This window comes from Podarcis vaucheri, assembly GCF_965113315.1.
Source record: "Podarcis vaucheri genome assembly, chromosome: 15".
In the NCBI taxonomy this organism is placed as follows: Eukaryota; Metazoa; Chordata; class Lepidosauria; order Squamata; family Lacertidae; genus Podarcis; species Podarcis vaucheri.
In genome coordinates this window covers 43,544,627-43,616,715 of record NC_138753.1, presented here as the reverse complement: position 1 = coordinate 43,616,715, position 72,089 = coordinate 43,544,627, and the positions used below count along the sequence as shown (strand labels likewise).

The window sequence follows — 72,089 nt, the reverse complement described above, 5'->3', positions numbered from 1 at the left end:
CAGAGGACCAGGATAACGTGGGACATCTTGCCTGGTCCCAGGCCCTCCATCCTCCCCATCTGGCTATGGGCCTGAAAGGCAAAGGTCCACAGAAGGTAAGTTGTGGCAAGCATAGCCTTGCCAGTTAGCTCTGTTGGTTACAGCACAGTGCTGATAACACCAAGGTCAAGGGTTTGAATATGGGTGCGTATTCCTGCGTTGCAGGGGGTTGGACTAGATAATCCATGGGGTCTCTCTAGGATTCTATGAATAAGACTGTGATGCTGCATTATTGCTAATCATGAGGCATGTCTGTTAAGGTATCAATTCCCAGCTTTGCAGAGCTTGAACTACATGAGAGAGTCTTAACTCTATTCTTAAAATGGCAGTTTGTTTGCTTTTTAAAAAAATTCTCTCTCTCTCTCTCTCTCTCTCTCTCTCTCTCTCTCTCTCTCTCTCTCACACACACACACACACACACACACACACACACGAGAAACAAAAACACCCAGCATTTTTGTGCTATATATAGCTTTGCTGCACGGGTGTTCATGTGTGGTCGTTTCTGATACATCTACAATATTTCTAGGTTGTGGTGTGACCGACCCCACTGCCCCCAAACAGAAGGGTGCTTTATCCACAGAAGCCCTCAAAAGCATAGATGCTATTTAGACAAATGTTAAGTTTACTGTTCTGTAAGCATGGGCTTAATGGCTAAAAAAGAAAAGGAAAGTGTATTTAGGTTTGGGTGTCTGGTGCCACCACCTTCCATTTCAGAGGAGGGTAAACCTCTGGCAGACGCAGCCACTTCTCCCCCTTGTTTAATTCATTTGTGGTAACCACAAGCTCCCTCAAATAATGGGGAGAGGAGAAGAAAGCAAATAGAAAGCAAATTGTACTGCCACATCCCTTGGGTTGAGGAATGTGTGCTCCCCTTGGGTGTATGCATTCCCCTTGTTCCCACACCCATAATTACAACCATGGAGGTCCACAGGACCCCTCTGGAGAAACCAGCTTGAATCTTATGCACGACACAAAGAGATCTTGAAATATGGATGGGAACACAGGGAACTGCCTTGTTTCAAGTCAAACCACTGGACCGTATAGCTCGGTACCGTCTTCACTTCCTGACAGTGACTTTCCAGGGTTTCAGACATGGATCTTTTGCAGCCCTAGCCTAAGATGTCAAGGCTTGAACCTGGGGCCTTAGGGACATAGGAAGCTGTGTTATGCTGAGTCCATCAGCATTGTCTCCACTGACTGCAAGCAGCTCTCCAGTGTTCCGGGCCAAGATCTCTCCAGACCTTACCTTGGAGATGCTGGGGATCGAAGCTGTGACCTTCTGCATGCAAAACAGATGCCCTGCCACTCAGCTACGGCCCTTCCTGCAGCTGTGGCCTGTAGCATTAGCTGCTTTGCATGTGCCCCAAACGAAGCACAACAGTCCAGGGAGTGGCTGTAGTTCATTGGTAGAGCATCTGTTTTGCATGCAGAAGGTCACAGGTTCAATCCCCAGCATCTCCAAGGTAAGGTTTGGAGAGATCTTTCCTGTCCGGATTCTCACTGTTTGAATTATGGCAGCCCTACCCTAAATCCACCTCAGGTCTCGGGTTCGATTCCTGACATCTTGTGGCAGGGCTGGGAAAGATGTCTGTTCGAAAGATGCTGCCAGCCAACATAGAGACCGCTAAGCTACGTGGACCAATGGACTGTCTTGGTGCAAGGCAGCTTCTTATTTCCCTAATCAACTGACTTCAGAAGCTGCAGGTTTCCTCGGCCTGGAGGCCACTACATGCAAAGATGGCAGCCCTCTCCTGGCTACCAGCCGTTCTACCTGCCCTGCTTTCATTTGACAGAATCTCCTGCATTGTAGAGTAACTGGCTCCAGGAACTCCATCAATATAATTGTTGACATTCTATTTATTACCTTCCTTTCATGATGAGGCCCCATGGCATATCACAGCAATGTAAAATACATTTAAAACGGTTTAAAACAAATTGCAATTGCAACTAGAGTGGGTCCTAAAAGTCCTTCAGAACTGCAACTCCCATCTTATGTCCCGCCCCCTTGCTGTGAACAAATAAAGAAAAAACAGCAAAAGCAAACATCAAATTTAAATGACAAATGTGATTGCGACAAATAGAAAATAAAACAGATGGGATTTTAATGAATCAATAGCAAAGCACAAGTCTTTAGTGACAGAAAAATAATAATGAAACTTATTTTTTAAAAAACCCCTCTTGCTCACCCCTAAATTTATATCATTATTTCATACAGATGTTCCTTTTAAGACTGCCAAATGACCAGAAGACTGCTCTGGCCTGCTCCTGTGCCTTTATCCATAGCTCATTCTGAAGAGATCAGCAGCTAATCATGGCATGGAGGTAAGCATTGTCACCTGCAAGCTGAGCTGCTCTTAAAAGCACAGAAGCAAGGTCTGGTAATCAATCAATCAATCAATCAATCAATCAATCAATCACAAGCTTGCTCCCAGGTCAGCATGTGGCCATGCCACCACGAAGGCAGCTCCTCCTGCTTCAGGGAAGAGTGAGCTGGCCCTGAAATTCAGAGTTTAACTAAGGACAGGATTTGGTCTCTTCATTCCCCAGGCCTCACTCCAACTTGTCCCTCAGTGCCTTCTTTTGTGTGAGAGAGCCTGCAAGACTATTGCGGCATTGTGTTGTCATCCGCCCCGCCCCCCGCACTGATGTAGAGCAGAACATCTCCAGTTTCAATGTGTTATTCAGTCACACCATTCAGAAATAAAGCTATTGACTCATAAGGGCTTTGCAAAGAGTGCTGGATGCTAAACTGGATTATGCAATTGTCTCAGCCCAGCCCTCATCACCTGTAGCAAAATGGGAAGAGGCTGCTGGAACCTATTGAGGCAGTGTTTGTCTGCTCTTAGAGGCTGCCATGCCATTATATGTTGATTTTAGGCATTGTTATACTGCTTAATTATTAGAATTTCCATGCAGTGCGTATATAAAATAAACCATACAGATAACAGCATAGACATAATCAAAAAGCCAAACAGAAACCCAACACTACCTTAAAGTGCTTGTCAGAATAAGGTGGTCTTTGTCATGCTGGGCATTCAGCGAGGAGGGTGCCTGCCTAATCTCAATTGGGAAGGAGTTCCACAGGCTTGGGCCCAAAATGTGTAGTAGTGACTGGACAAGGATAGAAGGCAGTGTTTCTCAAACCTGGGTCCCTAGCTGTTATTGGACTACAACGCCTATCATCTCTGACCACTGAGCCAGTGCTTTGTTAATTAATACAGAAACTTTGAAGTCACTGATGCTGCACAAAATAGAGTTGCCATATCTTGAAGAGCAAAGAAGAGGACAGGCCCAGCTGCTGCCAGCCTAAGCTGGGGAAAGGGGTGCACTGGTGTGCTGGTTCACTGGTGCGCGGGGCCACGGCCAAACCCATGTGCCTCTTTCCCCAGCTTGGGCTGGCAGTGGCTCGCCCACATCTGAGGTGCCCGAGCCCAACCCCCCCCCCAACACAGACATTTCCTTTAAAATGTAAAAATCCACCCGGATGGCATGTTTGCTCCCAAAGGAGAACATGTCTGGGTTTTCCTGGATGCATGGCAACCTTAGAAGGCATTGGTGTCCATTTGCTTCCTTAAAGCAGGAATGGGGAACCTTCTTAAACCCAAAGCCTGCATTCTGTTCTGGGGAGCCTTTCAAGGGCCACATGCTAGTGGCAGGCAGGGCAAGGAGTGAAAGGGGGAAGTGCAATAAATGCCAATTTTACTTTCATGCAGTGTGCTGGTTTCTATATATGGTTGTCCACATCTCTCCAACCAGACAAGCAAGAGGGACCTTCAGAGTTCACGGACAGTCCCAGCCAAGCAGGAACACTTGGGGCGCAGAGCAGCAACAGGGAGGGCTGTGGCCTAGAGAGAAGGGGCGCTGCTGCAGACAGTTCCGAGGGCCAGATTGAGAGATCTGGAGGGCCATATTTGCTCTCCCCACCTCTGAAGTTCCCCACCTCTGCCTTAGAAGATGGGAGGGGGCAGGATACTAGGAGAACAATTTCTCAGGGGCAGAAAATGAAGGGTAGAACTGCTGCTATGCCTCCTATGAATTGGCTGAAGAGACAGCCAAGCAGCCAAGCATTGTCCCCAAGGACCTTCCAGCACTTCAGAGTAGTCCTGCTGCCTTCTAAACACATATCTAACAACATGTGTGTGCACTGAGCACTCTATAAATCATTGATTCTGTCCAGAAAGTTTTACCATTTTGGTAAGCTGATGGGAAAACATGGAACTTAGCACAATCTGCTTAAGATAAAGAGAGTAAGATAAAGAGTGGCTGTCCATCATGTGGCAGCCCTGAGATGTTGCTAGACTTATGGCTCCCACCAGCCTTGGCCACTGGCCATGCTGGCTCGGGCTGATGGTGTCCAACAACATCTGGAGGGAGATGGTGCCCAACAACATCCCACTCGATGACTTCCGTTTGGGAAAGGCTGCGAGAGAGGATGAGGATAAGGGAGGGTTAATGGTAGCAGTCCATGCGCAGGAAAGGAGGCCGTGTGCAGGCATCACTCCTTCGCTTCCTGACATTCAGGCTGTGAGTCCCATCGCATGCAGAGGCAAAATGGCAGCACCTGTGCAGAAGAGGGAGAGAACTTGGGAACCCCAAGTTTTGTTCAAGTACAAAAATAAAACCATTAAGGGGGATTCCTCAGAAACAGCCCCTAATTCAGTAGGCATTAAAACCTGAATCTTTCAAATTCAACCTTTCTGAAAATATGTGAACAGCTATCCTTCAAAATGTGCACTTATCTGAATTTTGTGATGAAGCTCTCCAACCAATGTTTGCAAAAGTGCATATATCAGGGGAGTGTGCATAAAAATGAAGATATTAGTGGAAATAACTAAATGCATTATTTTAGGGGCAATTGCTTGCAAAAATATGTTCATTAGTCAAAATAACATATAAATATGTGTTTACTGGGAGAAATTCACACTAAAAATTCACAAATTGCTGGAAAAAGTGGAGAACTGAATTTAAGATCGAAAAAATGAGAAGTTGAGAGAACCAATTTTGCCAGCCCTGCCATGCTCAGTAGCCAGGGCAATAAGTCCAATGGTACTTACTCCCTAGCAAATGTGTTTTGGATTACAGCCCATACCTTTAAATTTGCCTTTATTTTGTACAGCAAAATCTGCTAATAGCCACTGGCATGGACAGTTTTAAAAAGGAGAGGAGACACATTTATGGAGGGAAGGTCTGTCATGATGGTTAAATGGAACAGCCAGGTTCAAAGGCAGCGTCCCTCTGAATATCAGGTGTTGTAAGGAAGCTGCCACAGGGAACGGCATGCCTTCAGGCTCTGCCTGTGGGTTCTCTGGAAGCCTCTGATTGGCCACGGTGTGAAGCCATATGGATCACTGGTCAGATCCACCTGGGCTCTGCATAGGTTCTTATTCTGGTATATACCGGTAATAATAACCAGTTGTTGTTTTTTCTGTTCTCACTGTGCAACAGAGAAACCGAGGCAGAGTTTGCAATGTGTTTAAAAGCACCTGAGGAATGTCTGGCATGGATGGGTGCTGAAAGACCTACACTGGCTCCCAGTATGTTTCCGAACACAATTCAAAGTGTTGGTGCTGACCTTTAAAGCCCTAAATGGCCTCGGCCCAGTAGACCTGAAGGAGCGTCTCCACCCCCATCGTTCTGCCCAGACACTGAAGTCCAGCTCTGAGGGCCTTCTGGCGGTTCCCTCACTGCGAGAAGTGAAGCTACAGGGAACCAAGCAGAGGGCCTTCTCGGTGGTGGCACCCACCTTGTGGAATGCCATCCCATCAGATGTCAAGGAAATAAACAACTATCTGACTTTTAGAAGACATCTGAAGGCAGCCCTGTTTAGGGAAGTTTTTAATATTTGATCTTTTATCATGTTTTTAATATTCTGTTGGGAGCCAGCCAGAGTGGCTGGGGAAACCCAGCCAGATGAGCGGGCTAATAATAATAATAATAATAATAATAATAATAATAATAATAATGTATCTTCTGTGGCCTGAGGCTTTTAACCACAGTGGTCCTGCATTGTCTTGCTAGCAGCCTCTTGGGTTATGCTATCTGATTCCACCCAAGGCTTTCAAATGGGCCTTTCCCCTTCATTGTTTGAAAAGCAGAAAGGCTAGATGGATTTGGCACACAAAGAACAAGCTGGGACTTTGTGTCTCATGGTCCAACAGAAAATCCTGGATCATTTTGGCAGTCTGTCTCTTTAATCCCTAACATCTTCATCATAAGGTTTCAGTGGCAGCCTGCCATGGCTGATTAGAAAAGAAACCCTCAGTCCCCGGCTGAAAATGAAGGCTGTCTTTCCCCTTGTCCCCAAGAAGCAGAGACTGCAAGTGCCCGGTTCACTAGAGTGATGCTGAAAGTGTCTTTTGTAAACTTGTGAAGGGAGATCTTGGGCATTACAGAGACAGCATTCCAGGGGAACTGAAAACGCTTTGATGGAGCAAGGTCTTTCATAAGAAAGATGCATAGGCTGCCTATGCTAAGGGCTGAGCTAAATGGGACATTCGAGGTGTGTGTGTGTGTGTGTGTGTGTGTCTGTTTTAAAGGAAACAGTCACAGGGGAGGGGAATCAGCCTCAGGACTGGACGAGTGTGAGCAAGCCAGGGTCTTGACAAAAATAAATTACACACACACATGCAAAGGTCCATAGCATGCAGAAGATTCAAGGTTAAATCCCATATGGAATCTCCAGGTAGGATTGGGAGAGGCCCCTGCCTGAAATCGCAGAGAGTCGCTGCTAGTCAGTCTAGATAATACTGTGTGGCCCTTTCAGTCATCAAAGTCTGACATCCGCAACAGAATGGATGCCACCCAGCCAGTTAAATAACTTCTGGTGCATCACATTTCTGAGAAAAAGATGAAAAAGAAAGAGTGCCAAAAGGGGGAGAGGGGAGGGGAGAGCGTTAATAGCTAAATGGGAACAGGAATGTATGTGACTGAGAAGGAGGGGATGGCTTGGCTTATTAAGGCCTTTAAAACATGACTAAGTTTCTTTATATTATTAGCTGCCATAAAGAGCAGCTGCCTCTTATTAACATAATTTAGGGATCACAATAATCTCTCCTCTGATCTATCTTTGCAAACGCTGCCAGCAAACTGGGGTGCGGGAACGATCATGTGGAGGCGTCGGGCAAAGGTTATTTCAATCATTCCAACCAAATCTGGGCCAAAACAGCTGAGAACACAACATGGTGCCCCTTAGGGCCAGGGATTAGGGAGGAGGACAAGAAAATAACAGCCATGACATGTTCTGTAGATGAGTCCAGGAGACAATGAGCTTTGAAAACCTATTTGCCTTCTGTGGTTTGGAGCAGGTAAGCTTTGATTTGAACCTTTCATCTGCTGCAGAACTTGGATTTTGATGCAAACCCAAACTTGCCTTTAAAGGTTTCTAGCACTCATTGTTCCTACATTGGGAAAACATGTGGCTAATCTGTCTCATCGGTCTCTGCACAGGAAGAGATTTGTGTGTGTGAGTTAAGAATACTTTTCAAGGCCATATCACACCTAGTAAGAGAAGGAAGTTGCCAGTTCAGTGTTTGTATTGCAGTAAAAAAATAGCTGTGCTTCCATCAAGAAGAAGATGAGTGTGCCCTATTATATTCTCAGGGGTGAGAGGTCATGTATGACTGCATGGAAATAATATTGCAATCTCAACAGGAAACTGACAGGGTACTTGAGGTGTGTTCAGGACAAAGAATCTCATCAGGCCAGACTAAAAATTGATGTGAAATTCAAAGTGTGGTCACAGTGCTATGACATTATGCCAGGGCCGTCTCAAGCATATCCGGCGCTGTGGTGCAAAGATCGCCCTGGCACCCCCCCCCCCGTTTCCCAGAGTTGTCAGCCTTTTTTAAGGGGGGACCCCGAAGTTGTTGATCTTTTTTAGGAAAGGTTCCCCAGAGTTGTTGACTTTTTTTGGGGGGGGGGGAGCTGACACCACGCTTACACATTATCTCTAACAAGCCCTTAGAACAAAATAAAATGAAAAGGCAGAAGAAAATCTAATGAAGTCCTCAATTCCAAAGCAAGACTCATTCAAGACTCAGCAGTTCTTCTAATTCATCCACATGATTCAAATCACCACATATCAAAAAGTTAAAGCAATCACCAGTTTGTTGTTTTTTAAATAAATTAATAAAGACACAGACACTGAAGTTCCTGGTCAATTTGTGTTTAAGTACAAAGCTGATGTTTTCAAATATTGTGGGGGGTGGGGGGTGAGTGTAAAGCAGTGACATCCTGAACCTAAAAAGGACCAAAAACCTGGGTCACAAAGGCTGCAGCCCTAACTGCACTTTGTTGTTGTTTAGTCGTTTAGTCGTGTCCGACTCTTCATGATCCCACGGACCAGAGCACACCAGGCACTCCTGTCTTCCACTGCCTCCCGCAGTTTGCTCAAATTCATGTTTGTAGCTTCGAGAACACTGTCCCACCATCTCGTCCTCTGTCGTCCCCTTCTCCTTGTGCCCTCCATCTTTCCCAACATCAGGATCTTTTCCAGGGAGCCTTCTCTTCTCATGAGGTGTATCTGCACTTAACTGAGAGTAAGCCCTGCTGAATCTAATAGGATAGGACCCTACTTCTGAGTAGACAGTAGGACTGCAGCAAGAAACACAGTTGGGAATTAGGGCTTTCTGTTGTAAGTCTCAACCAGAGGAAAATGTAATATTGGAGATTAGGGAGAAAGGAATATGAATAGATTGTGGGGGGGAGGGGGCTGACAAGAGACCAAAAATCTCAGGTAGCAAGACAAGGCACACTTTCTGGGGAGCAAGTCTCACACACAGTTGCTTGGAGCGAGGACTGCAGAGGGACCACAGTTGGGTTGTGCATGTGTGTTTTTCAGAAAAACTTAGAATTGGAAGGGACCCTGCGGGTCATCTAGCCCAACCCCCTGCAATGCTTTTTAGCTTGCATTGATCTCAGAAACCTTCAGTGCTTTTTTTTAGTTGGGTAGGCAATTAACAGGCTTGTTTCACAAATAAGGGAGAAGGAGGGTTGCTGGCTTGGTTTGGTTTGCCTTTGTTCTAGTTTCTAGCATGTGCTTAGTACCGTAGTTTCAGGCTGTGAGCCGCCCTGATATCTGTGGGTGGAGGGCAGTAGTAGTAATAGTAATGATGATGATGTTTTTCGCAGGGCTTGGAGTGAGTGGGTGATGGCCAGCTGCTGGAATGAATGGGGTTGGTGCTACAACCTTGCTTTACAACCCCTAGGGACCTTGTTTGGGGGCGGAGGCGGAGAAGGAGCCCACCCTCCAAGAAGAAGAAGATGAAGAAGAGTGAAGGGAGGAGGCTTCCCTTCCCTGGGATAGAGTTGCCTGTAACATTAAACACAGGGCACGATTCCAGGGAGAGAGAGAAACCAGGGCAGCAGCTGCTGCTACTCATGGCTTGGGCTAGATGTAGCTGAACAGGATGGGCAAGGAGACCCTGCAAGAAAGGCTGCAAACCCAGCGCGGAGGCTTAGCAGCCGGCTAGAGGAAGAAAGGGGGCAAGTTGGGGGCGCCTCTCTTCTTCTTCTTCTTCTTCTTCTTCTTCTTCTTCTTCTTCTTCTTCTTCTTCTTCTTCTTCTTTTCCTTCCTTCCTTCCTTCCTTCCTTCCTTCCTTCCTTCCTTCCTTCCTTCCTTCCTTCCTTTTCCTCCTTGCACTCCGCTTCCACCTTGCCATCACCCACCTCCCTCTTCCCACAGGGTGGGTGGGTGAAAGAGAGAGACAGAGAGAGAGAGAGAGAGAGAGAGAGAGAGAGAGAGAGAGAGAGCTGCACTCAAGCCAGCCATTTAGTTGGTGGGGTGCAGCTTCCATTCTAAGCCTCTGCAGGGATCACTCTCCTCCCGTGGAGGCTTGGGAGGCAAGCTGTGAGGCACAGGGAAAGTGGAGGCCACCGGCAAAGCCATGCAGCTCCCCCACTCACTGAGGTGCCCCTGAGAGGCCAGCGCCTGGCGCAAGGCACTAGTAAGCCCAATAGGAAAGACGCCCCTGCATTATGCCATTCCTTGCCAACATCTGAGAGCAGGAACTGTTAACTTTGTATTCAGGTACTGATTGGGGTGGCCATGTGCCCTGTTTTATGGAAATCAATCTTTTATTTGAACTGGTGGCTGGCCCAATCCTAGTTTAAAGAATACTACAAAGGAAGAGCCGCATGGGCCTTGAAGTTGCCCAGTAACATCTGATGCCGGGACAGCAGGCTGATTAGACAAACAGGCTACTGTGGGGTGATGTATTGAATTTCTGTTTAAATTACAATGATTATTTCTAAATTTGCATCTATATGTATGCAGTTAGCATGCAAATCTGTGTGCTTTCCCCATCCTGTTTTTTTGGCTAGGGTGGGGTGAGGCAGCAATGCATTTTTGACAGAGTGTTAGCAGTCCCACTAGTACTGAGCCAAAGGCAGGAATAGTTTCCAATCCCAGAAGCTTCTGTTTCATGATAAGCAAAAGATCTACTAGCCATGATGGCTGTGCTCTGGCTCCATGGTCAGAGGCAGTCATGCTGAACGTGTCCAGAGGAGGGCAACCAAAATGGTCAAAGGCCTGGAAACGATGCCTTATGAGGAACGGCTAAGGGAGCCGGGCATGTTTAGCCTGGAGAAGAGGAGGTTAAGGGGTGATATGATAGCCATGTTCAAATATATAAAAGGATGTCACATAGAGGAGGGAGAAAGGTTGTTTTCTGCTGCTCCGGAGAAGCGGACACGGAGCAATGGATCCAAACTACAAGAAAGAAGATTCCACCTAAACATTCGGAAGAACTTCCTGACAGTAAGAGCTGTTTGACAGTGGAATTTGCTGCCAAGGAGTGTGGTGGAGTCTCCTACTTTGGAGGTCTTTAAGCAGAGGCTTGACAACCATATGTCAGGAGTGCTCTGATGGTGTTTCCTGCTTGGCAGGGGGTTGGACTCGATGGCCCCTGTGGTCTCTTCCAACTCTATGGTTCTATGATTCTATGATTCTCAGTACCAGTTGCCTGAAACTGCAGAAGAGGGAAAGCCCTCTTGTGCTTTGATCCTGCTGCTTGTGGGTTTTCCACAGGCATCTTATTGGCCACTGTGAGAACAGGATGCTGGAGTAGATGGGTCACTGGCTGGATCCAGCAGGTTCTTCTTCTCTTCTTACCTGATTGCATTCTGGGTGGGGAAACCAGGCCTGGAATATATTATATGTTTCAGTTTTGCTCTACCCTTTCTTCAAGGAACTCAGGGCAAGATACTGCCCCCTCTTTTCTCCCCACAGTGACTGCATGAGGTAGCTTAGATTAAGAGATGAAGATTGGCCCAAAGTCACCTGGTGATTCTCATGGCTGGGTCAGGACTTGAATCTGAATTGTGCCGGTGGCCAAAGTGCAATTCTCTATCAACCACACCGCACCGGCCTGTCTATCGAAAACACCCAGGCCTGTTACCAATGTTGTCTTTCAACTAGCACAAGAATTCTTGCAGTAGCTAATGATGGGTGAGTTTTAACTCTGTAAAGCAGAAAGTACAATGCAACTGTTGCACTAGCAGAAACTCATTGCACAAGATCACAGACTATTAAACCACAAAGTGACAAGTAAACTGCTTCTGCATTCTCTCACACAACAACATTCTGCTGGCACAAAACATTTTACCAGTGGAAGAAGTATTCCACTAAGTGATTTTAACTTTGTACTACATTGGATACAACCTGCAATTAACATATTGGGGGTGAAAACAGATTTGCACAAAGGCAACATGCAATGGTGTATAGTTGAGCTAAAGCTGGGGTGGGGGACCTGTGGCCCTCCAGCTGTTGCTGGACTACAGCTCCCATAATCTTTGACTGCTGACCATGCAGGATGAGGCTGATGTGAGCTGGAGTCTGGAGGACCACAGCATTCCTGTCTGAGTGAAGGTTTCATACAGCTGCTATGAAATCCAGCTTCCTGAATTGATAATCTACACTTCCTACCTACAATGCCCATTACAGCACACACACTGGCTGACCTGACAGGGTTAATCCTCCACTTGATGGGATCCAAGATGATAGATGCTTTATCGTTCCATCAGAGGAAGGGACTTAGGGCAGATCCACCCTTCAAACCTCTTGAGGGAGATGTACGAGGTCAAAGGGGCAAGCTTCCCTTCAGGAGGAGAGTGGAAATTCATGGGAAGAAAATGAGATTAACAGAAAAAGACAATATTAACTGTATTGGCCAAGCCCTGAAAACAAACATTGTGAAGCTTCTTTGTCAGGGGTTCAGAAGCAGAGAAGCAGAGAAGGGTGGAAACAGAGAGCGAGGGGGAGGAAGCCGAAGGGAGAATGAGTGATGATGACGACCCGAGATCTCCAAGCCTAAGCAGTGAGTCAGAGGACTCCCAAAAGGGAGCCCCAGTGAGCAGAGCAAGGGGGGGATCCGGGGGGACACCCCAGGAGGAAGGGAACAGAGGAGATTCAGAGAGCAGCAGCTGGAAGTCGGGACCCACGCTCAAGACTGAGAGCAGCAGGGAGGAAGGCAGCCAGGCATCGGGTTCCGGAGGCCGTCAGCAGGAGGGAGGGCACGAGTCAGGGGTGGTCACGCCCTCCTCAGAGAGCGAGGCAACGGTCAAGAGGAAAGTAGAGAGTTGGGCGCGCGCGCCAAGTTCAAATGCAGCGGAAGCTGGAGCAGTAAGCAGCCCGGAGAGTGAGCCAGGTCCCAAAGCCCGCCGAAAGGAAGCGGAAGGATCAGGGGGGTCAGCGTCAGAGGAGAGTAGAAGGGAGGAGTCCCAGGGGGGCAGAAGGACCCAGAGACGTAGGGAGAGGCGAAGGAGGTGGAGCAAGGCTAGGGTATTAAGCTGGTGTGCAAGAGGCGGGGACTCAGATGGGTCTTCGCCGACCTAGGGCAGAAGGTGTAGAGCTGCACGCTGCAGTTCGGAAATGAAACCTGTAACTCAATAAAGACTCTTTTAAAGTGGACGCTGTGTGGCGTGGTCCTATGTGAGCTGGGACCTGGTAGCAGCTCTGACATTCTTCTTCTTGAAATTGCCAAATATTAAGTTTGTCAAAGAGATTACCTCAAGTGTCCACAAAGGCATCAAATCCACCATAGTTCTTCTAATGGCATTGGAATTTAGTTAAATTAGGCTTTTGTCCTTGCCAGCCTCTCAAAATCCAATTGATGGATTGTATTCAATGTTAGATGTACTCAGAGTAGACCATCAGAATTATTAGACATGATTAGCTGAGGCTCATTAATTTCAATGGCTCTACACTGAATCAAACTTAGTTGGATACAATCCTCTCAGTCTCTTAACTTAAAGACTCCTCCTGATCCACAGCGCAAGCCTAGCTTAGCCTGCTCAGAAGTAAGTTCCATTGTGTTCAATGGCACTCAGTCAGAGGTAAGTGTTCCATCAGGACTGGAGAAGCTGGAGGCTTTGAGATCTTGTTGTTGAACTGTCACTCCTGTTCAATGGCCATGGTGGTTGGAGTTCATGGGAGTTGAATTAATGCTTCCTGGCTACAAACTGAAGTTGACAGTAAAGCTGATGGGAGTACAGAAACTATTTAATCACCACTGACACCTTCCAAGAAGCCAAGAAAGTGAAAGGAAAAGGTGAGAACTTGGAGAGATTTCCATTTGACTCCTGGTAGACAGAACCATCAGGGGGGAATCCCAGCCTGTGTGCTTGGAGGATGTTGGAAATGTGACAGGTGCATTACAAGGAAGGTTGCCCCCTGTGTCAGCTACATTAGACTTTTTTCAGTGGTAGGCATTTTATTCTCAGGCCATTGTGGGTCAGCCAAGGTGGGTAACAAACCGATTAAAATTTGGTCATAATCGCTTCATTTGTATACCATTTCCCCACAAGTGTTCCATAAAGATCATAACAAAGCACAGCCAAAAAAACAAACAAACAAACAAACAAACAAAAAAATCCATATAAGAAGACAATTCAAAACACTTCCATAATAGCAAGAACACATCCATAAAATGACACAAGAAGCAGTCATAGACACTAATGTAGGGTAGCCATATTTTGAAGAACAAAAAAGAGGACACATTTGCCAAAATGTAACTGCAGATCACTATGGAGACTCTCACTTTAAATACCCCTACACCCCCCCTATGTTATACAGGGCTGTTATTGCTTGTTCAGGCTCCGGTTTCAAGTCTCTGACCTTCTATCTCAGCTTTGTAATATCTCTACATTTCTGGCCACAACCTTCCCCCTAAAAAGCTAGACCATGGGAAAAACAAGAGAACTGCAACTCATATGTTGCTAGCAATACTACATAACCTAACCTAACCAGCTAGAAAATTTTGGACAAATGTCAAAGTACTAATCTAGTAATGCACCAGGTGAGTGTTTTAATTTCATTTATACTACATTATCAATGTTTTCACCTGGGTTTTTACATGCAAATGAAGTCTGGAACAGAACTAAAAGATTTACAGACTGTCAGTGAAAAAGGATCCCCATAGCGGATAGTGTAGGGAACCTGGCTGTTCTCCGCTAAAGGGACAACAGCATAACATCACAGTGCAGTGAGATCCTGTGGCTAAGCACAGGCTAGTGACAGGCTCCTTCCCTCCCTCTCGCCCCTCTCCCTCTTCTTCCTGGGGCCAAGATCCCGGGGGTCTTATTCTGTGTGCTCAGCCCAATGCTTCCTGCTCCCCTCCCACAAAGCAGAGTTTGTCCTCAAGACTGGCAGAGGCAGGAAACTGTAGGCAAACAGCTTGAAAGAAAGGGACCCCTGCGATTTCTGATGCAGCCCCTTGTGCTTCCTGGTTGCGGCAGTCCAACAGAAGGTCAGAAGGTCAACAGAAGTCCAGCAGAGCGAGGGCAGCTCCCTCTCCAAGGCAGCAACATTCTGGCCCAGGTGGGCAGCGAGGGCCGCCACCTGAGAGGGAGGCGGTCAGGAGCCAGGAACAGAAGGCTTGGCCTCAGCTGCCACCACCTCTCAGTTTTCTCTCCCTCTCATACGGACCAACACTCACACAACACCTAAGAGAGGTGAGCCTCTGCCATTCTCCTCAGTGGCAGGGGAGCAGGAGGGGATGAGCGAGCGAGGGAAGGAGGAGGCTACACGTACCTGCTGCTGCACTTCCCAGGTGGGACCAGGGCCGTCTTTAGCAGATGCGGTGCCGGGGTGCAAATATCTGCTCAGCACCCCCAAATTACCACAGATAGTGGGGGCCCCCACAACTCTTCCCCATGCCGCTGTGGGAGAGCAATCCCTGCAGAGGCTTGGGAGGGAAGCTGCACCCCACCAATTATACGGCTGGCAGGTACGCAGCTTCCCTCCCAAGCCTCCTTGGGAGGAGAGCGATCCCCGCAGAAGCTTGGGAGGGAAGCTGCGCATACACCAGCCATATGGTTGACAGGGTGCAGCTGGTGGGCGTGCAGGGAAAGGGGAGGCTGCCGGCAAAGCCGAGCAGCTCCCCCACTTGCTGGGGCTCCCCTGAGAGGCCGGTGCCCTGGCACGACGCACCACTAAGCCCTATGGGAAAGACGGCTCTGGGTGGGACGCAGGTGCAGCTCCTCAGAATCTGCTCAGTAGGAGCCTGCAGAGCCGCCGGTTGCTGCTCCTTTGTCCTCAGTTTCTGAAGGAACGTCCAGCACAGTATGAGTAGAATGGTACCAAAACAAAAACACCCCCCAGACATTTTGCCAAATATTAAAAATCCACCCAGACTGAGATTTTAACCATAAAAAAGAGGACGTCCATGAAAATCTGGACATATTGGGTACTAATGGTTCTATTGAAATAAGCAGAAATAAGATTCTTTTACCATCTAGTCTAGAAACCTGTAACATCTAACAAAAGAGTGATAACTTAAAATAAGCAACTGAAGTTTAAAAGTTGTGCTTTTACTAACTTGTTTAGAAGCCTGTAATATCTACTAGTATAATTATTAGTAAGTTAACTGTTCCCTGAACAGATTAGATAGATGATGATAGATAGATAGATAGATAGATAGATAGATAGACAGACAGACAGACAGACAGGCAGGCTATACGGAGTTATGGGGATCTGCCAGAATTGGTAGCCAGAGCAGTGGTTTTCACTACATTTTTGGAGGCGGAGGTGAGGATGCTACAGCATCTTCTCCCTCAGCCCCAAAGGCAGTGGAGCAGCAGCCCCATTCTCCCCCTCAGGCCACTCCCCGTCCACAGCATCCTCTGTGTCCTCCTACTGCTCCTCATCTGACAGCACCTGCCACCCCAAAGCCTAAACTGACTGCAGCCATGGGGTTCCCAATACCTCAGGCCTGTGGGGGCCAAATATATGGCCCTAGGAACCCTCCCTGCAGGGTTTTCGCCTAACAGGAATGTATCTCCCACGGGAACTCTTCATCCTCCGATAAGGCCACAACTAACTTGCTAATCCAGTAAATGTTTTTAAAATTGTGGGGTTTGCATCAAGAAAAATCCACAGAGGCCTACAGTTACTTTTTGTCATATAATATATTCCACCTCTGATCGAGGAAAGCAGGTGAAATGTCTACACAATCTACTACACTCACCATTGTGGGACCCAAATACACACGCTCCTGGTCCCAATCGCCCTTCAAATTCCCATTTAAAATTATGCAATGTAACCTATTTGCTAGTGGAATAAATTGTAAACCAGCTTCCAGTTTACTTTTCCAGTTTCACATTTTTTCCAGAAAAAAACCACATCACTGAAAGTTACTCTACACAGAGAATGGAAAGTTTGGGAGACATTTTCCACATGATTCAAGCTTCTGCTCACATATAGAGACCAGTGATACCAAGACTATGGAGCTCTGACATGGGGAAGTGTACGTTGCAACTGAATGCTGAATTGGTTGCCTCAGGGAGACAGTGCCAGCTACCTGCACCCAGAGTTTTAAGTCAGTCCCAAGGAAGAGATGTGGGACTTGACAAAGACCTCCATCCCCAATGGGGATGCTGAAGGTAGTGTTGTCATAGTAGAGCAGCCTACATTGCCCATCTCCCAATTACTTCCCTCAACTCCAGCCTCTCTCCTTTCAGTCCCCCAGGAACAGAGGTCGTGTGATGCATTGCAAGAAGTCCAGAGCCAGCAGAGTGCTTGCATGGCAGCCAGAGGGCATCACTAAAATGGCAGAGAGAAAGCAGACGTAAACAAGACCTACTTTGGCTCCCAGTACATTTCTGAGCACAATTCAAAGTGTATACCTGAAGGAGCATCTCCATTCGTGTCATTCAGCCCGGACACTGAGGTCCTCTTCCGAGGGCCTTCTGGTGGTTCTCTCACTGTGAAAAGTGAAGTTACAGGGAACCAGGCAGAGGGTCTTCTTGGCAGTGGCACCCTCCCCTCCCCCGGTGGAACGCCCGCCCATCAGAAATCAAGGAGATGAATAATTATACTACTTTTAGAAGACATCTGAAGGCAGCCCTGTATTGGGAGGTTTTTAATGTTTGATGTTCTGTTATGCTTTTGTATATGCTGAAAGCCACCCGGAGTGGCTGGGGCAACCTAGTCAGATGGGTGGGGTACAAATAACATTGTTGCTGTTGTTGTCATGTGCATTTGGAACCAGCAAACAACCAGGAAGGGAAGGGACCTCTCCAGGAGCCCTCCCAGTCTCCCCTCAGGTCTTTGCTGGGATAGCAACTCTGTATTAAGTTCAAGCCCTAAGCTCAGCTTTAAGTCAGCTTTGCTGACCTGCTCCTGGGTGTGGGGAAGTGATGAGGGACACCAGTCCATCCCTAAATAAAAGTAGAGGGCTTTGTTCTTTGAGCTCACCATGTTGGCAGATCCTCCAAGTGTCCTTATTTTCCAGGGAAAGTTCTGGATTTACAGAAACTGCCCTGGTTTCTGATCTGATCCCAAATGCCCTGCTTTTCCTTAGGATCTCCCTATTTTCATCAGAGATGTGTTGGAGGGTATGGAGTTAGGCGACCGCCGAGCCAAGGTGATAAGTAACTATACAATAGAAGACAATTGAAGGCAGCCCTGTATTGCGAAGTTTTTAAATGTTCAATGTTTTATTTTTATTTTTTATATTTTGGAAGCTGCCCAGAGTGGCTGGGACAACCCAGTCTGGGATGTGGGGTATAAATAGTATGTATGTATGTATGTATGTATGTATGTATGTATGTATGTATTTATTTATTTATTTATTTATATTACTACTACTACTACTACTACTACTACTATTGAATAGGATGCCCCTATTTCCATCAGAGAAATGTTGGAAGGTACAAGAATTCATAGCAGAGCTTCACTGGGATGACTTAAACAATGGGCAGCTCAGGTGTTTTGTTGGTTGTGAGTAGCTCTGCTGCCACAACTGTCTTCCAGTCCTCCTTCTTCTGCCAAGAGAGGGAATGGAAAGGGCTTTTGAATTTGCTTCTTGGGGCCACACATACTGCCTTACCTGTGCAGGAGGACTAGGGTCAGACTGTCACTATTTTCAAGTGGGATTCAGTCACAACCTGGCAACCTCAGGCTGCACAATTAGAGTCCAATGGGAGGTCTTGTGCAACAAACTTGCTTCCCCAAAATACTTTTGGTGATAAGAAAAATGATGGGGAAATGCAGCAGCAAGTAAGGGGTTAACACTTGCTTTGATGCAACATCATCTGTCCTCCATGCAAACAAATCAGAGTAAATTCTTATTAAATAGCCAAGACCATTTGATCTCCTTGCAAACAAAGACTCAATAGACACGAGATCTGGAAGTGATGGTGGTTCCTGGTAGAGATCCAGATTCACCCATAAATTATTGGTAGCTGCCTGATGGTCCTGATGGTTTATACAGAAAAAGCCACTCCCTGGCTCGTGGCCCTGGACATATCCTGATTCAGCCAGGGCTGCAAGTCTATTTTGCTGACATTCAAAGGATGATCTGAGCTGAAGTTTAAGTGAAAACATTTTTTTTTTTCAAAAAAGAAGACAGACACTTAGCATGGGATAGGTTTTTTTTATTTTTCTCTCAGAAGGAATCCACCATAGGTTTTATAATGTTACTCATCCTTTAATTATAAAAATAAGCAGAGAAAATAACTTGCATCTTTTCTTGTTGCTGCAATAGATTTCAAATCTTTATAATGAACATATGGAGTTATTTTTTCTTTTTCTTTTTTAAAAAAATGCAATTTAATAAATAAATAATGACATATACCAGATATGCTCACTGTTTATTCCAGTACTTGGCAAAAAAAATTAAATTATAAATACATACTTAAATTTATATATCTATATATGTATGGAAATGACACAAATTATCTAAAGTGCAGGGCAGGGAAAATCACAATTAAATCATGCAAATCTTATACTTCTAAGATAAGCCAACTGCCATCTTGGAGTGGGACTCTTCAGTCTATAAGGCCAAACATATTTAAGAATTAGATGAATGAAATTCAGTCAGATTTTACATTGGGTGATTACTATTTCCCATCAAAACTCTACGGATTTATTCCAGAGCTGTGTTCTTGATTTGCCATAGACCCTTTTTTTAAGTTAAGTTAAGGCTATCCTAGGCAGTTATCTATCAGTGAAAGGCATTTAAAGTGCAATCCTAGACATGCCTACTCAGAAGTAAACCCCAGTGACTTCAGCAGCACATGTTCCTAGCCAAGGCTGCAATCCTACAGATGTTGACCTGGGACTATGACCCAATGGATTCAGTGGGCTTTCTTCTGAGTAGACCTATGTGTCCAGGACAGCAGCCTTAGGGATATCTCAAACAACGTTGATGCCCTAAGTGAAAATCAATTGCGCCCGTGCCTGTCGTTAGCCCTGCATCTTATTGTATGAGGTGTGGAACTATTTCTTCAGCAGAGTCCAGGAGAGGGGACAATTTGTGTTCTCTCATGTAACATTTTCCCAGTTGAAAACCCCTTTCTTGTTCTTTACTAGTGAATGGAAAAGTGGGGATGAGTGGGTGGGGGCTGCAGTTGGGAAAGCTTAAACCATATTACCTCAAGAAGCTGATAGTAGGAAAAATTGTGTTATTCCTCTCAGTAGATTTTGCTGATTAGTCTGGAGTCTTTGGAATCCCACTGCCCTAGGCAAATGCATGTTCTGCCTACAGCAGGGATAGATCACATGGTGGCCTTCAGATGTTGCTGGCTTATAACTCCCTTCACTGTTGGCTGGGAGCTGATGTTCTGCAACATCTGGAGGGACCATGTTGGCTACCACTGGCCTATGGGGTGGGACCACCCTTAGCTTCTGTTATTGGTGGACCTGCAGCAGGACGCACCCTTCAAGAAAGAAATCTCATCCCTTCATTAAACTAAATAGCAAGAGTCATGGGCTTTGGCGGAGCAAGAATTCGGTGATGGCTAAATTCCATGAATCAAAACATATGGACATGAGGGGGGTTATGGCAACTGTGGAAAAGCTGAAATGTAAAGCAACATCTAATAATATGGCATAATACTCTTGCAAAAGAGATCGTTAACCCCCCCCCCCATTCAAGCATACATTTGAGATGTGGGCTATTCAGACTTCCACACTGATGGCCTTTATTGAGTGAATATAAACTTCAAGATTTGTTCCACAGGGTGCTAAGTACTGCTCAAGATCAGACATTCTAGAACCCAAAATCCCCCTCACAAAGATTAATTTTCAAGCACTTTAGAAAGGGTGCAATCCTGCAAAATAGGAATCTAGCTCACCTGAAAAGTGTCAAGATTATATTCCACAGCATCCCATCTAGACTGAGCTTGACTGCATAATACAGAGTGCAGAAATGCCGAACCGCCTGCAATTTCTTTTCGCTGCTTATAATCCTGTAACAGCACTTTCTGGGATACATACTGTATATGGTAAATAAAGTCAGCAAAGACTGAAGCGCTGCCCCTGGCTTGAAACATATTAGCTGTAAGTTGCTGCTTAAAGGCTTCATGGTAAATATTCTATTGCTTTGTATATTTTTCCACGAGAAGTGTACCTTTGAAACGTTCTCTGCCCTCCTTAACCAATTTACAAATTGGCTATAGCACCCCCAACTGAGCACACTTGGAATGCACAGATCTCTCTTGATTTTGACTGCATGCCCAAAATGGTTTCTCATCTTTGAACTAAATGCACATTAGAAAGAGCAGGAAAAGTTTGAATCTTATTGGGAAAGTACAATATCTTGGGATGCTTCCTTCAAACTTTGAAAGCATGCATGTTTGAAAAACTCAGATATACAGGGGAGTTGTAAGGTCTGGTCTAGCTAAGCAGCTCATCACAGGATAGAAAACAACAACACTTGCACGATGAAAACTAGCCTTCTCTTTGACACATTCGTTTTCTGAATTCAAACACAATTTATGGGAACAGTTTCACTGGCTCTGGTATCAGCAGACAGCATTCCTGGGCAGCTGCTGAGGGTCCACCCATGGTGGCTGTGCAAAGTACTCACTATTTACATTTCTAAATGATTGGGGGGGTCTATTACAGATTGCGGTGCTGCTACTGCTGCCTACTCTCGGGGGCAAGGTTTGTATATAAGGGAAGCTCATAAGATGGCTGGGCAGCTTGAACCTGAAGCTAGCTCTGGATTTTACTGGTTGCTCTAAAGGAGTCTGTTGACATTTCACTTTCTGCAGAAGTAATAGATGCACAGCAGACACAGCTGGCATGGTGCCACCCAGACCTTTTGGTCTACAACTGACTACTACATCAGCTGGGGCTGTTGGGAGTTGTAGTCTACAGCATCTGGAAGCTGCCATGCTGGCTGTGCCTGGTGTACAGAGTTAAGGTACTTTTAGACACACCATCCAGGGTTTGGTTCCCGAAGCCATTCCTTCCTAGCCAGTGCTTCAGAGGTTTTCTTCCATTTAGCCATCTGGCAATGATCAAAGCAACTATCTTGCCCAGTCACAGTTTTTTCAATGGCTCGGTGTCTTTAGAACTGGACTTTTCCCATTGTTTAATTAATATTTATTGAATTTATATACCGCCCTATACACAGAGGTCTCGGGGCGGTTCACAGAACTGCAGTGTGATTGTAAACATGCATCTCTTAGAAGTAAATCCTACTAAGTACAATAGGGCTGACACCCTTTCGTAGGCCAAGGAATAGGAATCTGTGGTCCTCCAGGTGATGTTGATCTCCAGCTGCCATCAGCCCCAACCAGAATGGCCAGTGGTCAGGCATGATGGGAGTTGTAGTCCAATGAAATCTGGAAGGCCAAAGGTTCCCCCATCAAACTCACAGGCAGTGTGCTTGGGACTGCAGCTTCATCCACTCTGGGGGCACTTGAGCTCTGCTCAGTGGTTCCTAAATAGTATCCATGGTGCAACAGTGGAGCCCTCCATGTTCCCCCTGCCTTCTCCACCCCTGATTTTTCCATGTTGAATGGCATGGTCTAAAAGGCGATTGGAAGTGAATTTTGCTGAATGCACTTAGAAGCCTCCCCATCATAATGCAAGGGTCCAGATCATAACGACAGCAACCAGTGGAGGCTGTTGCTCCCTTTGGGCAAATGGAGCACTGCTCCACCAACCTCTGTCTGCCCCCAGCCAGCCCTCGCCTGTCTGCCTTCTTACTTACAACCAATCAATCCATGGCATGGCCCTGGCTGTAAGATCCTTCTTCCTTAGTCTCATTATTGCCCCTTGCAGAACTCAGCCTGGAGAAGGATGGGAATAAGACTAGAATTAGTTGGCTCTGCCTGTCAAGGGCTCTGGCGCCACCTGCTGTTGGCTCCCTGGCTTCCACCCCACAAGTCATAATGGGCCCCAGCCACTACTGACTCCAGGTCTGGAGGGGGCAGAACTGGCATGCGTGCCTCCACTTACTGTGGGGAGAGATAATTTAAGAATGCCTGAAGAGGACTTTAGAACCAAGAATATTTAGTTTTATCCAACAAGTGCCATTATTTCAATGCAGGCGGTGTTTAATGCTACCAGTGCCGGGGGGAGGGGAAAAAAATCAAGGTACAAGATTAAAATGCATGCTATAAAGGTATTCTGTTCTGCATTTAAAAGCAGACTCCTCTGGAAATTATGTACAGTACATGAGTTCTACTATTTATACCACAGAACAAGTCTTGAAACTCTGTTCTCAAAACAACTGCCTTTTGCTCAAGATTCTTTTTAAAGCTTTGAATTAAGATACAGTACATAAGGATATTTGCTTGCTTTTGAAGCAGTGCAAGAGGTATGCAACTCCCACAGTCACGGCTGCTCACAGACAAAGTACCCTAACAGAAATAAGGGCCTAGTGGTCACTGAGGTGGCAGACCTGTTGGCTGCACTATACCACTTCAAGCTGCAAGTATGGGGGTCCCATGGCTTTAAAAATACAGCCACCAATTAATCCACCCCCTACCAAGAATCAGAGCTGGAAGGAACCTTTTGCTCAGTGCATGACATACAGGTTCCCTGACAGATGTGCATCGGGCCTCTGCTAAAATACCTTTTGTGAAGGAGAGCTCATCAGTTCCTGAGGGAGTCCACTCCATTGCCCAAGAGTGCCTACTGAAAGCACATCAAAGGGTTTCAGCCATGCCAGGTACAAACTTTCCATGAGTGGCACAGTCCAGACACAGATTTAACCTCCTGCCCCCACCCACACACACATGAAAACAACACCAGGGACTATTTTGTGCCACTGCTATGATCTATAGCAGGGGTAGGGACTCTGTGGCCTGCAAGCTGTTGCTGAGCTTGGATCCGCCCCAACCTGCTTGATCAATGACCAGGGATGATGGGTGTAATCCAACATCTGGAGGGCCACAAGGTCCCCATCTCCATGACCTGGACAACTTGCAACACAACATCAATCTATGGCTGTCCTAGAACTGAACATACATGACCTTCCAACATTTTCCTCCCTGTTTGGTGGCAATGAAATTGATAGAGACTATTTCACTGTATATTCCCCATTGGAAGGAGGAAATCTGTAGCACAGGGATGGAGGAAGCCACAGCCCCTCTCATTAGACTCCAACTCCCATCATCCAAACCATTGGCCACACTGGCTGGGGCTGATGGGAGTTGGAGTCTAACAATATCTGGACAGAGGTTCCTGAGCTGTGCTATATGCATTTGCTGGGAGAGAGACATGCCATTAGTAAGGGTGGGGCAACATGGCTTCTTATATTTCCCTTAAGGTTTTCCTTCTCCTCTGCTGCTAAAAGTAGCAACAGCAACAACTGCAGTAGTGGCAGCCAATCTGCTATTTTACATCGCCACAAAGCTCCAGAGCTAGTTCTGGTAAAGAAAAAAAATGGCAGCTGAAACAAGGAGAAGAAAAAAAAAGGTGGGAAACATTTGGCAAAATGACCCCTTTCCCCAGTGTGGTGATTGGGAAAACAAAGTACTCAGAATACCCCCATTCCTCCCCCCTTCTGAAAAACTTTGGCTGTCTTATTATAGATAAACCTGTTTTTTGTGACCTTCATTCAGATGGTGTGTGCAGGTGTGGCCAAGAGCAAGTGTTGCAGTGGGGTTCTCTCTGTGGCAGGGTGGGGAACCTGTGGTCCTAAAGGTGCTTTTAGACTATAACTCCCACCATCCCCAGCTGGCTGGAGCTGATGTGAGCTGGAACCCAATAACTTATGGAGGATCACAGGTACCCCCCCTTTTCTTGCTTTAGGGTCAACACAGTGCAAAAAATCAGTTTTGGTATAAATCAGGCATTTAAGGGATCTTCAAGCTTGAGAAAATTAAGAGCACAACACTGAGACCATAAGCCCAGATATGACAACCCTATTTGGCCGTGGCCAGCACCATTCATAAGGAGACTTCCCAACTGACCTCTATAGACTGTGCAACTGTTGTAGTTTTGACTCGCCACCATTTATCTGCCAACTTAGTTCAGCAGAATTTAGCCTTCAACAGTTGATTTCATTCCCTCCCTGCACAAACTGCAATGGCATTTGAGCTACAGTACAGTGATAGTTTGGTGTTTGCTGAAGAAGTGCTGCTAACATTGCTTTCAAGAAAAGCCCAGATTCATTGGATTTCTTTATGGGAAGGTGAGTGGAAAGAAAAGAAGGTATTTCCATTTCAGGAATTAAGGGATCCCCTCCCCAACCAGAAATCCCAGGTCCATACAGCTTGTCTGAAGACAGCGAAAGAAAATAAATCCTCACCATACCCTACCCCTCACCCAAAAACCCACCTGTTTTCCAGGGGCCGGTCTATACATTCATTTCAAACATATGATAAATTTCCTGGGACTATTTCACTTCAAAATGCAGATAAGGGGATTGTATTTCTTGGTAGAGATGAGCAGGGAACATTCACAAACCCCTTGTCAATGAAAAGCCCAGGGGTCAGGGGAGACGGGCCTAGAACAGCTTTTCGAGATATGCTAGTTGTTGTTTTTAAGCGTGTTAAATCTAAGGGCTGTGCCCTATACTGGTCCTACCCAGAGCAGACACATTGAAATCAATGGACACCTTCATTTCAGTGGGGCTACACTGAGGAGAACTTTGGTGGATACAAGCCATTGTGCATTAAATTTGCAACTCTCCTATCTGCACAATGAAGCAGCTCAGTCCTAGGAGGAATATACCGCATGTCATTATTTGTTTTGAATGTGTAGATTAGCTCAGTGTTCCTTAAAATCAATTACAGTAAATTTCTGGTGTTTATTAATGCTAAAGGAAAAGAAGAAGTAAATTTCCTACTTTGGTAGAGCTTGGATTCCCTACACCAGCCTTCACCAAATTAGTGCTCTCCAGCTGTTTTGAACTACAACACCCAAGAGCTGAGGTCCAAAACATCTGGGGGGAAACCAGGTTGGTGAAGGCTGCCCTACACTTCCACTCTCTCAAGGAACGTTACACACTTTCTGAGGAAGAACGTTTCATGTGGGACTGAACAGGCCCCTCCCCCCGCAGATTTCGGAAATAGATTTTTAGCTTCTGAGGCTCAGTGATACGTCTCCGATTGAAGTCTGCTCTCGGATGGATTTGGCCACAATGATCTGTCTGCAGGAGGTGGAAAAGGCTGGCCATGTTCGGACCAATTTTTGCCATCAAACTGTCCTTTATGGTCGCCACCGTCTCTTCATCACATTCCAGTAAGCTTCTCACGAGCTTGTTGTAATACCTGTGTTAAGATCAGACAGTTAGTTGTTCATATTTCCTCCCACCAATACAATTAAAGCATTTGTGTGGCATTTCGGACCACACCAAAGAACTTCATATGCATTATTTCACCACCACCATATATTACTTATACCCCGTCCGTCTGGCTGGGTTTCCTCAATCACTCTGGGCAGCCTTCAACAGGAGATTAAAAATACATTAAAACATCAGTCATTAAAAACTTCCCTAAACAGGGCTGCCTTCAGATGTCTTCTAAACGTCAGATAGTTGTTTATTTCCTTGACATCTGATGGGAGGGTGTTACACAGGGCAGGAGCCATTACCTAGAAGGCCCTTTGCCTGGTTCCCTGTAACTTTGCTTCTTGCAGTGAGAGAACTACCAGAAGGCCGTTGGCACTGGACCTCAGTGTCCAGGAAGAACAATGGGGGCGTAGATGCTCCTTTAGGTATACTGGGCCAAGGACATTTGAGGCTTTAAAGGTCAGCACCAACACTTTGAATTGTGCTCGGAAACGTACTGGGAACCAATGTAGGCCTTTCAAGACCAGTGTTATGTGGTCTCAGCAGCCGCTCTCAGTCACCAGTCTAGCTGCCGCATTCTGGATTAGTCCCCAATATTGAATGAAAACCTAACCCTCCTTCTTCAGTCAGTGGAGTTAAAGCTTATTCGCTCCGCTATTGTATCAGGAAATTCAGCAGCTGCGATTATGGAACGCTTTAAATTACTCTTGGAAAGATTGAAACCCCATTTAACAACAGTGATACATAGCTCCGCTACAAAGAGGGCAAAGGACGGAGCTAGCTGGTTTGACCTGGAGTGCAGGCAATCAAGGAGACAAATGAGAACAGCCTACCGGAGATACAGGAAATCAGGGACTGCTCTCCTACTTAATGCTTATATTTATCTGAGACGGTCGTATAAACAATTATTAAGGAGAAAGAAACTGGAAGCTGAAAGAGCCGCATGGCACAGGTTGGTTAAGGCATCGCACGAGAAAGATACTACTTGCTTTTGGCGAACCATATCTGGTCTACTGGACCAGGAGCGCACTAATTCCATCTGTACAGTGGAACCAATGGAGTGGTTGCGCCATTTTCAATCTTTGTTCTATGACCAGGAAGCCCAACATTACAAACTATGCATTCAACTGGAGGACCTACCTCATTGGTCAGCAGTAACTCCGAAGGAAGTTGAGAACTTAATCGTACAATTAAAGAACAACAAGGCCCCAGGGAATGATTACATCCCTGCCGAACTTCTGAAGTCCAACATTGGCTGGTGGGCCCCCCTGCTGGCGTCTTTATTTTCTTGGATCGACTCAACGGGTTTACTCCCAGATGGTTGGACTGAGGCAATAATTATCCCAATCTACAAAAAAGGTCCCATGACAGATCCGGCGAGTTATAGACCAATCAGCCTTCTGCCTATACTCAGCAAACTATATGCCAAACATCTTTATACCAAGCTAACTAGCTGGCTGGAAACTGAAGCTATTCTAGCGGAAGAGCAAGCGGGTTTCAGGCAAGGCAGATCCACCATAGACCATTGCTTCACCCTAGCCTATTTAATTGACAAATATGCCAAAAAATCCCGTGGGGTGTTATATGCAGCCTTTATTGATCTAAAGGCTGCTTTCGATTCAATTCCACGTGTAAGACTCTGGGACAAATTGAGCACCTCTAGCATAGACAAAAGACTATTATTTCTGATCAGCTGTTTATACAAAGACACGGTGCTGCATGTAAGAACTTCGTTAAATGGCCATCTTATAGGACCAGTTCCTGTCAGTAAGGGGGTCAAGCAAGGCTGTATCCTGGCTCCAGTTCTATTCAACATCTACATCAATGATATGGTTAACTGTTTGTCATCTCCGGACTTCCACGCCCCCAAACTGGCTGACAAAGCAATATCAGTGCTTTTGTACGCTGACGATGCGATACTCCTATCCCGAACAAGAATAGGTTTAAATAGGCTCATAGATGAATTCTCAGCATACTGTAGAAGAGAGCAACTTGCAATAAACTATCAGAAAACCAAAATCATGGTTTTTGCAAGGAAACACAGACAGTACAGCTGGAGGATGGATAACCAGACAATTGAACAAGTCAAAGCCTTCAAATATCTGGGTATCGTTTTCCAGTCGACCGGGTCCTGGGATGTCCACCAAAAATGTGCCAAAGAAAAAGCTGCTCAAAGCATCAAGATGCTGTCCCGCTTCTTCTATACGAAGGGGGGCAGATACATCCCAGCAGCCCTTGAAGTTTATCAAGCAAAACCTCTGGCGCAGTTATTGTACGGGGCGCAAATCTGGACGGGGACCCATTGCTCCAGTCTTGAAACTGTCCAGTCCAAATTTCTAAGGCAAATACTCGGTGTCCCCCCCTGTGTTCCAAACGCAGCATTGCGACTCGAGGCCTGCCTTCCATCTGTGGAAACTCGGACCTGGCAGAGAACATTTAATTATTGGCTTCGTCTTAATCTGAATCCTCCTGGTCTACTGCCGTTAGTAATGCAAGACCCTCACGAAAGCAAGTGGTTTAAAACTGTGCATAAAAAACTCCTTACATGCGGTCTGCACTCACAGTCCCTACTATCAATGGGCCTCATCAAAGCAAAGAGTCTAATAGGCCAGCGCCTGAAAGACATCGAACGACAAAACAACCTGACTATCTTAAAGAAACTGTGCCCATGGTATACCTACTTTCCCCCTTCTCATTTTGACTCTCCAGCCTCATATTTGTCTAAACTAACCATCCCAAAATACAGACGTGCCTTTACATTGGCTAGATGGGATGTTCTTCCCTCTGCTGTACTCGAAGGTCGTTACCAAAAGACCCCATTTGAAAAACGACTCTGCCCATGTGGAGATGGTAACACGGAAACAGTGTCCCACGTCCTTTTTTCTTGCCCTCTTTACAAAGACCTAAGGAATGAGATTATTACTCCACTCATTCTCTCCAACCCCGGCCGTTCAACAGACATTACACTGCATTTTCTATTATCTGATACGAACAGTCAGATAACAGAGAAGGTCGCGAGGTACATCGAGAGAGCTGTGAAATTGAGGGCCACCATCTGAGTGACAGACCTGTTCACCCGACGGACCTCCTTTTGTCTGTTCTTTTCTTCCTTTTATCCCTATTCTCATTTTTAACTTTTGTACAGCTGTGGCCTGTTGGCTTTGCTAATAAAGTTTTGATTTGATTTGCCGCATTCTGGATTAGTTGGAGTTTCTGGGTTACCTTCAAAGGTAGCCCCACGGAGAGTGCATTGCAGTAGTCTAAGCGGGAGACATCCAGAGTGTGCACCACTCTGATGAGACAGTCCGTGGGCAGAGAAGGTCTCATCCTGTGTACCAGATGGAGCTGGCAGACAGCTGCCCTGGACACAGAATTGACCTGCACCTCCATGGACAACTAGTCCAAAATGACTCCCAGGCTGCGCACCTGGTCCTTCAGGGGTACAGTTGCCCCATTCAGGACCAGGGAGTCCCCCCCACCCGCCCGACTCCTGTCCCCCCAAAACAGTACTGCTGTCTTGTCAGGATTCAACCTCAATCTGTTAGCCACCATCCATCCTCCAGCCACTCACACAGGACCTTCAATCAAATGTTTACAAGCATAGAATCATAGAATCATAGAGTTGGAAGAGACCACAAGGGCCATCGAGTCCAACCCCCTGCCAAGCAGGAAACACCATCAGAGCACTCCTGACATATGGTTGTCAAGCCTCTGCTTAAAGACCTCCAAAGAAGGAGACTCCACCACACTCCTTGGCAGCAAATTCCACTGTCGAACAGCTCTTACTGTCAGGAAGTTCTTCCTAATGTTTAGGTGGAATCTTCTTTCTTGTAGTTTGGATCCATTGCTCCGTGTCCGCTTCTCCGGAGCAGCAGAAAACAACCTTTCTCCCTCCTCTATGTGACATCCTTTTATATATTTGAACATGGCTATCATATCACCCCTTAACCTCCTCTTCTCCAGGCTAAACATGCCCAGCTCCCTTAGCCGTTCCTCATAAGGCATCGTTTCCAGGCCTTTGACCATTTTGGTTGCCCTCCTCTGGACACGTTCCAGTTTGTCAGTGTCCTTCTTGAATTGTGGTGCCCAGAACTGGACACAGTACTCCAGGTGTGGTCTGACCAGAGCAGAATACAGTGGCACTATTACTTCCCTTGATCTAGATGCTATACTCCTATTGATGCAGCCCAGAATTGCATTGGCTTTTTTAGCTGCCGCGTCACACTGTTGGCTCATGCCAAGTTTGTGGTCAACCAAGACTCCTAGATCCTTTTCACATGTACTGCTCTCAAGCCAGGTGTCACCCATCTTGTATTTGTGCCTCTCATTTTTTTTGCCCAAGTGCAATACTTTACATTTCTCCCTGTTAAAATTCATCTTGTTTATTTTTGCCCAGTTCTCTAATCTGTCAAGGTCGTTTTGAAGTGTGATCCTGTCCTCTGGGGTGTTAGCCACCCCTCCCAGTTTGGTGTCATCTGCAAATTTGATCAGCACCCTGCCACAAACTTCAGTATCAGAGCCAGAGCTTTTTTTAAAGCCGGAACTCAGTTCTAACACCTCTCAGGTGGGAATCATTGCCATAATAAGAGAAGAGAGGAGGTGCTCAGGATGAGCTCCAGCACCTCTTGTTCTAGAGAAACAGCACTGATCAGGGCCTAACTAAGGGCTCTCCCACACTTCCGCTTGTCCTGCCACTCCCCTCCAGGAAAACCAATGGTTTACTGCTGAGTTGGACCAAATGGTGATCAGTTTTTCTGGGGGTTTGGTGCTTCTTCTGATTCACTCCTGGTGTTTGTTTTCCAGGGAAAAGATGCAAGGCAAACACAAAACTGCCCAGACCCATACCTAAGAAGCACGGGACAAGTGGAAAACTGCTTGAGCCCATGCAAAAGTGTGGCTGAGTCCACACATCACAATAATTGGGTGGCTTGTAGCCATGTGAGAGGATTATTTTTTTAAATGAATCCTAGTTGGAAGGCAATTTTGATTTCAAGCATAAGACACAGAAGGGGGAGGTTTAACCATTTGCACCCCAGCCACAACCCTAATGGAAATCCCCCCTCTTTGTGCTGCAATTAGCAACAGAGTTTGCAGCTCAGGCTCTCAGCTACTATATGACACTAGCTTCTCAATGCAAAGGTCTCTTGGTTCCTCAAAGGATTCCATTCATTCTCCTGTGCTGCCCAGTTTTCTCAGAGAATGGGCCATTTCTAACATAGCTTCCCATCTGCAGAATGTCCCTAACTAGAACCTAACTAACTAGGAATGTCTTACATGCAGTTGTCACTGAAATGCAGAGCCAAACTAGACACAACCCCACCCATGCAATTAGCAACCACAGTGCCACCCTCACGTATGCCTTTTTGAGAAGCAATTTCAGGTGCAGGGCACATCAGGACCAGGGCATACAGGTGGTGGTGACTGGCCCGTTGGGATTAGTAAGGCACAAGGCAGGAAGACCAATAGCTGTTGAAGCCAATGGCAGGTGAAGCTGGAGGCACTAATAGACAGAGCTAACTAATTCTGGCTTTGCCCCCATCCATCTCCCTGCTGACTTCTGCAAGGGCAAAACACAGACTAAAGGAGGAAGAAGAGGAGGAGGAAGGTGGTAGGCTTTGTAGCCCCCTGGGCTGGATGGCTGGCTGGCAGGTGGGAGCTGGCTGAGGTTGGTGGGGCAGTGCTCCTGAGAGCAGCTTTGCTCCTTTGCCCCTTGTGAAGTCCTGATTCAGATCTGGCCCCAGATGCCTGCCATCTGCACTCTGGGTGGGAGGAGGGAGGCTCCATGATTATATTTGGCTTTAATGTTGGTATCATTTTTGTAAGTTGGTTTGCAGAAGTTTGTGAAAAGGTGAGCAATAAATACAATAAATGACAAACGTGATTTAAAAAAGCTATTGTTGCAGTTGCTAGTTGCATGAATAGGGCAACATCCGGTTTGGTCCATGGCTGCAATACAGAGGGGCCAGTTTCCCAAGAGGCAGTCCCATGCATCTGAACGACAGAACCACACTGGTGAAGCTAATCTTGGGCATCATCTTTCCTCCCACCAGCTCAAACTCTGCAGACTCCAGCCACGGGGGGGGGGGGGGGACTGCTTCATGGAACTCGTGGAGTCTGCTTCCAAAGAGCCAGACAGTGGAGTTTTAAGAATCTGAACTATTCTGTCCTGCCCTACAATAACTGCTCCAGAAATGCAAGACATCTTTCATTTAGAGAAAGAAGGTTTTCACACAGGATACTAAGAACCTCTTTAAGCATGGAATGAATCAATTCTGAATTAACTAAAAAAAGACAGTAACTTTTAAATGAAATTAATGCTCTGGTCAATGTGACTTTTTCATTCAGTTACATACACAGGAAATAAATTCAAGAGAACACTTGAGAGTTCATGCAACTGGTCAATTCAAGAATGCTCTTGCTGCATTTTTGAGCTGAGGAGTGGCTGCTGGAAGCTGAAACAGATGACAGAAGTCCAGATTTTACTCAATCGTGGTCAATAAGAGACTGATGCAGTGCAGCAGCTTAAGAGACCCTTGAGTTTAACTTCCCGCTCAGTAGTCACAAGGGATGGGTGAATTTGTCAATTTTGATTTCTCTCAATTCTCCAGTCTTAAGTTTACTTCTCCACATTTTCACATCAGTTTTTTTTAATTACAAAGTCCTCATGAAAATTTCTCCTCTGCCCCTACCATCAAGGCCTGATAAGCACTTTGAGGACCTGAAAGCACCACAGAAATGCTAACAATTAATAGTTATCTGCACCCAATGATTCTTTTGTGCTTTCCTTTGTTCTGTGACCCCCACAAATGACAGAGTAGTCCTATGCATTTAGTCTTGCTATTCCAATGATCCTCTCAGAGAGTGAGAAGATCTATCAAGAATTCAGCATGTGGGTTTTCCCCCCTGCTATTACTTTTTGCACAGGCAGCTCCAGCATAAACATGGACTTTGAAATAGGAGTGCATGCCAAGGTGAGACTTTCATTAGCTGACAGCAGCTTGGAGGCTCTGTCCCTTCTTGTTCCAATGGTCAGGGATAATGGGAGTTGTAGTCCAGCATTATCTGGAAAGTCTTGTGTTCTCCACCCCTGGAGAAAAATCTCCTAAGCTGGTCCTGGCATTTGGGCACCTTATACTTAAGGCAGGAAATAGTTTAATAATAAATAAATAAATAAATAAATAAATAAATAAATAAATAAATACTGGTTCTGGGAGTGAATCCAGATTACTGGAATCTATGGTTTCTTTATTCAAGCGTCTAGCAGTGTGTTTGGTGAATTTCTTGCACGGGGTTTCAGGCTCATTTCCCAGATGCCATTACTGAAGAGAGAGATTCATCCCCTAGTAAGACTGTGGCAATTTTCTACATACTTTGCTGGCAAAGGACCCTATTCTAAAACCTGATGGCTTGACAAACAAAAGGATTCAACTTCCAAACTGAAAACAGCTTCTCCTGGATTCACTTTCAATAGTCTGAAAAAGCAAACCACCTGCGACTCCAAAAAAGCCTTAAAGCAGAGATGGGGAGCCTGCAGCCCTCCATATGCTGGTGGACGGCAGTATCCCTCCCTCCCAGCCAGTTGCGGAACACTTGTTTTGCATACGAAAGGCCCAGGGCTTGATTCCTGCCATTTTCAGTTAAGAAGGATCAGGTGGCAAATGATAGGAAAGATCTAGAGTCATCTTGCCTAAGCTACATAAATTTCCAGGTTGCACAAAACAACTTTATACCTCTCTGCTACGTCAAGATGAAAATGCAGATTTGCTACTCAGTTGCTAGATTTTGCGCTGCCTTGATGGATATTTGTTGAAGGATGGTTTGCGCCACAAACAAGGCCCAAAATGTGGACCTGTGCTCCTTCATACTCCCTCCCTTATAGACACTTTTAACAATTTGTCCTTGTTTTTATCTTTTTAATTTATGTATGATATAATCATCTGTAATGGGTTTGAGTTACTCGTGCGTAAACTGTCCCCATTAGGGAGCTTAATTGCCTGGGTTAAACCGTCCTGACTGCACAGCCCATCTGGCTGCCTCAGTCGCTAGCAGAATCTGTCTGTGGGCGTTTCTTAAACCTTTTCCAGCATAAAAGCTGTTTGACTCCCAGTCGTCTCCGCCTCTCACTGCGCAGGAGTCTTCTGCGCAGGGAGGGCGTGGGTAGTGGAGGACAAGTGCTCTCCTCACTGATGTCCAGGGAAGAATCCCGGAGCTCTCCCTCCGCTTCCCCCATTTGCCCTCCTGGATCCCTGGTGTTACGCCGATTTCCTTCCCCCTCTACCAAGCTGCGTCTCCCCCTGGTGCTTGTACCTTCTCCTGCAGAATCGGGGAGCCTCTCCTTCTCCTTTCGCTCTGATGTCAGTTCCCTGACGTCATCTTTTAACTACTAGTTTTTTATCCCTTACCTGATTAAGTCCTATGTGTTCAGTTTATCTGTATGTTTTATCTTATGCTGGTCTGTGACTGAAATAAAGTTTGATACTGATACTTAGAAGACATCTGAAGGCAGCCCTGTATAGGGAAGTTTTTAATGTTTGGTGTCTTACTGTGTTTAAATTTGTTGGAAGTCACTCAGAGTGGCTGGGGCAACCCAGTCAGATGGGTGGGGTATAATTAAAGTATTATTGCTGTTGTTAAATTTATATATTGCCCTTCAGTTGAGGATCACAGGGCAGTTTGCAATATAAAGAATGGAAAGCCTAAATTGTGAATATAATTAATATGAGACAGAAAGAGCCATGGTGAAATGAAGATCCACAGTGAGAAAGCTATTTACAACTTCTGAGGGAACATTCTGAGGGTAGGAAGACAGGACCCTGAATTCCAATACCCAAATGCTCTTGAGCAGTAGATGAATCGGACAGAGCAAGAGCTATTCCAGCTTATTATCAAGATAATGACAGAATGAGTTGTTTACTCGAAGCAAGCCATAAGACAAAAGCCACCCCTAAAAGCTGTCTTTTGCAACCAATACCTATGTAATGCAATAGCTTTGCAATAACTATATATAATACCTGCATATATAAGACAGGAGTAGGGACCTGTGGCCCTCCAGATGGTGTTGGTGAAGTTGTCCTACCATCCATGACCTTGCTGGCTGGGGCTGAGGGTCAATTTGCACTGCAGCTCTAAAAACCAGCTGCAGACTACCAAGTGATGGGTAATGTGACAGAGCAGATCTAGCCATTAAACAGAGCTCTCCCTAACTTTAGTGGGTGCTTCTGATTGCTCCTTTGCAAACATAGCTTGCATTCCATGAATGTGATAGCCTGTTTGACCCATAGGGTTTCAATTTTTAGAAAATGGTTATAATCCCAGACCTATGAATGGCTAAGAACTCTGTAGAGAATGCATGGTGAAATTGCCAAAACTAGGAGAAAAAGTTCACATGGTCAACATGACATAGAACCTTTGAACCCTGCAGGTCTTTGCCTGCCTTCTTTCACCAGAGTGAATTGGTTTGTGCAAGTGTAACCAGTTCTGCCACTTCTATGAATCCCAGAATTTAAGAATTTGTTTACTTCGGTGCAGGACTGAGATGGTTTTTAAAAAGGAAAGAACACCCCACTCAATCTTCTCACCGATAATCTACACCTCTAGCTATGCCAATACACTTTACTCATTGGCACACCCTATCAACTCACCTTATGCATGCACCCCAAACGGAGGGTGTGCATAGCTGAGAGCACCTGACTTGCATGCAGGAGGTCCCAGGTCCAATCCCACCCCAAAAGTTCTGAGACAACTAGGGTAAAAACAGCAGTACTTTGAGGGCAGGAGCTTGAGGTGGAAGAATAGGACACCCCCTACCCCAAATATTTGCCCTTATCACATTTGGGAAGGCAGGTGAAAAATAGAGGTTTACTTCATTTACTTACAATTTACAATTTACTTCCATACCACCCGCTGACTTAACACAAGTTCTCTGGGAGGTTCATCAGTAACATGTTAAAACTGTAAGTATTTCCACAATACACATCTAAAGCTCTCTCCAACAGACCGCTTTGCCTGGAGTCTTATATTACTTAACAGCACTACTGGTTGAGTAGTAGTAGCAGATCCTGCTGCCCAGATCCCCGAAGAACTGCTGCCAGTTGGAGGAAGCCAGAGACAGTGAGCCTGTGGTCCTCTGGAGTGGTTGGACTCAAACTCCCAACAGGAAGTATGGTCAAAGGCCAGAAATTACAGGAGTTGCAGCCCAACAATATCTAGTTCACATTGTCATCTGAGTCATGTGAGGCAGTGAAGGTGATTTGGTGCTTTGATATGCTAATGGGCTGGATGAGGGCCAATAAACCAATTCCTGGATATGGGAATATAGGGCTGTGCTTCCCTTGAGGACCAGATGGCTTCAGTGGCAAGGAGAGTCCTTTCCAAGCTTCAGCTGGTTCACCAGCTACAAATATTCCTGGCAGGGCTGCAGTGGCCCATGCTGTGATCAGCTATTGTTTGAATAACTGCCATGCACTGCAGACAACCCTTGAAGACAACTCAGAAGTTTCACTGAGTCAATAATGCACATGACAGATGTTTGACAGGTACCACCAGGAGAGATCATATCACATTGATTCCTTAAACAACTGCCCTGGCTGCCCATCCACTTCTAAGCTCAATTTAAGGTGTTGCTGCTTACTTTTAAAGCCCCAAATAGTTTAGGGCCTGAATACTTGAAGAAGTGCCACTGCTATAACCAATTGCCTGTGCTTTCTGATCAGCAGGTTTGGTTGATGATGACATGGGACAGAGTCTTCTTCATGGTTGTTGGACTCTGATTCCAACTCCATCAGCCCTAGCCAGCACAGCCAATGGTCAGGGAAGATTGGAGTTGTAGACTAGGAACCTCTAGAACAGCCTTTCTCAACCTTGGGTCCCCAGATGTTTTTGGCCTACAACTCCCATCATCTCTGACCACTGGTCCTGTGAGCAAGGGATCATGGGAGTTGTAGGCCCAAAACATCTGGGGACCCAAGTTTGAGAACCACTGCTCTAGAAGGTCATACACTACCCTCCCTTGCCTTACAGTAGGGGGTGGGCTACCTCAGGTCGGGGTGTGTGTGTAGCCTTCTGGACCTCTCTACTGGCCGTTGGAATTCATCCTGGGCCATGCCTCTTATCCCCAGGTCACAGTCCGCACTTGACCTGCCTGACACCCTTCTTGAGTGTTTGTCTGACTGGATTGTGCCCCTGGACTCTGATAAGGCTGATACGGAGGGGTGTGTGACTTCTGTGTGCAGAAACTAGCCTGCTGTGCAAGGGTACAAGAATGAATATTAGTTGATCCACCTGCTTTTGCCTGCAGCCTTTTGCCTGAGAATCTTTTCCGCCCCCGTACAGGTGTGTAAGGAACTGACATTGTTGTCATTTCAGCATTAAGGAAACATGTACCTGTGTACCTAGAATAGAGGTGAGCAACTTTGGGCTCTCCAGGTGCTATTGGACTCCAACACCCATCAACCCCAACCAGTACATTCAACAGTCAAGGCCCTTCATGTGAAGGGCCAAAGGTTCCTCACTCCTGTCTGAGGACTTTCAGGTTTCTAAATGAGTGACTCTTTCAGACTTCTCTGCCATGTTTAGAGGCCCCTGCTGCCATTTAAGCTTTGCTAATGGCAGTTTTATGCTGCACCCCACCATGGTATCAGCAATGATAAAAATAAGGGCTGTAAGTCTTTAAAACAAATAACTTGTGGAGGGAACAAGCCTTCCCCCTTCCTGAAGCAGACAGTACAGTAGAGCGGCCAGGCCTGAAATCATGCAAGGCAACGGTTCAGCAAAGAAGGCCTTGCTTGAGATCAAATTGTGAAATAGGAGTCTTTTAAAAACGTTTTAGCCTAGTACACATACCCACATGCCAATCTTTTCTCTCTCATTTCAGATACCATTCAAGACTAACCATGGAAAAGGTGCCCTGACCTTTTAATGACCTCCTGTTTGACTGCAGTGCCATCTAGTTCATGCTTAGCTTCTGTTGGGGACAGCTGAGAAAGCAGGATTGCTTTGGGGAAACTTGTGTCAATTTACTAGCTGGGAAATTCTGTTGGCTTTGTTTCCAGCAGCACGAAGGACTACCCCCCCCCCTTTTCAGTCACTTGAGCTCTGCAGGTTGGAAGAGGCCCTGCGGCTTCTTACTCCCCCCACTGCAGAAATTGCTGCCTCTCCATCTACATTCTCACAATTTCAGCAGGATTAAGGCAATCACATCAAGATCATGAGTCCACAGGAAGTTGCCTTACACCAAGTCAGCAAGACAGCAGTGAAGAGCTGCAGCCATTTCATTTCAGAATGACAGCTGCACTGGTCCATAAAACTCACTGCCATTCACCCTGATGGACAGCATTTCTTTTCTTTGCCCTACCTGGAGATGCCGGGGGTTGAGTCTGGGGCCTCTGCATACACAGCAGATGCTCTGCCACTGAACATCCTTCAACTTATTGTGGAACAGCTTTAGTTCATTACTCCATTTGCATCTTGCCTTTCCCTTCAGGAGCTCCAGTGGTGGACCTGGTCCTCTTTCCACACCAAACTTTATCATCACAATCAACCCAACTTGAACCAGGGTGAGCGCCAGTTTTTGGAGGGTCTATGAGCAATGCACCGACTAGTGAGCCAACCGCTAAAGCAAGTCCACTCTTGCCAGTGGAACCTCTGGCATGTGGCAGGTGCCCAGTTATGTTAACCCTCATCCCTGGCCATGACTTGAACATGCTTTTTCAAGAAGTGTACTCATGTCGTTTATAGTGCACAAACAAGCCTACCTGTTTGAGAAGTGGTTTGGAAGCTGGACGACTTCTGTGATCGCTTCTGGGTTCTTTTTTGCAATGCCGCAGATGTCCAGCTTGCTGTAACATTCCTCCTGCACCTCAGAAATCATTCGCTGGAATGTGGAGCACCTCCGAATGGCGAGGAACACTTTGGAGGTAATACCGTTTGCAATGCACTTCAAGCTCTCCTTCACAAAGGCTTTCCCCTGCCAATTGATTGTTAGGGTATAAGTGACCAGGTTAAAAGAACAGGAGTATGAATCTTTACTGTATACTATGCTTTTGTCACATGTAATTAATGATCCTCAAGTGGGAACCTCAGTTAGCAATGGGCAAATGTTGATTTTAGTTTCTCATTTTTCCAGGTCTCCACATTTCCAGTTCAAGAGGGTTTTTTTTTAAGTTCTCATAAAAATTTAGAAGTGCTAATTTCTCCCTATATATACATATGTCTGTTTATACAAATATATGCATTTTTGCACATATTGCTTTCCTGGAGAACTGCATTGCAAAATTCAGAGACGTGGTAATTTTAAAATTACAGCAGAGTTTCTGTCTGCATTTTATTTTGGGAAGTAAAAGTTAGGTAGATTTGCCCTTAAATGCAAATTAGACTGAATTTCTCCTCTACCCCTGCCAGTGGGGATGACTCCATTTCAGCATTCTGGACACCTAGCAATGCCTTCTCCCAAGATACTCCATTCCCCTCCTGTTCTCCTCCCAAATTCACTAGTCCTCCCCCCTTTTCAGTTCACCCTATATAAATATATATATTTTTAATGTACTTTTGCCAACTTGCGTTTTCCCCTAAGGCTGCTGTTCATGGGTGGTGCTGTTTTGGCTACTTAAGGAGAATTCAGAAAACCAAATTCACCCTTAGCATGTATAATGGTAACTGCAACATACAAAGCTTACTTGGCAATACTGAGGGCTCATGTACACTTCCATTTTCCTCTGGGAAATCCTGCAGTTTAGCATGGAATCGGAACAAACAGCAATTGGGTTTCTTTTGTGTGTTGCTGTTTGTTATGATTTAGCACTAAATCGCAGGTTTCCTGGGAGAAAGCAGCAAGGGAAAGGCAAAACCACTCAGACCTGTGCCTAGAAAGCCTGGGACAAGTAGAAAAACTCCCAGACTTGTGCTTTTTAGGGACTAGCAGAAGAGTAGAGGAGCCCTGAGCCATTTTCAGGTTGGAGACAGAGTTAAATTTCACAACAGATTTTCAGACAGGGAGAGGTTGATTGATAATCCAGGCTGAGAATAAACCAATTAATTTGGTTTGCTCCATACCTAGAGATCTTCTTGTGACAGCGTGTGCTCTAATAAGTAAAGGGCTGAAGCCATAAATTAAGCTGCTGACCTGACTGCTCCCAAGACAAGCCCACATCATGCAACCAACCTTAATGTTTTTGTTTTGGTTTAATAGTCATGCCAGCCCCTTCCACACATCGCTAGTGTGATTACTGAGTGGACCAATGCGCCTGAGCCTGCATGGCCCGGGCACCAAATGCCCGTATGGTACTGTGGTTGTCTACAGTGTAGGACTGTAGCTCAGGGGTACGGCATCAGCTTTTCACACGGAGGGATCCTGACATCCCTAGATAGGGCTTGGTGAGAACCATTCCAAGCTGCTGTCAGTCAGTGAGGGCAATATATAGCTAGATGGGCCTGTGGTCTGACTTGGTTTAAGGCTTCCTACACAGAAGGCTGTGCTGTTTTGAGGGGAGGAAGGGGAAGGGGAGATCCATGCCTGCAGCTCAGAGCTCCTTGGAGGAAAGACAGGATAAAAATGCAGTTAACAATGGGATGGATCCAGATTAATGGGATCCAAAGGTAACAAAAGAGCTCTGGTTCTGAAATAATAATAAAATACTATTATTACTACAGTAACAAGAACAGATGGAGTTTGCATATTTCTATGTGGACTTAAAAACCATGTGCAAAGAAGCAAGGATGTTCTGAGAAGGAACTAAAATGTCACTGACCCTCTCACTAGAAAATGTTGCACTAGCAAACGCCAGCACAATGAAACTCTTAAAAAATCCAAGGAAGCCAGCTAACAATACATATTTAACTTAACCAAAATCAGGACAAAATAAAAGCTCCCCTTCAACAGTTCTGTAGAAGTTGCTTGCAAGCTTTCTCTTTCATAATCTGGGATACAAATGTGTCAACTGATTCAGTTATATAAGGTTGTGCATCCATCACCAAGAAGGCTAGATACCACCCTCAAGCTCTTCCTGATCAGGGAGCAACCAAAGGACAGGAAGTCTAGTTCTTTCATCTCTGTAGATTAAAATAAAATAAAATACATGCAACAACTATTTTACACTTGTTCCATGCATGCACAATGGCTCACACAGGCTTCGCCACAACCCAGAAGCAGCTGGAAAAGGGGGCGCAGTGGGGTGGGGACGTAACAAGGCATAACGGGGTGGGGCAGGCTTACACACACTCCGCTGACCCATGTGGGGGCCCAGAATTGCAACCCCCACACAAATTGGGGATTGCCTGTAAAAAGAAAAGACCACACCATGTAGTATAATCACATAGCACAAATTATTGAGGAGAGAACATTGAAATTAGTGTAAGCGGCTTCCCACATTTTGATCTTTTATTAATTTTTTTTACCTGCCATTTATCAGCAAGTTCCAGGGTAGGTTACAACAATTTAAAAGTAAATATTAAAAGCAGTTAACATAGTCAGAGGAATAGGGTGCATGCTGAGAACACACACCAGCAGGTGTCCAAGGTCAGGGTAAAGCAAGATGCCTTAAGCATACAATCAAAGCTGTCTAATGGTGGTGCCACACTGTGGGGAGGGAGTTCCACAACTTAGGGGCTGCCACAGAGAAGGCCCTCTCCTGGACTCCCCCCCCCCCGTGAATGTCTGAGGGCGGAGGGTCCCCCTCTTCAGCTGATCTTATCACCAGAAAGGAATGAGGCAGTCTCTCTGAAAGTTGGGACCTTTTAAGACTTTAAACACCTCAAATTGGGTCTGGAAAGGAACTGGCAGCCAAAACAGCTGTTTCAGAATAGGGGCTATGCAAGTTCCAAAGGCATCCCCCGTCAGTAATCTTCTACCCCGCAGATATAGATGCTTTGCATATGAAATCCCATCTGACTGGGATGGCAAGAAAGCCTGCAGCTCTCTAAGCATTGCTAGACTACAGCTCCCATCAGCCCTGACCACTGGCCAAGCTGACTTTTTCTGGGGTGGCGGGTGGCAATGAAATCCAACAATATCTGGTAGGCCATAGTCTCCTGCCATGGTCCCTACTTTACATACTCTGCTACTCAGTGATGCTTAAAGCAAAAAATAAAAAATCCACCGTTAGTAAAAAACAAACACCCTATAATAATGAACTTTAAAATTTGCCAGTTTCCTGTTCTTATTTACTGGCATCTTAAAATCTTCAGCCTAAGGAAAGCCACTCCACCTTGTCCAATGGTAGGAATGGCCAGGGTTCTACACTTGGTGGGTTAGGTGCCAAGTTTCTAACTCCTAGCCTCCTAGGAAATAGAAGTGCAAGTCATGTCAGGCTGATCTGGCCCTGCACATGTCCCTGCAGTAGGAGTGGCTGTGTGAAAAGAACATTTGTTTCCTCTTGAAAGGGAAGCTTGATTCTCCACCCCACAAGACATCCTCTGCCAAGCCTTCACACACAGTGAGTGGAAAATGTACTGTCATAGAATGGTCCCCTAGTCCCAACCCACCACTTGAATGTATCCACTGTGTTAATAAAATGTTGCTGTTTTAAAAAAACACAACTGAATAAACTGTCTCTGGGTACAAGTTATCACATATTTGCAGCAAATGAAGCACCTGACATATCTGCAGCTACTTAAAATATAGGTGCTTAAGGGACAAAGGACAATTCAGAAGCTCTTCATGCAACCAGCAGCTTTGTTGCAGCTCATTATCATTGATAACTAGCCAGCAGTGGCTTTCCAGAACTTCAGGCTGGAGTCTTCCCCAGGTCTACCTGGAGATAACAGGGACTGAACCTTGGACTTTTGGGAAGTTATCTGCCAGTGAGCTACAACCCTTATTTGCTCAAATAGCTGGGACTCCACCAGGCTTAAGAACAAAATGGGCCATATACAAATAAAATTATATATGTATCCCCAGTAGTGGGCCATATTGGCTGGGGCCAAGGGAAGTTGACACCAACATCATCTAGAGGGCCAAAGCTTCCACTATCCCTGTTTTAAAGAATACAAGACACTTCATTTTAAGAGGATACACACATGCATCACAGCAACCAGCATCTTAGAAGAAGCATTTCCTTCTGTGGAATAAGAGAATGCTTCTTTTTAAGATTGCATTTGATATCTGCAGTTGTTGTAAGACAGGGGTTGGGAAGCTCCAGCCAAAAAACCAGTTTAGGCCACTGAAACCTCCCTATTTGGCCTGTAAGGCTGTCTCAGCCAAGCCAAGTCCACTCTCCATCAGTTGCACTATATGAAGACAGGTGAATTCTGAGAACTTATGTACAATACAATAGTATTGGTTGCAGCAGCGTCTCACCCCTGGGCATATGAGTCAAAGAAAGCTGCCTCCTGCTCAGACCCCTGGCTCATATAGCTCCAGCAGGAACCAGTGGCTCATATAGCACCAACAGGAACCAGTGGCCTTTCAGCTGTTGCTGGGCTACAACTCCCACCATCCCTGAACATTGACTATATTGGATGAGGCTGATAGGAGCTGGAGTCCACCAGCATCTGGAGGACCAGCTGTTCTCCACCCACTGATCTGCACTGACTAGCAGAGACTCTCAAGGGTTTCAGACAAGAGATTTTCCTATCTCTAAGTGGCAATGCCCTTTGCATGGAAAGCATTGCACCACCATGGAGCCCCGGCCCTTCTCCTGTCCATCAGCAAGGAAGCTGCAAGGCAAAAGGGGTTAGGCTGATACTGTACCTGAGTGTCAAATTTAGCTGCACTGTAGAGAAAGGATTTGCAGATGTCATACATGCCGCCTGTGTCACATGTGGAATTTTCCAGGCAGGCAAAAGCACCACACCCTACTTGGAGGGCACTATTTAAACACCGCACCACATCCGCTGCAAAAGAGAAGGGGTAGAAAGAAGGAGAGTCCATCTTAATACAGACTTCTGCCATGCCTCATGTTTCCATAGCAGCTTTCAACTCAATTGAAGGCATTTGCCAGCAATTGTTAAGTCATTGCTTTCCTCTTGGAGTGTGCATATTCTACACATCACCTTTAACAAGCACCCACAGCTAAGCCACCACACCTCAAATGCATTTCTGCTGCAAGAGTCAGCTTCCAGCACCTTGGAGAGTACATTTTCTGCATCAAGCCTTTTTTGTGTGTGAAGTACACCAGGAGGACACCATCCCAGAAAGTCTTAGTGCAAAATTGGACAGTTGAACCACAGGTGACAGGCACTAAACTAAGTTCCTGAAGGCACGGTTGCCTATTCATCACAAACACAGTAAGTTCATTTTGGTGAGGTGGATTTCTGCCCTGAAGTCCAGCCCTCATAGCATCACTGGTTTTAGGGACTCCAAATTGGAAAGCATGACTGCCAAGAAAACAAAAGTTTCTGGTGCTTTCATTTGACAAACCAAGCCGAGAAGCCTCCACCCCAGTTATGATGCCACTTTATAAACATTTGATTTGTCACTCCCAAACTGGTGCCCTCCAGCTGTTTTGGACTACAAGCCCCAGTCAGCCCACCAGTCAGTGATGATGGAAACTGTAGTTCAGGCTTGGCCAAACTTGGCCCTCCAGATGTTTTGAGACTACAACTCCCATCACCCCTAGCTAACAGCTCCAGTGGTCAGGGATGATGGGAATTGTAGTCCCAAAACATCTAGAGGGCCAAGTTTGGCCATGCCAGATGTAGTTCAACCAAGCTGCAAAAGGCAGCATTAGATGAACCTTCCCACCTCACCCTTCCACACTGGTGCCATAGCGAGAATGGTGGAGAGGAGTTTGTGTGTTTGTGTTTGTCATGATTAACATAGCAAAACATTTTTATTGCAACAAGAACCATAGCATAAGTCCACTGTTTGTAGCAATGCAACCCAATTTTACAAAGCAGGAAGAAACAAGCACATAGTTACAGTCCTGCAATGCGACACAGTCTCCAACAAGCAATGAATGTCAGACTTTGGGGCTATTACAACTGCACATTCAAAATGGTTAGTATGTACAGAAACACCCTTCCCAAAGTGCTAATTCCAGACATTGCTAGTTTGATATATCAGCTTACTGCCAATGCAGCTAAGAAGCTTCACATTTTATTTTAACAGTTCACAGTTTAGCAGCCATTGCAATGCAAAGACAGACAGGTAGGGAGGAGGGAAAAGGCAAAGTTGGGTTGCCATGGCCACTGCAAGACAATTATGGGGTGGATGAGCAGCCAAATGGCAGTTCATTCCAGCTGAGCTGCTTGAGTGGGTGTCGCTGTCTCACCTCTCCTTGAGAAGCAGCCAGGAAAAGGGGCTGCGTATGGTGACAATTTTGAGAAAGGAGGTGCCAAAGGACACTTGGGCCCACCCAGGCTCTCGCTCCAATGCAACCATCACAAATCCTTAAGTCAGGAGTGGGGAAATGCCACCCCACAGGCCTAAAAAGTCCTTGCCAGTCCTCCTCATTTGGCCAAGCCACACCTACCTGCCCTAGATCTGACGTCATATATGTGGGGTGAGTAAAGACTCAACTGCACCAAAATGGGGTTTGCCAGCACTGCTTACCAGTTGACCACCAGGGCTTGAATAGCACTGTGCTATTCACTGTGCAGTTCTTCTGCACAGTTTGATTTCAACCCCTGCAGTCAAAAATAGAGGTTGATGTGCCTCAATGTGGTTGACAAATAGGTGACCCCACTCCCTGTCAAGCTTGGCATGAAGAGGGTGGTAATAGAAGGATCATGCCTACCTGCCTGCCAGATCCCATTCCTTACTCCTTATCATTCTATAATGGCTTGCTTAAGGCCACTCAGTGAGTTTTGGGCTGAGTTTATGAACTATGGGCTTCATCAGTTAAAAAGACACGCATGACCATTATGCTCACTGAGGCTGTAATCCTAGGCCCATTTACCAGGGAATAAGTTACATTTAATTTAATTGGGCTTGCATTTCAGTAGACATGTATGGGACTGTTGGCTTCCAACTTCATTCCAATTTTTAAACTCTGATTATGTAGTGTGAGTGTGTTTCTGCATGTATAGGAAAATGGTAATTTCCCATTCCAAGTCAACATACAGACAAGGGAGAGATTATTTGTAGAAAAAGCATTTTTGAATTATTGCTAAAATTCTGGGTGGCAAGTCAGTAAACCTTTCAAGGATAGGATGCCAAGAGGCGCAGAGGAATACCTAGCATTTTACGGACTAAAGGTGTGGCTGCAATGGATACATAGTGGGCATGTTTCTATGGAATGCTTGATTGGAAAAGAGTTTCTGAGCCCATGCTACAGTGCTGTGGCTGTCCCTCTTCTGTTTCTGGGTAGCAATGCATGACTGTGCTAATTTTGGTTTCTCATTTTTCCAACCTTAAGTTCAGTTCTCCACATTTACACATCAGTTTGAAATTAGTCAGTATTTCTTGTGCCAAGTTTTCCTATGCATATTTTAGACATGATTTTGCTTAATAAATTCAGTTTGCAAAGCAATTTCCACCAATATATACATTTATATGCACACTGTATTAGGCACATTCTCATGCACATCACATGCTGGAGAACTGCATTGCAAAATTTGGAGAAGTGCAAATTCTGAAGGATGGCTGTGCTCTAGTTTGAATAATGTTTCGGAAAGTAAGTACTGGGTAGCTTTGCCTTTATATGTAAACTGAAGTTAATTTCTCCTCCATTTGGGGACTGTTAAGTACTGTCAAATATGTATATCCTGACTAGGGAAACCTGGTTGGATGGGCAGGGGGTATAAGTAATAAATCACCACCCCGCTCTTTATAAAAACCAGGATTACCTCTGAGATGCATAGAAAAATAAAATAAAAACCATCACAAAACCTAAGCCACACCTGATGGCATTCCAACTCTTACAGAACACTACAAGTATTCCAGAATAAAAGAAGGCGCCTTAACTCACCTCCTGAAAGCATGCACCGACACAAAGTGTTGGGCATCACTTGAAGGTAATTCTGGAGGAACTGTGGCCTCATTCCTCACCTTGCCAACAACGGGCTGATGCTCCAAGGGACCTTTGTCACTAACCTTAATGAGCAAGGGGTTCTTTTAGGGAGAGGAGCTACTTTGCATATGTTGGACCCAGGCTATCTTGATGTGAATGCTCTCCCCAGAGAAAGACACTGGTGCCATCATTGCTTGCTTTTTGGCACCAGGCTGAAACATTTCCTGTATTGCAGGGGGTCCCTTGAGTCCCTTCCAACCCAAAGATTCTATGATTCTTACTTACCCAGGCTTCCAGTTGCTAATTGAGCAGGTAGCGTTATGTTTTCTGACCCTTTTAGTGGGGTGGGAAGGATTTGTCTATTTTTGTTCAGGAGAACTTCCTAATGGATGATGCCCCGTTGGACATTTCTACCTGCTTTAAATTCAGCCACCCTTAATGATGCCCCAAACCTCCCATCTAAAACAGCTGTATTATGGTATAAACTTTATAACTTAGCCTAAAGAATCACTGCAGAAGGGGGTCAATTTGCACAACTATCCTTTCTGTTCCAAAATTGAACATCCCGTGCTTCTGGTGTGACACACTAAAACAGTTTAAATATAGGAAACTGCAGTCCCTTACATTTAAAAATAGATAATGCATTCTACACTCACTGTGTTGTTTGCTTTCTATGTGGAGGTGTCATGGAATTGGCAGCTGAGCATTGCAGTGCACAGCTGGAAGAAGCATGGGATGAGTATGTACTGTAGAAAGAGGCAAATTACCATTGCCTTAGGATGCTCAGTGGCCAAGAGCAGTGGACCAGCACATGGGCTCATAGCAGGTGCTCACCTTCATCAGCCACGTAGAGAAGTTGTTTAAGCAGCAGCAGCAGGATCTGACGCTTCCGAATCATGTTGGATGTTGGAATGGATGCACTGTGAACATGTCCCTCTGCTTAAATAAGGACCCAATGGTGCCACCAGGAAAGGACTTTGAAGCAAAAAGGCAGGGCCCCCTTTGATGGGATGAGCACAGGGCTTCCAGATGCAGCAAGCTGGCTTGCCACATTTGATAGTAATTATTATTTAAATTCTCATTTGAAGGGGGCCCATAAACCCTGAGTCTAACCTTACCTTATCACTATAAGCATTTTGGACAAAGGTTTCTTTATCTTTCAACTCCAGTTTGAAAAGCTGTCACTAATATAGGCTTTCTAATCCCAATAAGTTGAGTGTAAGGCTCCAGTTAAGATTTTGCAGACAGTCACGGTGGTGAAATGGTTGAAGTGTCAGACTAAGATTGAGGTGACCCCACCTTCAAATCCCTACTCAGCTATACAACTGACTTAGTGACCTTGGGCTAGTCATTTCTGGGCATAACCTACCGTACAGGGTTGTTGAAGGGGATTAGATGGAATATACAGGGAGAAAATCATGTAATCCCCTTGAGCTCCTTGATGGAAAATTAGTAGAGTAATGCAGTAAATGTAGTTAAAGCCCAGTAGTTAAGCTCATGGAGGCGAGTAGAGCAGCATAAAGAACTTAGGAAGAGCCGCCAGAGTTTGTGCACAAGGCTGAACTATTTAAATATGTCAGCAGGACAATTTTCTTCCAGAAGCTGGCTGACAATCCACCAGATTTCTCCCCTGCCTGCAGGTAAATTGGTGTAACATTTTTCTTCAAGCTGAATTTCTACTCAGTCATGCAAAGGGAGATCTGTTACTTTTTGCCTGATCATGTTTCACATGTTAGGAATGACGTGCAAACCAGGACTTTTAAAAAATTGGGATGCTATTTCTCAGGGAAGCAGAGGATTTTAGACAGTAGTTCTAGAAACCTAGTGAAAAAGCTCGTTAATTTCAAGTGGAGCATCTTGCCATGGGTACCTTTTAAATGAGAACACTGCATGTTTCAATGCTAACTTATACGCAAGGAAAAAGAACTATGATAAGACAAAGCTCTCTTCAGAGCATCCATAACTATCCTCAGAAATAAATACCCTGGGGGGGGGTGTTATTATTTGTTACTATGTTTTGCATTTTTGTGTTTTTATATTGCAAACTGCTCTGTGATCTTTGGATGAAGGGTGGCATAGAAATTTAATAAATAAATGAATGAATGAATGAATAAAACAACTCATTTTATAACAACATGTTTCCATAGATTCAGGTTATAACTTGGCACTTAGCATGTTTAATATGTATTAGGGCTCTTATTGTTTTAGGTACAGTGGAATAACTGAGACCCTTTGTTTCTATAGCAACCAAGTACAAAAGGAAATTGAGCAAATACCCTAGAACTGTGCTGCAGAGTCTTGCAGATCTGAAATAGCAGCCTCTCTTGGCAAGTGTCAAATCAGAGGAGTATAAATGTCTTTATTTTAAATGGTGCAAGTGATGCCTGCCAGCGCTGGAAGTATAAGCAGCAGCCAACAACTTAGCCTTTTCAAAAGTGTTTAGTTTTAGGATTACTTGCAGCAATGGGTAAGTCAGCAAAACATATACAGCCCATTTCTCAAATGGAACTAACTTGTTTTAAGACTGTGTATTGGTAACATGCAACATGAGAATTCCTGATTTGACTGTAGAGCAAGGGAGGAGTAAAAGTTAGAAGCCAGAAAGGGAAGGTGTAAATTTTCAGATGTAGGTACTTACATGGGGTACTCTGTTCCCGGTACAGCTATTAAGGCTCCATACACACCATCCACTTAAAACACATGTAAACCACATCACTCCCAAAGAATCTTAGGAACTGTAGTTTTCCCCTCACAGAGCTACAGTTCCCAGTACCCCGAACAAACTACGGTTCTCATGATTCTTTTTTCGGGGGGAGGGCAGGGAGAACGCCTTAAGTATATGGTGCATACACAGACACACACCATCTTTCTATTTCCAGAGTAGTAGGTTAGCTCTGTTAATCTGCTGCAGCTAACATCACGAAAAGTCTCGGGGCACCTTGAAGACCAGCCAATTTAATTCTAGCAGAAGCTGTTTTGGGGGCGGGGCGCAATTCATCCGAGGCATGAAGTGTTCGCTAGGGAATGGTGCTTAACTTGGAGATGGGTGAGCCATTCTGCTTCAGTTCAGTTCTCCAAGAAGACTGGAGGTCTCCGCTGTGGCTGAAGCGGACGGCGCAGTGTGAACCACCTCGAATACTGCCCCGCATTTAGGATCACTACACCAGTTCCTGAAACGAGCGAGCGAGCGAGCGCTCTCCTCCCATTCATTCGGCTGTGGCACAGCGGCAGAAAGAGGAGGAGAGAAGCAGGAGGCATATTAACGCAGCGTAAAGTTCTCCTGCGCAAGCTCACCTCCTGCACACAGCTCCCGTCCTTTCTTTCAGTGGGGCAGCGGCTTGCGCAGGAGAACTTCCCGCCTGCGTTTGCGGCCAAAGTGAGCCGCAACAGCTGTCTGCACGGGCTCCTGCATGCAAAGGAGAAAGAGGGTACCTGAATTTTGCGCGGCCAGCCTGGCCTTCCTGGGGCTGAAGGAGTCATTCTGCTCCACTTCGTAAGTCGCAGCAGCAGCGGCCGCCAGCAGCAGCAGGACCGCCGACTTTCGGAGCATTCTCCGCTAAGTTTCCGCTAAGTTCTCGCTTCGGCTTCTCTCGCTTTCTGGAGCTGGAGCGAAGACGCGGAGCCGGACGCAGCAGAGCGCGCGGCAGTGGACGGGGCTTGAGAAAGGAGCAACCGATGGACTGACGCGCCGAGTCCGCAAAAGCCGCTGCTCTCCGTCGCCACTTGGACTCCCACTCCTCCTCGCTGCAGGTGACCAACCTGGAGTTTTTATAGCCACCCTGAGAGGTTCCTTCCCCTTCCCCACCCCTACCTCCAAGTTCAAGAGCCAATCAGGAGACGCGGTGGGCAGCCAATGGGGAGCTGTGCTCATTCAAGCACAGGAAGCCTGGAACTTCATAGGAAGAATTTTTTCCAGCCCATTAAAAGAACCTGCCAAAGAGGAATATTAACCAAAAGAAAAGAAGGAGCATGAATTTTCATTTGATGGGGTGGTTGGGGGAAGAATTTAACTCAAGCTGCATGCTATGAACTGAGTGGCTCTAAAGCCCAACAAATTCATAACAACAGTAAACTACCTTGTGGCTCCATTTCTATTTCACCTTTCCTGAAGGTGGGGCACATGGGTCTCCCCCCCCCCCCCAATATTATCCTCACAAACAATGAGGGAGGTTAGGCTGAGAGACAGCAGCTGGGGCCCAGGGTCACCCAGTGAGCATCAGGGTCCAGTGGGAATCTGAACCCTCATCTCCCAGCTCCTAGTTCAACACTGGTACCACTCACCACACTTGTCAATCATCCGTTCTTGGGCAAGGTAGTTGTGGACCAGATTCAGGCACTCTTGGAGGAAACTGATTTTCTAGATCCATTAAGAGCTGGTGTTGACACAGAAACTGCTTTGGGCACCCTGTGTGATGACCTCTGTGGTGGGGGAAATGTGTCCCTGTTAATTCTCCTCAATGACTCAGCAGCTTTCAATACCATCAACCATGGTATCCTCTGGAGCAGCTGTCCGACTTAGAGGTGGGTCGCACCCCTTTGCTGTGGTTCTGGTCCTAGCTCGGTGTAAGGCAGCTTCCTATGTCTAATGCTTCAGACAAGTGTCCAAAGTGTATCATTTACACTGCAATGCCCTGTCCCTATTCAATCCCCCAACATCTCCACTAGATGTTTTTGAAATAGAACTCCCATTAGCCCTAGCAAGTGTGACCTAAGGCTAGGCATGATGGGAGTTGAAGTTCAGGGTCAAAAGTTCCCCACACCGCGGCCAGATGAACAAACAATGTGATACAGCTTTCCATGCATGCATTATCAGATTGATGTCAGTGGATTGTGTGGGTTGATTCCATTGCACTTGAGGAGCTGCAAAAGTTTGATCTGTGATGTTCCATCAATTCCACACATACAGATGATTGCTTGATCAGCTGATGAACATGCATGTATGAACCAGCAACCCTTGATGACTGATGATGGAATGTCTGTACACTGAAAATCATTTTCTCTGCAGTGATATGGAAGTTCTCTCTGCAGTGTGTGCTACCTGTGATAGTTAACACTCTGCCAAATAGCCTGGAGATCACCATGACATGCATGCCAATGAACTTAGGAACCTGCTAGGTGGGTAGATTAAAATAATAATTGTTAATTGTGGCTTCCCCATCTCACTACTACACAAATTCCAGAACACAAAGAAACATGATGCAATAAGTTGCTACTGTTGAATCTGATTTTGTTTCCATGGTAATGACAATTTGACTGCTTGTGTTGATTTGGATAGGTAGGTAAGTGCAGGGAGTGTAAACTGATTGCAGAAATCCCACAGATGCAGGTGAGTTAATAAGGTCAGGCTCCATGTATTTCAGCTGCATTCCATCTGCTGAAAAATGGAATCATACAATCATAGAGTTTGAAGGGACTCCAAGGATCATCTAGTCCACCCCCTGCAGTTCAGGAATCTTCGCCCAATATGGGGCTCAAACCCACGACCCTGAGATTAAAAGTTGCATGCTGTACCCATTGAGCTATCCAGCCGTCCATGCTCTATAATAGTGGAATAGCCATTCATTTTGAGAAATCTAGCCCTTTTCTTATCTATCCAGAGTTAACTAATCAGTTACTCAACAATACATTGGAAGAAGATACACCTGACTCTTCTTCTGGGGGAAGGACTGTCACTCAGTGGCAGAGCATCCACACTACATGCAGAAATCCAGTGCATCTTGTCTCCAGTGCACATTTGAAACAACAAAGGTTGATGAACACTAAGGCAGTGCTCAGCCTGCCGTTTCCCATATTGCCACTATGGGGAACGCATCATAGGACAATGATGGCTTCTTAGCATATATTTAACCAAGAGAACCTATGTGCGAATATAGTGCACAGCGAATGGGATAGAGCAGAGATGAGGAGAACCCATGGACCTTCATGTGTTATTGAACTCCAACTTTCATCAGCCACAGCTGCAATAATCAGGAATGATAGAAGCTAGAGTCCAGCAAGCCTGGAGGTCAATGGATTCCCCATCCCTGGAGTACGGAATGGTGGGGTGTAGAGCTTGGACAGTGATCACAGAAAAACAATAAGCGTGTCAAAAGCATAGCTCACTTGGGGTGGAATGGGAAGTGCTGCCCTGCCCTGCCCTGCCCCACCCTGCCCCTGCTGTGCTGCCTCCACTGAAGCATCCCGGCAGGTTCTGGCATGACTTCTCCACCAACTGTAAAGGTGGTAGAGTGGGCAGGGCACCCGCGGGGGCTCTGCCTCTGGAGCTGACACTGCCCAAGGCAGGTGCTTTTACCTCGCCTCATGGGTGGGCCACCCCTCCCTCTTTCTGTGAAATGTTGGCGGTGTAGGCATAGAACTCATTAGCCAAAGGTGAAGTATATATTTCACACGTGTCCCAAATTTTTGTTAAATCTACAAAACAGCGAGGGGGGAGCTTCAGGTCTGTTCTCCCCCCCTAAATGTGGAGCTCCATAACATTGGGGATTCCTTAGGACAGACCCCCCTGCACCCTTTTCATGCGCACCCTTTGCATGACTGGCTTGACCACCTAGATGATGGGTAGCTAGCTTGTGGCCTCATATATGTTGCCATTCCAGGGGCCGTAAGTCAAGCAGTAGATGGGGCCAAGCCAAAGTGGGCAGAGAAATTAATGCAAGTATTTACTTCTGTACAATAGGCTAGTTTTTAGACATGCTCACACACCCATCACTATTCTCCATCCAGGCAAGCGAAAGGGGTTATCAGAGTTCTGAGACACATTCCAGTCAGGGCAAGACACTCAAGTGCATTTGCCTGGGTGGGATGTGTCCTTGAACTGTGAGAATGTTTCTTGCTTTTCTAGATGGAGGGAAGAGAGAAACTAGAGCAGGGAGTGGTGTGGCCTGAGGATAACCCAAGGGGCCAGACAGAGAGGCCCAGAGCACTGCATTTGAGGCCCTGACCCAAGTATAGGGTGCCCCTTGAAAAACTAATTTCTTGGCTGGCCAGGGCCACATTTTGCAGCATGCAAGGCTGTCCTGAAAGCAAACAAATGTGTGGGGGGGGGTCAGGGGGGTAGGCAATGTGAGCCCCCTAACAAAGCATCAAAGCATCTTAGAAGTCTGAAGAGGGATAATAAAAGGTTACATTTATCTTTCAGTGTGATCTCTTTTATCTATTGTGGGTCTTTTGGGGGTAGGGAGATGGATTCTTATTATTAACGTAGAGATCAATGCTCAGTTCTGATGTCCTTATTTGGGGTGGGTGGGTGTTTCAAGTTAGGCTGCTAGGCCACACACCTTCTTCTTAAAAGAGTTTAGGACAACTTGTTGTGGAAATCATCTTGTTGAGGTGGAGGAGAGAGAATGGAATCCAGTATATATGAGAACACAGGGATGGGATCACTGATCACTAGCCATACTGGCTGGGGATCCACTTGAGCTGGCAACATTTCCCCTTCGTTTTCTTAGCAAAATCCACATTTCCACTCCTGTTTCCAAAATCTCAGAGGCCAATAGCTCCGAATGTATATCCAAATCATATTTTTTTTCTTTAAGAAGCATTTTAATCAGAAAAAGGAGGTGATCTGATTAAGGCATAAAATTAGATACTTATGGACAAAGATACCAGCACATTAATATGGAGATTTCTCTCTCCAAGCATTTAGCCCTTGATGGATAATTTGCATTGGAAAGAGTCAGTTCCACATACCATTAACAGCTGTGAAATTGGCGTCATTCTTAAAGGTTAAAATAAAAACCCGGCTTCTCAGCTGAGCTGCCAAACATTTCTTCATAAAGATCTATGGTCAGAGGGCTCTGAATGAGAAAGATGCCTTCATCCTTCCATGTTCCTGAGGTGCTGATGGGCAGAATTGCAGTGCAAATATCATGGTTCCAACAGGCTCTGCCCAATACTACTTTTGCCAAATTAACCTGAAGCTTGGTGTGCAAGGGGTGTTCTCACATCACTTCAGCTATACCAGCACTGCTGGCTTCAACTTTAGAGTGTATGGGTGTGTAACAGAAGCCAAAGCTTCAACACTCTTTGTCCTGAAGGGTTACTGTATCTGCTAAGAACCCTGCCCTTCCATAACAGCAAGGTGCCGGAGTCTCACAGCTTGATCATCGCATGAATTTACAGGATAGTGATTTTCCACATGTGGCCACTGGCAAAATTTCACATGGCGCCTGGCTGATTCACAAATAAGCATTACATCAATGAAATAAGAAAGCAACACATTGCAAAAAAGCAGTGTGGTTCATTCCTTTATGCAGTTCAATAATCTTTCCTCTCTCTGGTCCCAGAGAGTGATCCTTAGCATGTTCATCATTGCAGAGTTTCTTTGCAGTTGCTGCTTCTACCAACTCTGGCGTCTCAAGTTTCCTCTCCTGCCTTCTGAAATGGGAAAACACCAACCTTCCACTTTCACCCAGAGAGGAACCTCTCACTTAAGGGAGACTTTCTTTCCAGCAGTTCAAGTACAATGCTTTCAAACACAGCATTTACTCTACATTACACTTATAACTTTAACCTCATTGACCTGATCCAGCAGGCTACTTACATTATTTAAAAGAATGAAAGAAAAGGGGGTGATGCCACCTACTTTAGATTCTGACCACTTTTTGACTCCACCCTCAGGCCCTGGGCTGTCTCCTCCATCCACTCACCCTCCTGGGCAAGAAGGTGTTACAAAAGTCAGGAGCCTGCCCCTCTCTCACTTCTAGGATTTAGGGAGGTCCTCCACTTAAACCTATAACAAAGGAGAAGAAAATGCCTTCCTGTTCCAATGGAGCCCTGATGGAGCCACAAGAGGTGCTCTTCTCCTTGTGGAATTAGAATTGCATAAGGGGAGAGAGGAGACACTCTAGGCCCACCTCCTCTGTCATAGCCCATTGCTTGGCCATGGTGCTCCCCATGTGCTGACCCGTGGAAAAGTCTGTAGTGAGTAGCTTGCTGTACTTGCAGAGTGGTGACACGAGAAGCACGCAACAGCTACATTCCCTTCAATCCCAGTCCCTTGGAGGTGAAGCTGCGAATAAAGGGAACATAGCATCTTTCTAATATCACCCTCCCCAAGCTGTTTTGCAAGGCTGGGAACGGATCAGATCCCAGCCTCGCACAGCGGTGCAGGGCTGGTTCAGGGTGGGTGCAGTGTGCCCCCTCCAGGAAATGTGGCTGGGGTGATTACCCCAGCAGCCCATGCTATGCCCCTGGTTTAAAGTGCTCTGTTGCCCCAGTGCAACATGGCCTGTAACAAAAGAAGCAGCCTTCCTTTTGCAGTTAGGAAAGTGATGCATTTCAAAGCGTGGAATGGACAAATGGACAAATGATTAACAGGAAGACATATAAACACACCACACACCACAGGCAAATCCAGGTGAATGCTCATTGTCATATAAAGTAACCTTCCTGCAATCAAATCAGAACAAATACTCAGTAAAGACTGAATAAATTATTATTATATTATATTATTATATAAATAGCCCCTTTTTCATGAATTTGTTGGTCCTCTGGTTGGTGGCTGAGATGAGACTGTCCTCCCCCTCCTTTTCCACAGCCTATTTTAAAAGACTATTCATAGGGGCTGCTGTCCACAAATATGGCAAAAATGTCATGTCATCTTAGCCTGTGCTTTGTGTCTCCGGCCACAGCATTTTTAGGGAGCCTCTTTTAGTGATGTGCATCTCATTGTTCTGGGGCAACATCCAAGCAAAATGGTGCACTCTGTTCTGCCGAATAACACTTCTGTTTCATCCATCATCCTGAGAGCATTTCATTAGCAACAGTGTTAGCAAATGCTGCTAGTGAGATGCATGATATGACCACACAAGTGTCATTCATGCATAGCTAGTGAATTAAATGGATTTGGGCAAGTCATTAAACAATTATTTAATCATTCATCCATAGGCAACTCCTAAGACTTCAGGCTCCTGAGCAGAAGCCTGAGATCTATGAGAACACTGAAAATATGTCTGGAGAAGAGTGGATCTTCCTGCCGGAAATCAGTGGGCACCCGCTGAAGTATTTTGTCTATATTTGGTGCAACGATGGAAATACTCTTAAGAAAGTGATTACAAAAGGAAAGGTTAAAGGTCACTGTCGTAGGGTATGGCTGGAGAGATGGAGCAATGGTATGCAGAAGATTCCTCAGAGGACAGCTGTTGGGTGCTCAAGACTAGAATTGGATTGAAAAGGCTTTTGAACATTCTGTAAGGGGTGCTTGTATAAGTAAGTGTTTCTTACATTATACAGTAAATGTATAATGTACATTTACTGTATAATGTAACCTGAACCAATGGGAATGAAACCAATGGGAATGATCTAGTCAAAGTGATGCACTTTTGTGACCTATGGGGAGAGTTAAGCAAGGGCATGGCACTCGCACATTAAAACCAGTGAGTACTAAAAGTATTACCTTTGGTCAGATTAATTCTGTCATTACTAATAATACCAATAACACACAAACACAAACACACACACATATATATGGCTTTTATTAATCAACATGTTGATTGTGGATGATACTCAGCTCTACCTCTCATTTAAACTAGAAGCAGTTAGGGCCGTAAATGTCTCTTATGAGTGTTTGGAGGCGGTTGGAGGATGGATGTTGGCTAACAGATGGAGGCTGAATCCCAACAAAGCAGAAGTTCTGTTTTTGGGAGCCAGGGGGTGAGCAGAAGTGGGGCACTCCATGACAGATGGCCATCCAAACTCTGCTTAAAAACCTCCAAGGAAGCAGGGTCCACAACCTCCCAAGTGAGTCCATTTGGTTTCTTACATTCCCCCCTTCCTTTCTTCTGTCAGGGAACACAAAGCAGCAGACATACGGTTCCTAGGTGCCGGGGAAGACTTTGGTAATCTTTTGTAATATACCTGTAGTGCCCTATGCAAGGCCAAAATCTGGTGTCCCCAAATGGATCTTTTCAGTTATGAATCTTCTCAGTTTTGCACCCCTTCAGTTAGGCACCTTGTTCAGGGGAACCACCCACACTACCCTAAACCTGGCACTGCTAGGTGTGGGAATGTTTAGGAAGGTAGGAAAGGATATATTATTTTGATATTATCCCTCCTTACTCGTGCTAGTAAGCAAACAGCAGAGCACAAGTCCCTTGCAGCTTATAAGTGAAGCAGTTGATGACTCGCTAGAGTCTTTTAATTAAGCAATCCAGTCTGGCTTATCCAGTCTGGATTGTTGCTGGTAAATTTCCCCTTTATTTCCCTCTTAATTTTAAAGACCCACTTACTGACTTACCTCTTTCCAGGAGGTAGCTCAGTAAGGTTCCACGTCTTGCTTTGATGCAGTGCATCAATCTCCTCTTCTGCAGCCTTCCTCCAGAGACGGGCTTCCGCAGATGGCATCTCCTCTATCTCTTCCCACGTGGAAGGTTCCTGAGGTAACGCCGACCCTACAAAGTAGGACAGCCATAATGGTAGAACACCTCTGTTGGTTCTGGATGAGCGTCTGGAACCACATCAGCACATTCCCCTGCAGCTTATAGTGAAGTAGTTGATGACTCACTAAATTCTTTTAATTAAGCAGTCCAGTCTGGCTTGTCCAGGTGGCTGCCTGGCCAGCCCTTTTACATGGTCAGCTGGGGCCACGCCCATCTACCTGGCCACATACAGGGGGTGGAGGCTCCAGAGCAGGTATGACAGGAAGTCCTCCCTGTCTGGAGCCACATTTCCCTGTATGTCCATTCTAGGCAACAGGAAAATGTTGTACTTGACTGCTCTAGCACTAGGTGGTCACCCATCCTGACACTGACAAGACCCAGACCTGTGTAGATTCAGCAACTGAAGACCATACTTTGGGATCTATAGTATTTGATGTTTAAAAGCAAAATAAAACTGCACCTTCTGAAAAACTCAAAGGAGAGGACACATGCAATCATTGGAAAGCAGTTATACACAAAAACCTGCAGAAAGTTCCATACACAAATAAACCACAGTGCAATCCTATGCATTAGTAAGTCCCATTGAGTTTAGTCCCAGGTAACTGTGCATAGGATCTGTGCCTTTGACATCTGAAAAGAACTTATCCACTAGGCTATGCTAAGAAAGGGGTCTCTGAGCACTTAGAGTATTCAGAGAGGAGTTAACTGGAGGGCTGAGTTTGAGCAGAAGTAGAAGCTGTGAGGATACCGTCTCCTTGGGTCTCATGTCAGTCAGGAGGGGAGAGAATGTCAGTCAGGAGGGGAGAGATCTTCCAGAAAGAGAAGACTCACAGGCCTGTTAAGAGGGGTGTGGTGATCCTCTGAGTCTGTTATACTGCTGGAAGTACCGCAGGAGTGTTATGGAGAAAAGGTTGGGTAACTGACAGAAGGTACTCCCTTGCTTAAGAACCAAAGAATTAAGCTGTAACACATCTGCAAATAAATTTAAGGAACTGAAGTAACATAACTGGAAATAAACTGTGCATTTACAGTACCATCTAGTCTAGAAACCTCTAACGTCTAACTGAAGCGTAATAACTGAAAATAAGCAAACGAACTTAAAAGAAGCTGTGTGTTTGCAACCTTATTTAGAAGCCTGAAACATCTACTAGATTTAGTAAGTTACTATTATTTGAGGAAATAGTTAACTTCTTATCTCCTGACACATCATTCATTTTATCAACTTTGTTCTGTAAAATAAACCTTTCTTATTTGTTCAACTTCTGCCTGAATCGCCAAACACCAAAGTGACCTTCACAGAAGAACGTACGGATGAGGTCCATCACACCTGTCAACGGCAGAGCAGTGGCGTATTCTTGGTGATGGGTTGGAGGTCCATCTCTCTGGCTCCTCCTCCTGCCAACCAGCCTCTCCTCCTGGCTGGGCGATGCCCTCCCATATTGCTAGGGAAGCTCTTTGCTCCATGAATGGAGTGTAACAGGGAGGCAGAAGGATTTCTTCTACCCCCTGGTCATTCTTCCCTTGGCTCTCCTTCCCACCAGCAGCACCCTCTGTGCTCTCCTCCTCTGACTCATCTGCCAGCAACTCTTACAATGAACCAGACAGGATCATGGGGCTCGTGACAAGCATGGTAAAAGCTAACTTGCTTAATGCAATCATCATGCAGGTGTATGGCATTAAATGTCATTTAGATAAAGCCCACTGAGTCATGGTAGGAGCTAGAATGGGGCTAATGGGAGTTGGAGTCTGCGAACATCTGGAGGGTCCTAGAGCAGTGTTTTTCAACCACTGTTCCGTGGCACACTAGTGTTGCCTGGTGTGCCGTGGGAAAAATTGAAAAATTTGAAAGATTTTTTTTAAAAAATGTCAAATTTTCGCCCACTAGGCGGGCGCCGGACTGTGTCCACCCTATTTTCCATCCGTCCTGGGTGGGGATCAGATCGGATGGGATCGGATGAGAGCGGACAGGCGGTCCGCTCTCATCCAATTCCCCATGGAGAGCAGCGGGGCTCTGACATCTCCCTCTCCGCACACAGTGGTGGTGTGCCTCGTGATTTTTTTCATGAAACAAGTGTGCCTTTGCCCAAAAAAGGTTGAAAAACACTGTCCTAGAGGTCTCACTAAGGCAGGCAGAGTCTATTGAAGCAGTGGGGGAGGGGAATGAAATGGTTGTGTTTCTGCACAAGAGGTATATCAGGTGACTTTCTCCCTCATCATTATGAGCATGTGCTGGTCTGCCTGCCTGTTGCAAAACAACAATGGGAAGAATTCAGGGTTGCTCTGATCATTCTGTTCATGCAAGTGTTTCTGCTTGCAAGACGGAACAATCCCCCCTGCTCTTCTCCTGGTGAATCTGTAGAAGGTTTGGGGAAGATGCAGGAGAAGGAGAGCAGGTAAAGCATTGTTGGGCTAGTGGGAGCCCTGGCACTGGCTTCTGCTAGCACTCTGGGTGAACTGAATCTGGCCCAATGTGCACACACAGATACCCCTGTGCAAGACCCAAGCAAAGTGAATTCTTGTAGAGCAGTGGTGTGCAAACTTTTTTCAAAGAGGGCCAGATTTGATGAAGTGAAGGGCTGTGAGGGCTGACCAATGGGCCAACCTTTTTTTTTAGAATTGAAGTTGTTGAGGTTTTTTTTTATGATTTTACCCCAAGTTGTTGAGCTTTTTTTAAGGTTGAAGTTGTTGCATTTCTTTTTAAAGGATTTTACCCTGAAACAGACTTTGGACATGCCTGGCGTAGAGCATACAGAGGCTATGACACTCATCCATAGTTCTTAAGAATGAATTTTTTCACATTTTTGCCTCTTTCTGTCCCCCTCCTATGTGTGTGCAGCTAATTTTAAAGAACACGTAAGTGCTGTGTTCCTCATAATTTCCCTAGATGTGTAGAAACCCCTGTTTTGTTTGTGGATGGTCCAGTCTTGCATCTAAACTGATGGACATGAGACCGCCCAAGTTTGCTATTTGAGGGAATGACAGAGGTTTGTAAGACTAGCCCCTGCAACTGGGAGGCCTTTGGATTGGCCAGGCTCAATAAAGATGAAAGTCCTAGTCTTCTGCCTATCACTGATCAACAGGGAGCTCCTCCTCCTGGTATCTGGGATCCTGGGCTGGAGAACATTTTGGGCCTGGATCTGGAAACAGCTGCCCCCCCCCACCTTTGCCCCACTCCACCCTCCTGATGGCTTTGACAAATGCTTTAAAAGAGCAGCAGCAGCAGCAGCAATTTTATTATATATATTTCCCCAGCCACTCTGTAAAACAATAGCTCCAGATTATTCAAACAAGCTAACTCAGGAGTCAGCAAACTTTTCCAGCAGGGGGTTGGTTCACTGTCCCTCAGACCTTGTAGGGGGCTGGATTATATATATATATATATATATATATATATATATATATATATGGGGATGAACAAATTCCTATGCCCTACAAATGCTCCAGGGATTCATTTTAAATAAAAGCACACATTCTACTCATGTAAAAACACACTGATTCCCAGACTGTCCGTGGTCCAGATTGAGAAGGCGATTGGGCCTGATCCAGCCCCTGGGCCTTAGTTTGCCATGAGCTAACTCAAGAAAGTAGGAGAGCATAGTAGGAGACCAAAACTGACCCCTACAACCTGTTTGTAATGGATCTTTGCAAGAGTCCTATATCAGCTACAGTCATTTGAAGGTCAGTGAGGGAGCTCTATGATACTTGCTCCCAAGGTGCTGACTGCATCATTCAATCCCTGTGTATGTACAATCCTCATCACTCTCCTAGCTCTCTTGAAGGAAGAGTAAATTCTGTGATCCTCTACTTATAGACTTTCTCCTGCCCCCCTCTTTAAAAATGCACAGCACTTGAAAAGATTTGGCCTGACAAAAATGCCAGGGCAATTTGAAGCTTCGCTGCTGTGATATTTAATACTTAGAATGGACAAAGCCCTAGGAAGCATACAATCTTGGCCCGTTGGAGAGAAGGATTATATGACCACCCCTCCACCCGCCCCAAAGTTTTTTCCATGACTTCCTAGTCAATGAGCTGGAAAAAGTTTCACTTGCTACAGTCAAAGTGCTTTCAGGTTTATGACAATGCCCAAGGAATCTCAGATTTCTTTTACTTTATTCAGTTGGCAAATTTCTCATTGAGGCTATGCGACAGGTAGGCTGCTGGCCAGGCTCTGAAAAGTGAAAACAATTGCTCTATCATGATTGTTGTAATAAGAGAATCGAATGGGCTAATGAATACCTAATCCTGAAAAAGATTAGCAAAGCTTTGAAAAGCTTTTTACCAGCATCATAGCAGGAAGTCATTTAGTTCTTAACTGGCTGATAATCTTTCTTGTTTTACTAAAACAAAAACAACTAAGGTTTGATTCCATCAACATTATCCTTGGATATTTCTCTCACTCTGTTTGAAAAGTAGAAGCAAATGCACACATTCCCCCCCCCCTAATCTCTACAGACGTGAAGCCCCTGTTGAAATGTTACCAGCTATGAATCACAGATTCAGTCACAGGACTGTTTAAAATACATCTGAATTCTTTCCTGAAATCTTGGTTCTGTTCAGCAGCAGGCTTCTCCTGAGAAATCCTGCCTCCCCTTCTCACAATGAAAGCACTCAGGCTTTTCAAATTAAACTGACTGGAATTCACTTTGAGGGCAAAAGAAAATACTTTTTTACACAGCACTTAATTATGGACCCCCCAGCCACAAGATGTGATGATGACGTTGATGACCATAGGTTCAAATCTCCACTAAAGTCATTCATTATCTTTCAGCCTAACCCACCACACAGGGTTGTTGTGAAGATTAAGTGGGGAGAGAGACTCATGTATAGCATCTCAAACTCCATGGGGTAAGGTGAGATTTAAATGCAAATTTAAGATAAACAAAGACAGAAAGAAACAGAAAGAATGGAGCAGACAAATTCAGGGAGGATGAGTCCATCAATGAGCATGAGCTAAATGGTTCTTCCATGTACAGGAGAAACACATCCTTTTCTTTTTTAAGTACCAAAATTCTGAGGTCAGTGGGAGGCTGCTTCCAGTGTGTGCTGCTTGGGAACTCCACAAAGGCCCCTTGGCAGGGTTGCCATATTTCAAACAGTGAAAATCTAAATTGTTGAGCTTTCTTGGGGGGGGGGAGTTGTTGAGGTGTTTTTTGTGTGTGGAAAAAAAGACGTTTTTGAGCTATTTTTTAAGGGAAAATTGGCAAAAATGACACTGCCAACATGGGCTGCCATACATCTGGATTTCCCCAGACATTAGTTGATTTCTGCCCAGACACTGCAGTATTCCATGTATGTCTGGGAAATTCTGGACGTATGGCAACCCTACCCTTGGCAACTGAAGGCTGGGCTAGGTGAAGTTTTGATCTGAGCCAAGGAGGGTTTTTGTGTTCAGTACTTGGCACAGGGATTGCCAACGGTTATTTTTTGTGGTGTGGGCGAGTTATTTTTTCTGAACAGTAGTTGAAGGTCTAGAACAGCCCAACCCTTTCAAGGGTGTCCAGACTGTTTAACAGAGTTGCACATGCTTTGCAGGGATGGCGTATTTGCTCTTTGAGCATCTTAGGCTATCAGCTGGGAAGTGTTTATCTGTGTGCACATACTAAGGAACAAATGTGCTATTTCAAATTTATCATTGAAAGGCAGATTGGGAGAGAGCAAGCCCTGTGCAAGCCAGCTCACGAGCTTTTGTGTGGAGAGTGTCATACAGGCGCAGCTTGTCCTGTTTTGCTGCTTGAGGCAGAATTGGGAGGTGCTGCCATGTGCACATGCCAGGCACCCCCACCGCTGCCCCTGCCCAAGCCTCATGGGCTGGGGTCAGGCAGCTTCCGGGTTCCGGAGAGATCTTGTGAGATCTCAAGAGGCTCTTGTGAAATCTGACAGGGCTCTTGCAAGATTTCGTGGGGTTCTTGCGATCCCTTGCCAGAACCCAGAAGCAGCTGCAGTTACTTCTCCTCACTTTTCTGACAAGAGTCTGCCACCTGGAAATGTCTGCCTAAGTCTGTCTTATGCATTGCCAGTTGTGTCATACTAGAGTTAAGTCGCCAGGTGGCACTGGACTTAACTGTCCCTGGGTAGAGTCAGGAGGTTTCTGGAAAGAGAAACTAAAGTTCTTGTGTAGCTTCCTGACTGGTGTGTTCTCTATCTAAGCAAGGTGTGTGCTGTTGCTTACCTGGATGGGACCAGGGAGGGTCCGTGGCATGGCTGGGGCTGCATGGCTGGCACCACAACTCTCCATCCAGTGCTCCTGCTGGTTGTCAGGTCTAGGTGAGAATGAAGCATGGATGCTTGCTCATGAGTAGCCTGAACAGGATGGGCTGCAGGTGGATAAGGGTGGGTAACTAAGGGAAAGGGCTGTTGCAGCTGAGACCTGCTTGCAGGCTTCCCAGAAGCATTTGGCTGGCTACCGTGAGAACAGCATGCTGGACTTTCAGTGTGATCTAGCCATGTTGTTGTCATTTAGTCATGTCCGACTCTTCATGACCCCATGGGCACTCCTGTAGCCATGTAGAGATGGCCAACTACTTGGATGGCCTTCAAAGAGGATTAGACAAATTCATGGTGGAGGCTACCAGTGGCTCCTAGCCACGAGGACAATGCATTGCTCTAGGTCCACTGTCAGAGGCAATATGCTACTTAACAGCAGTTGCCGGGAATCACAAGTGGGGAGAGTGCTGCATGCAAAACTCCCAGAGGCATCTGGTTAACCCTCCTGGTTTATCCACCTTTTGAGAACAGGACGCAGGACTAGATGGGCTTTTGCTCTGATCCAGCGGCAGGGCTGAGCTGAAGAGGAGTTACAAATTTCAGAGGGAGGCATGGAAACTCCTTCAGGATAGAGCTGAAGCAAGTGGAGGCTGCCCGGAGATGGATTTGGGGGAGCACGACCGGTTCAGTCGCACTGGCCCCAGAGCCTTGGGGCACCGCAGGGAATGCCAGAACAATTATTTAGAATGGACTGTGAGAGGTGGGAGGCACTGAATTTTGGCACTGCTGAAATTTGAGACCCCCAAAGTCTTAAGGTGGGGGGCACTGGTCTGCCTCTTGAAGGAAGCAAAAGGATCCATGAAGAACAGAGCTTCTCTGGTCTGAAGGGAGGGCAGCCAGTTCCCAAAGGAAGCAAGGAGTATGTGCCCTAGGTTCTGAGGCTTGCCTGGTAGTAGCAGGAACAGTCCAAGGGAGGCTGGGAGCTGCCATTCAGATTTCCCACAGTGCTCTAGTATGCCCAGACATTCCAAGGTATAGGACAGGAATGAGGAACGTCTTTCCACTCAAAGCCCACATTCTTTTCTGGGTAACCTTTTGTGGGTGCCACATGTCTCTAGTGGGTAGGTTTTCGGGCAAATGTAGACAGAGCAACAAATTTATTACTGTATTTGTATAGTTACTCCGTTGTTGGCTACCTTCTTCACATGCTCACATGGCATTCTTTATCATCTGTCCAGCAAAGCAAGAGTCATTTTACCAAGGACGCATTTCAGCAAGCCAGAGAGGGCATAGCCAAGAAGGGACTGTGGCCAGTCCCAAGGGCCAGGTAGAGAGGCATGGAGGGCCACAGTTAGCCCACAAGCCTGAAATCCCCCATCCCTGGCACAGGGGAAATTAAACAGATCTTTGCAGGCCCAGCTGCTCAAGGTGGAGGGTCAAGGGCAGCCATCGGGTGGCTGGGGTCCAGCCAGCTGCCCTGGGCTGCCAGGTTCTCATGTCAGGCCTGGTGACAGAGCTGGAGCACCCAGACATAATGCAATTCTGTAGCTCCAAATTCTCAACATTAGAGAGACCCCTTTGATTTCAGTGAGCTTTGACTTCAGGGCATATCATGCTAGAACCTGCTGCAGGCTTTCCCCTTTTGCATCCACAGCCCTCTGATGCCCCAGACAGTTCCTCTAAGAACTCTTGACTTGACTTTCAGAGGCTAATAGGAATAAAGTTCAGATTTTAGGAGCAAAAACACCACTGTGACTGTGATGTAGCCCAGAGCTATTTACGGAATCAGATTAACACAAAGTCTTTATGAGCCATCAGCTGTATAACTGTGGGGGAGTGAATCAGCAGACCCGTAGCCTGGAGGCCAGCTCTTAATTGAAAATGGGGAGAGAAAATGGATGCAGGGCCTAGATCCTACCATGAAATAGCCTGGAAAATACTTTGCACAGTTTGGATCAGGGCTTGCAAATGGAATTTTTGTCCTGTAAAAAAAAAGGTCTAATCCCACAGCTGTTGGTAAAAATGACTATTTCACTGTCAATGTACAGGACCATTTATGGAGCTAGACAAGGAATAAAATGGATTGAAATAAAATGGCAGGTCTCTGCCCTGAATACTTTATAGTCTTGGAGCCAAACTGCATATTATGTTATAGATTCACTTTTGATCAAAGGAGCAGCTGCAATAATGCAGGGCCTTTACACACACACACACACACACACACACACACACACACGTGTACTGTGACTGCATTTTAAGTAAAAAGAAAACATGGCAGGGAGAATTCACTCACAGAGTTCCTACAGGACTTAAAAACAGAAGATCCTGGCTTCTGGATCAGCCAAACACCTCTTTGGGAACCCCACAAATGGGACCTCAGCGCAACAGGACCCTTCCCTCTTGGGTTTCCAGCCATCATGGTTAGTAGCCAGGGATAGCCTCCCCCTGCCCCCCTAAATTTGTCTAATCCTCTCTCAAAGCCATCTCAACTGGTGGCCATCGCTTCATCTTGTGGAAACAAATCCCACAGTTTAATAAGGTTTGTGCTGCATGAAAAAAGGACTTCATTTAGTCAAGTTCCCTATCTAGTGTTATGCGCAATTTCACAGAACCGTTATCTCCCCTCTGACCATTTTCAGATGCAATTTCTTTTCTTATTAATTGAAGATAAATGTCCCCTCCTTTAAAGAAAAAAATTGCAGGAGACATTTTCAGCACAGCAGTAACTAAATGTGCAAAATGCAAACTTTTCCACAAGTCAGCTGGCCATTAAAGAATGGAGCGTCACATTGAAAGAAAAGAATAGCTTCTGATGGCACTTTGTGCATTTTGATGCATATCTGATTTAGGAACAAAGGACATTGCCTTACACTGAGTCAGGCGATCTCAGTATCGTCTACACTGACTGGCAGCAGCTCTCCAGGGTTTCAGGCAGGAGTCTCTTCCAGACACACGAGCCAACTCCTATGGCCCCCACCATAAAATATTTGAGGGGGCTGGGCCCCCACTAAGTTGATGGGCATTCCCATTCAAAAGTGTGTGTGCACTGCATCATGTGATTGATCATGCGGGGCGGGGCTTACCTGAGCCCCCACAATATTTTATTCAAGTTGGCACTCCTCTTCCAGATGTACCTGGAGATACCAGGGGCTGAACCTGGGACCCTCTTCAGGCGAGGCAGACGCCCTATCACTGAGCTATACCCCTTCCTTTTATGCCTATTGGGTACCCGCCCAACACTAACTAGGGCAGGCATAGGCAAACTCGGCCCTCCAGATGTTTTGGGACTACAACTCCAATCTTCCCTAGCTAACAGGACTAGTGGTCAGGGATGATGGGAGTTGTAGTCCCAAAACATCTGGAGGGCCGAGTTTGCCTATGCCTGAACTAGGGTTTCTGTGAATACTTGAATGGTGAGGTGGAAAACTGGGAAACGCTGCAGAAAGGTAGAGTCAGGTTTTGCATATCCCTCTTCCTAGCTGAACTGAAGATACAGGACAGACTGAAAGAACAAGGACATACTCTGAGACTTGTCCATTTTGTAGGGGTAATGTAAAAATGGATCCAGAGTTTGGTTCTGGAGGCACAGGACAATTTTATAGCTGAAGCTAAGCAGACCCCACTCTTCAAGCTGTCTGAATGAGAGACTGAATGATAGCCATAATGTGGGCTACTCTGAGCTCCCTGGAGGAAGAGCAGGATAGATGTACAATAAAAAATAAAATGTTAAAAGACAGAAGGACACCTTGACATCATGTCAAAGTCAGTTAGGGAGCCCTGAACAGCTTTTCTGTGGCACACATCCCGGGGGCATGGTACACTGCCTGCAGGGGCGTGCTGCACATTCTGGGGGTGTGGCACCCGGCACGCGGGGTGTGTGTGTGTGTGGCGCGTGTCTGGGGGGGCACAATGGCACCCTACTGGAATAGTGGTGCTGGGGGCGGTCTGCTCCCTCTGCAACCCAGTTCCTCCGCCAGTGAGCCCTTGGCAGGCAACTCCACCCTAACACTGGCCAGGCAGCCCTTCAGCAAGGAGGCCGGGGACTGGGTGACGAGGCCAGGCTGGCCTCCAAGGCTAGAGACCCCTGGCAGCAGGCAGGGTGGGTCAGGGATCCCTGCATGCGGACACCTGGCTTGCACCCCGTAAAAATTGTGCGCCCAGGACTATGGCCCCCCTGTGCTACACTCCTTTAAATAGATATATGAATGAAGAAAACCTCTATAAGCAATGCCGAGTGACTAAGAACCACCACAACAAATAATATATAGTATAGAAAATATAGCAAGATATTGTACATCAAATGCAAAAGGTTTTTGACAAACAGGTCTGTTAGGAAAAGAGAAATCATCAGTTACTGTAAGGGGATCAACCTATGACCTCTGAAGGTCCCTTCTGGCATCGTATTTCTTCAAGTCCTGACTCCTTGCTCCTCTTCCAACCATTGGGTGCTGTTTCTTATGAGAGTTGGAAATAGATTCCAGGAATCCTAACCCCTACTCCCACTTCACACCACAGATGAGATTTATTCTTGGCAGTTGGCTAAAAACTCCAGTGTGCCTGTTCTCCTATTAGTGTGTGCATGTGCACACACCAACACACACACCACCCCTCCTACACACAATCTGAAACATTGTTAAATAAGCTGTGACTCTTTGATATAGTCTCTGTCTGCCTTGACCTTATCAACTTTAAACACCATCTTGGGCAACAAATTATAACAGGGCTATTCTCATCTGCATTTTGGCAGTGAGAAACTGTGGGTTGAGCTCCAAGAGAAAGGGGGGGGGGAGAGAGAGAGGAAAAAACCCTCTCTGAAACCCACACCGCTTTTTGTTAGCAGCCAAGAAGGCTTACATGGGAGAGAACCCTCAAGCCAGCCACCACAATGGTCCCTGTGGTTCAGGCTTCTGTGTCCTACCAGCAAGAGTCGCATCGTGGGATTAAAAGGTGGAGCAGGGCAGCCTTGCTGTCTGCCTCTCTTAAGCAAGAGGATCAGTCGTTCTCTGCCAGCGTTGCTGTGGCAAGCCACACCAGACCAAGTTCACTCGAAAGGCACTTGCTACTGTTTCAGATTAAAGCCAGGTATCCTCAGTGTTCTCACATCTAACACTTTATAGCATTGAGTCCCTGCTCCAAATATTGCTCCAGATTATTCCTTGTTGAATTGCCTTCTTTGATTTAGTTGTGCTACTTCAAGTGGCTGATAAGAGCACCAGAAGAGCCCTTGTTTGACCAGGCCAATGACTTATGTAGTCCAACATCCTGTTGTCACAGGGGATGCCAGGTGCCCCCAGGGGAAGCCGGCAAGCAAGATCTCAGCACATTCCTCTTCTGCATTTCCCAGCGGCTGGCATTCAGAAGCACAGGACCTCCACAGTGGAGGTGGAACATCGCTTTATCCTCCATGTATTGGTCATCCAATTTGTTTTTTGTTTTTTTATAATAATATTTATTCCTTTTACAACAATTTAAACACAGAAAAAACAAAGAAAAAACAGTACATTACAATACAAAAACACTACATAAAAATTAACAAAACAAAAACAATTTAAAAACACATCAAAAGAGAAGAAAGAGGGAAAAAAACTTCCAATATCTTATCTTTCTTTCACATATTTCCACGGCCTCCTCACACCTCCCTTTTTGTATTCCACTTCTATTAATTATTCCAGCAATTCCTTTCCATCTTCCCCTGTTTTCTATCCTATAATTATCTTAACACATTTTAACCTTATTTTCCTTTAATACTCTATTAATCTATTTATACTTAATTCCTTATAACATTTCTACTGAAGCCATATAACTTGATTCCAACATTCTTCTAACATTCATTAATTTTACAATATTTCTATAAATAATCTTTAAACTTTTCCCAATCTTCTTCCACCGACTCTTCTCCCTGGTCTCGGATCTTGCCAGTCTTTTCCGCCAATTCCATCTAGTCCATCAACTTCATCTGCCATTATCCAACACTTCAGTGCTTCCAAGAGACAACCATTCTCTCAGCCAGCAAAAAGCAGATGGTTCACAACAAAGTTTAGGGGTCTGGCAGGGCAGGTCCACCTCCTTCTTTAGCATCCGTCAATATCTTAAATTTTACTCGAGGCTTCCTGCTCTGCCAAACAAATCCAGAAACATCCCTCTGCCACCTCCTTAAACAATCCATCCCATCCAAAACTTGCACTATTTGGAACAAAAGCAACATCCCCGGCAACACAGCAACCCTCATCCCCACCACAACAGCTCGGCCCAACCATAACAACTTCAGATTTGTCCATATTTCCCAATCCCCCTTCTCTTCAATCCAACGTCCTTCACAGTTACCCTTAAATAAATTCACATTTTTGGCGGTCATCCTGACCCCCAAAAGCCTCTCTTTCTCAACCGATGTTAGTCCTGTCTCCTCCTGAAGCTCTGTCAAGCTTTCCTTTCCCAATTCAGGTAGGGCTCTGGTCCTCAAATTCATCTGTTTTTCTTTAAATTCCATCATAACAGATGTCAACTTATGTTCATCGAGTTGCCTCTGAATGGATGGGGCTCTCTCACTCTCCAGTTGTATTGTTTTACATTCAGCAGCACAGGTTTTCTCCCTGACTTCATCCGCAGTTTGCCATGTCAAGGTAAATTCCTGTATCAATCTCTGAATGGTTTCTGTGTTGGTGTTCACCTTTTGTCCCAGATTGTCTGTTTTCCTGTGAAGCTGTTCCAGCGAATCGTTTATTTTCACTAATGCGACCACTAAGGCCTCTTCTGTCGACATTTCATCTGTTTTTTCCTTTCCATTTGCCATAACACTTGAGAGATTCAAGGTCAATCTCAGAGTCTCACAATTTTTATCTAGCAGCTGGAAATCCCCCTAGCCCAGCTCTTATAAAGTAACCAATTTCAGAGACTTCCACTAGGGGGGAACAGTTTCTATTTATAATAGTCAACAATGCCCCCTTTAAACACAACTCATACAATCCAAAGTTAGTTTCATATTTCAGTTACTTTTTACTCCTTTTTAGAAGCAGCCGGAGACAATAGAAACAATGTATTTCTCTTATTCTGCTAGCTGTCAAGGAACGTTCTAAGTGCTGTCAATGAACATTCCAAAATGTCAGTCATACTGGCAGCCCGTTTCCAGGGTCAGAGCGGCGGTATTTTAACTCCCTTCACTCTCTCCTGCAGGCAAACTCAGTCCACAACTCCCCCCCCCTCTTCTCCTGTCTCCAAGGGGGGTTTTAATGCTCTTTACCAATGAAAATTTAGTCTTTTACAAAAGGCTTTCCAAGACTTCAGCCTACAGCCTCCTTGCCTCAGTCTGTTTACAAATAGGGAAGGCAGACTTCCTGTTTTGAACCTCCCCGTTTCGATGCCAAATTAAACGTTTAAAATCCGATTCTCCTGTCTCAGCTCTACTCACGGTTAATTACTTTGGAGTCAAATTGTCCACAGGAAAAAGTCAATGCTCTCTGGCAACAGCTATGCGGCTTCGCTCCGTGGAAGAAGCAGACGATTCGAAGCACCGCGCCACTCACCCCACGTCACTCCGGATCCCCGAAACCGGGTTTCCCCGCGATTAGGGGAGGCGCAAAAGGTGCCCGCCGAATCCCACGTTCACAGGC

The 72,089-nt window shown here is 45.7% G+C and overlaps 1 protein-coding gene across 1 annotated transcript; it reads right to left on the bottom strand.

Annotated features, from left to right (window-relative positions):
* Window positions 1–19,457: 19,457 nt before the first annotated feature.
* STC1 (stanniocalcin 1) lies at window positions 19,458–50,619 on the bottom strand. The gene is made up of 4 exons (XM_082200770.1): window positions 50,333–50,619; window positions 43,699–43,841; window positions 38,768–38,979; window positions 19,458–25,995 (listed from the first exon to the last, which is right to left on the bottom strand). Exons 1-4 carry the CDS (start codon window positions 50,448–50,450, stop codon window positions 25,725–25,727), a joined length of 744 nt encoding a protein of 247 aa, XP_082056896.1. The 5' UTR covers window positions 50,451–50,619; the 3' UTR covers window positions 19,458–25,724.
* Window positions 50,620–72,089: the final 21,470 nt, after the last annotated feature.

What these genes read in the sequence shown, in the direction of transcription:
- STC1 (XM_082200770.1), bottom strand. Translation starts at nt 50,450, where the DNA reads ATGCTCCGAAAGTCGGCGGTCCTGCTGCTGCTGGCGGCCGCTGCTGCT. An exon ending in GCTGGCCGCGCAAAATTCAG is followed by an intron (nt 43,842 to 50,332) that starts GTACCCTCTTTC and finishes TCTCTTTTGCAG; the next exon opens with CGGATGTGGTGCGGTGTTTA. An exon ending in CAGCTAAATTTGACACTCAG is followed by an intron (nt 38,980 to 43,698) that starts GTACAGTATCAG and finishes ATCAATTGGCAG; the next exon opens with GGGAAAGCCTTTGTGAAGGA.